The sequence below is a fragment of the Perissodus microlepis genome, chromosome 3 (genome assembly GCF_051167445.1).
Source record: "Perissodus microlepis isolate ML-2025 ecotype Zambia chromosome 3, ASM5116744v1, whole genome shotgun sequence".
Classification (NCBI taxonomy): Eukaryota; Metazoa; Chordata; class Actinopteri; order Cichliformes; family Cichlidae; genus Perissodus; species Perissodus microlepis.
Genome location: NC_140463.1, coordinates 30,992,777 through 31,048,632, shown reverse-complemented (window position 1 = coordinate 31,048,632; position 55,856 = coordinate 30,992,777). Strand labels below are relative to the sequence as shown.

The following is a 55,856-nucleotide window of genomic DNA, read 5'->3' as shown; positions in this document are numbered from 1 at the left end:
GGAGAGATTATATCTCTCGGCTGGCCTGGGAACGCCTTGGTGTTCCCCCGGATAAGCTGGAGGAGGTGGCTGGGGAGAGGGAGGTCTGGGCCTCTTTGCTTAGGCTGCTGCCCCCGCGACCCGGCCTCGGATAAAGCGGATGAAGATGGATGGACTTATACTATTATGTATATTAATATAAAATTTTCCTCAGAGAAAAAACAAACAAAAGTAAAACACAGTGGCTATGAGCACATTAAAACACTGAAGCTTCAAATACGTGTACCTAAATAAATGCAAATATCATATGACAAAAGCTTTAACACAGAATACATACATAGTATGTACACTACATAGATCAAACTGTTCAAAACCTTTCTTTTATCAATCTAACAAGATGTTAATATTAGATTGCAAATATCTATTTATAATATAGCATTTATACAGTTGAAAAGGTTTCCAAAATCCTCTTTTTTGGTTCTCTCATATCCAGTAAAGGTGTGTAGTTTCTATAAATCCATACATCTCACAATCTCACAAGAAATGAAAAGACAGGACTGAAGAAATGGCTAACAGATTGCAAATACACTGCAGACTATCTGCCTTGAAAACTAAAACATAACTGCAAAATATTTTCTGTTTCACGGGAAGACTTATAAAAGTATATAATATAAATTATATTATATATTATGACCTGTCCAGGGTGTACCCTGCCTCTCACCCTAAGACAGCTGGAAAGGCTCCAGCGCCCCCTGCGACCCTAAAAAGAATAAACAGAAGCGAATGAATGAATGGATGGATATTATATATTATATATAATATAATTATATTATATAAATTATATATTACATAAAGAAGAAAAAGCTACTTTGTGAAAAGTCGCAAAACTCTACAGAAGAACAAATTATATTTACCTATAAATTAAGTTTAGGCAATAAGCACAGCTGTGGTAACAGCAACTGCAGACAGAAGGTAAATAAGTAAGGCCACCTGACATCACAAACATCATGCGAATTACTGTAAGCCAGTAACAGAATGAAAGAGAAACTCAAGTATCACTGGGCCTGGATAATGACGGTGTTAGAATTTCATTAGTAGTTGCTGTCAAGTGTTAATGTGTGGCTGGCAGTTCGCAGACACCAAGATGGAAACTAAACACTAACAGCTTTTATTGCTGGAGCTTTGGAAAACAAAATACACATTCACAGAGAACTCCGACTAAAGTGAACCCTGTAACTGACTGCACAGGTACACATATAACGAGAGACAATGACACGACAAGGAATACAAGGAAACTGGAGATTTAAATAAACACAAGGTAATTAGAAGATGGAACACAGGAGAGGAAAACAAGGCACAGGTGAACTAATTCAGACTAATGACAGGGGAAGCAAAACTAAACATAATGCATGCAGGACAACAGGCTATCAAAATAAAATGAGAAACACAAACACAGACACAGAGACCAAGATTAAAATACAACTAGACACTGTGACTGGGAAAACAGACAAAAAAGACACAGAAAACAATCAAAACCACTATCAGAAAACTAAAAGACTTCAAACATAAATCATTACAAAACCCTACCAGGGCTGCAGGAGAGCTGCAGTGCAAGCAAAAGTCATAGTGACGTTGAAGTGGCTGAAAGAAAGCATGAGAGCTGCTGCGGAGTGTATGTTCAAAGTAGTGAAAAGAATAAAGATGGTCTTAAATGCCATACTCCATGTTAGATTTTGTGTGTTAGGCCCTTCAATAGCCTCTAGTGCAGGGTGGGGAACTCCAGGCCTCAAGGGCCGGTGTCCTGCAGGTTTTAGAGATGTCCTTCATCTAGGGATGCACCGATACCGATACTGGTATCGGTGCATCCCGATCTGTAAAACAGATCAGCTGCATTGGATGGGTTGGTGTTGTGTGGTGTGGTTTCAGCAGGCATTACACACACGCAGGTAGGAACAGAGGATCACCGGAGATAACGCTTTTAAAAAAATTGTTCTTCTTCCCCAAATATCACAACAACAACATACTCACTAGCGCCCTCTAGCGCTTCTGGTAAATGCATCTACAGAACAAATGCAATAGTATGTGGACACAACACTTGGTTTCAACCCTGAGTAGGAAAGCTGAAGGTAAAACGCTACAGAATAAGGCAGAAAAAGTATCCACTGGAGCCACTGCCCGTACTTTATATACTGTATTTGTTTAATCTTTGATATTTTTTTGGCGTTTCCATTCCCACCGTCACTTCCTTCCTGGTCCGTGGGAGTGGCTGGGGTTTTTCCACTGGTGTCAAGCTGTGTCCGAATTCAGGGGAAGGATGCTTGAAATGCCATATTTGGATGCAATGACATTACAGCGATGGGTCGAAGGCTGTCTGAATTCAAAGAGTACTCAAAATGTGGCGACAAATGCGTCCTACTTTTCCCCAAATTTTAAGGATGGGTCCGATGTATCCTTCGTGTCCTAACATATCCCAGGATTCATTGCGGGAGATTTTTTTCTGATAACGATGGTGGTCAAACCGGGAGAGGAAAACACTTTCAAATGTAAGTATATGAAAATCTGGTTGTACAAAAGTTAAATTGTTATAGCGGTTGTGTTGTTAAGCTATGGGCATCTGCAAAGACATGTTTTTTTGTTGTTGTTTTTTTAAATTTAAATAACCCTAAACTAGCTTGTATGGTGGGTTCCACGGTTTGTCATGTATTGACGCTTACATTTTGTATTGCCACTAATTTTAATTTTTTCAAATTAATCTTTAGGGTGATATGTTGTGGGGAACAAAGACCAAACGGCTTGATTTATTAAAATGAGGAGAAAATAATCACCTCTTCACTGGGGTGAAGAATTGGGCTGCTATGGCGTGGACGTACAAGAATAAATCAATTTACACATCATATTCATATGAGTATGATTTTATTGACCCTCATGCTGTACAGCAGCGGTCCACAACCTTTTTTGCGCCATACACTGGTTTATAATAATGGATTGCATTTATATAGCGCTTTTCGAGACTCAAAGCGCTTTACAATTCCACTATTCATTCACTCTCACATTCACACACCGGTGGAGGCAAGTTACAGTTGTAGCCACAGCTGCCCTGGGGCAGACTGACAGAAGCGAGGCAGCCATATTGCGCCATCGGCCCCTCTGGCCAACATGGGCGATAGGTGAAGTGTCTTGCCAAAGGACACAACGACCGAGACAGACAGAGCAGGGGATCGAACCGGCAACCCAAACCCCTGAACCACAGTCGCCCAGACATGTCAGACACGGACTGGCCTTTAAGGTGTCACGGATAAATACAACCAAATCAAAATGATCCGAAAGACAAAAACTGTGGTATTTTGTAAATATAATAATAAATGTAAATTTACTGTGTAATTGTGTAACTTTATTAGCAGCGTCCTCCTGAAAATGCGGCAACAACATTGAGAGTAACATCCTCCTCTCTGTCCCTTAATGCTCTCTGGTCACTATGGTAACGTGTAAATATTTCTTTCAAAATAAGACACACAGCTACAAGGGAAAGACCCAGGGAAACCGAGTTAACGATAAAAACCCTGAAAACCATAAATTTCACAGCGGAGCCTCAACTCTCGCGGCCCGGAACCAAATGACTCACGGACCGTTGCTGTACAGAACATGTGATGTCCAGATGGTATTCCTCTGGTGTTCTGCTGTGAAAACTTGGATTTAGGGAGTAACATAGTTGCCATGGTTTCCTTTCTTTTCTTATTTGTTGTGTGTGATCAGGACAATTCTGGAGAAGATGGGCCTGCAGGGGAAAGTCACCCCCTTGCAGGCCAGAAGAAATGGGATAACTTAAAAAAATACAAAGTATGCATGTGTGTTATCAAGACAATAATTCTTAAGAACACAAGTTAATAAATGTGCAATTATTAAGAGCTGTTGTGTTGTTTTTATTTGTCTATTGTCATTTTTGATTTCCTCTGCCTTTAGGATTGCAAGTATCCAGGCTCAGGAGAGGGGGTCAGTGGGAAGCCCACTGCTGCTACTTGGCCCTGGTTTGCCCTCATGGATGAGGTGACTGAACAGAGGCCTTCCATTAGGCCTCCTGTCCTAATTTCCTCTCTCCCTGAGGACACTCCAGGGCCAAGCGCAGCTGGTGACCAAAATGACAGCGATGAGGAAAAGAGTGAGCCACCCATAACAGGGAGGAAGAGGAAAAGAGACAGGGATGATAGGCTTCTAGATCTCATCAAAAAGGACATGAGGCAGCAAAGAGAGGCTGAGGAGAGGAGAGCAGGGAGAGGATGGACAGACTGTTTTCACTTCTAGAAAGATTAGTTCCAAAATGAGTTATTAATTAAGAAATGTATTTATTTGAATATATTTGTTACGTTGTTATATGTGTTGCATTAGTGTAAAGGTTTTATGTTATTAATAAATTGATTAAAACAAACAGTAATTGTGACTGAACTCAATTTAATTTACAGGTATTTGTAAAATGTATGAACATAACACTAACTTTGAACAATATTACATGGATATTTATTTGATAGCAATAAAGTAAACTACAAAAACCTTTAAACAAGAATATTTCTAATACACCAACAGTATTTAAAGATGAAAAAACAATATTTTTAGTTGTTCACACAGGATTAACCTGAGTGATCTGTTCCTGGACCGTTTCTTTTACAACTGTAATAGATTACAGGAAATCTCTGGCAGTGTTGCTGAATCTGCCCAAGCAAGATCAGACATGGATGGGGTGCTGCAACTGAGACCTGTGATTTGTCTTTTCTGGTCGGCGAGTGGAGAATCACACAGGGTGGTCTGCAAAGAGAGCTTTAGGGTGCTTCCTCCCACTGTCCACTGCATCGTCCATCCACAGGGTTTGCAGGGCTGGCTCAATCCACAGCTGCCACACCACTAAGATGTTTTCAGAAATATGCAAGCAGGAGATGGTGGATGCTATATTACTACTAGTATAACACTTGTAACTCTGAAGCAGACAACAGTTTGATAAAGTGCTATGTAAAAGAAACCAAAAGATTAGATTCTATAAGTTTCAAGATATTTAGTTTATATATTTTATATAATACAGTAAATGTGTAAGAATGGCCGGTGTTGTGCCAAAAAATGATCGTCTGCCAAAAACTGATTTCCGTTTTTTGCCAAAAACTGATTGCTCGTATTTAAACTGCTATAAATAACTTGTTGGGCTATAATATGTGAAACATATGCCAAATGTATCCCTCGTGAATGATATCAAGTCACCTTAAGCCACAAACAACATTCCTGTAACAAGGTAGAAGCTGCAATCAGTTTTTGGGAGTGACTTTTAAGTATCCTTCATTTATCCAGTTCAAAAAAAATGTTGTTGACATTGAAAATTTATTTTTTACGAGTAATCTGGCCAAGAGGACAGACATAAACATAGTTTAAGTGTACAAAAAGGATCAGATTGGTTATAATGTAGGTACAATAGCACAGAGTTATAAAGACACTTGAAAAACAGGTAATTTTTAAATGATATAACCCCTTTGTAAACCATGTTCACCGAAGTCTATTTACCAACATACATAAAGATATTACACATATTACACACGGAAACATTGGAAATCAGTTTTTGGCAGGTGAACACTTTTTGGCACAACACCGGCAATGATTCAGTTATCCATGTAATTAGCTACGTAATTCCGAAATGCCTGTAGATTAAAGGAAATTATTTTACCTGGATATGATTGTCTCTGATAAGCCAAAGGTACAAAACATGCCGGCGATGACGATAAGGTTTTTCTAGCTCCTCAAGAATTAAAAATGTACAAAAAAACTAGAGCGACATTTCTGGGTCCATTTTAAAGTTTTCCCACTGTGGCGCTAGCGACCGGAAAGACACGGAAGTAAGGGCGGACTTGGACTTGAAGGCTAAAAGGCTGTCCAGAGCCCATTTGTTATGTTGTATACTCATTGTTTGTTCAATAAAGTTTCTATGGAGAAATAAAAGGGAGCTGTCCACAGCCACTCACTTCCTGACTACCTGTCCGTCTAAGGACACTACCTTGTGACGTAGGTAGGTAGTGTCCTTATGAGCATCCTTCCCCTGAATTCGGACACAGCAGCAGTGATGTTCGCTATCCACCCCTTCGGGGGTGGAGTTGCCGGCTTCCCATCTGGGCATCATCTGCAGTCATCAGCAGGAGAGCTTCTTAAAGACCAGCACTGCCTGCTACTCCCCGTACACAAGACAGGAATGAAGCACATGTGAAACAGGTTTTTCTGCTATCTACGGCGGTAACCTGGCTTCACATGTGCTTCATTCCTGTCTTGTGTAGCCTGTGTTTGACTTAAATATCCTTGTCTAGAAACTGCTCATATCCACCGACTGGACTCACCAACGGCCGTGTTTTTCATTTCTCAACGTTGGTCCTTTTATCTCGCCTGCTTGCCTGCCCTCCGGTTTGCCATGACACTTCTGGACACGCCAGTAACCATCTGTCACCTATCGCCATTAAATACCTCTCACTGGACTCTCCCATGGACACTCTCCCCGGAACAGTCTTTTCTAGACCTGCAAGTAAAGAAACACCATCTTTAACATACTTGCCTCAGCCTCCAGTTCCTTATACCCATTCAGTAATGTCCTCTCACTATGTTGCAGAGTCTCCCTGTTCCTTCGTTTCTCTTTATGACTCTCTCCGAGACCCCTCTTCCATTGGCAACCACTTCTCACCCTGATTTCTGCTCTCTGCAACCATACCCAAAGCAAATCACAGTTCTGTCTTTTCCTAGTAATAAAATACAAGTACTTGTAAATAGTTACCCGCCTATTGTGTCTGCATTTGGGTCCAATCCTTAGGTTCATGACAGTAAGGCTCCATTCCAAAATCACTCACCTCTCTAGTCTAGCTTCCCCTGCACCATCTCTAGCCACACTCCCCCTCTGCCCACAGTTTTTGCCACGCTCACCTTCCTGCCAAGTATCCCTCCTTTGTGTCATTGTTAATTCCTGTGTTAAAGCAAATATATCTAGTTGAAAGGTCATTGCTGTCCCCATGGTTGAATCTGGTTTTGGGTCCTCATTCACATAATAGCCTCCGTTCTCCTGACAGGATCGCCTTCTCAATTTGTTGAGATGTTGTTTGCTGTAGCCTTTGTTTTTTTGGTAGATTCTAAAATTTAGTGTGGCAAGCTCAGGCAGAAGAAAGAACCATGAGCCAGCGATCCCAGTTAGCTTCTGCAATTCCTGTGTTTCATAAATGGCTTAGACCCAGGAATCCAGCTTTTTTTTTAGCACTATCACACCCAAACAGGAACAGCAACCAGATGTCACTGTTTGCTATACCAGCTGCAGTTATATTTAGCCCATAGTTACCAACAATGAGTCCTTGCACTAGAGCCCCTCCCATCAGGTCACTACAATATTTTACCTTAATGACTTGTAATCTAAATAATTTGTAAAACTAATCAAGCTTCTTAAATACTCATTTTGTGAAATTATACTTATAATTAGAAAAATTCTAGGGAAATTAACAGTTGAAGTTTCTCAAGAATCACTTTATTTCTATTGCTGCTAGTTTTGCAGGATGATGTCAAAAATGCAATTCAGTTTTATTTATAGTAGCAATTCACAACAACTGTCACCTCAAGGTGCTTTATATTGTAGAGTCAAAGACTCTACAATACTTGAAAGAAAATAGAACTTATGCAATCAGTCAGAAGGAAAGGAAAGTCTCTTAAGTAGTTTGCCTTTTGTCTTGTCTCTCTCTGCTGTCTTCCTTCCCCTTATCCCCAACCAGGCCCAGGGAGAGGCAGCCATCTGCCACATCTGGTTGTGTTCTAGTGTTTTTTGGCTATTGTTCCTGACTTTAGCCATGTCTAACTGAATACATTTCCAGCTTTTTAACTTTATGCCAATTGTGCTGACGGCATCAGATCCAAAGTTCTAAGGATGTTTGACAGCCAGCTATCTGTGATTCTGAGTCATATTAAAAATACCCTGTATGGTTCCTGTACTGAAGAAGTCAACACAGTTAAAGTTTAATAACTATCAACCAGCTGCTCTCACACCACATTGCTTCATCCTGTGAAGTTTGCATATAGCCAAATCTTTGAGTGGGTGATGCAGTCGTCTATCACCTGCAGAGAGCTTACTCCCATCTGGATAGTAACAGCCGTACAGTGAGAATTACCTTATTTGATTCTGCAGGTGCCTTTTATATGATCAGCCACTGCTACTGACAGAGAAGCTACAAGAAGTGTCAGTAAACACATCCGTGATGGATTACTGATTACCTGGCAGCCATGCCTCCATGTGAGACTGGGCAGTGCTCTGTCTGATTTGGTGATGCACAGTAAAGGAGTGCCACAAGGAAATATGCTGTCTCCATTTCTGTTTACAGTGTACATCTCAGATTTTCAGTACAAATCCCGGTCATGCCACCTAGAGAAATAGTGACAGTTGGATGCTGTGGCTGGATGCAGAATTGTGAGCAGCAAAACGATTTCTTTTACTTTGTTTCTTAGGAATTCAAATTACTAAAAAAAAACAACAAAAAAAACAACAACAACAACAAAAGAAAACAGCTAATACAACTCTATTAGCCATACTAACTTGTGATACTACTATCAACATATAGTTGTTGTTCCTCATAAATGAAAGATAAATAATACATCCAAAGATCACTTTTGCAGAAGTTGTAAGAAGAGTCGAATTTTCTGTCATTTATTTCATGTCATCGCAGTTGTATTATTCACATTGTGTTTGTCAGCATTTCCCGCTTGTTTTATTAATGAATAATACATTTTATGTTGTTTTAAGATGTATATGATATTACCCCGCCTATATCAAGAGGTGGCTCTTCCGGTGCACTTCTTGTTAGCCAATAGGCACTGGCTCGCTAGTTTATAGAAAAATCACGTGACTTGAAGTGAAACCTAAGCTGAAATGAAATTGAAAGTTTCACACATTTAGAGTCTATCACTAAGGTTGTTCGTTGTTACCCTACTTTGCAGGTTAGATAGATAAACAGCGAAAGATGAGCTTTCTAAATTCGGCATTTGAAAAAGAGAAATGTTACGATCCTCGGGACTCTACACTTAAACTTGTAGACGGAGAGGATGAATTTGACTGTAAGTAGCTGAAAATGTTGTCTTTCGATCCATTTCAGTGTTATTCTTCTTGTGTGTGTGTGTGTGTGTGTGTGTGTGTGTGATTAAACCTTTTCTTTTTTGTAGTTCTGTGTGAGGGTTTCAAGTCTCCAAGAGCTCGGATGTCCTGCGGTCATGTTGTGACCCCGTCATCTCTCACCAACTGGTGTCTCAGGTTGTTGAAAGAGGTAGGATCATTTGTTAGTATTATTTTGAAAATAATTAGGCCTCCAGTTTAAAAGATGGAGCGTCACATTGACAAAACCCGATCTGCTCTCTTATTGCCAATTTCAACATATATAACTGATATAAAAGTATTATCCCGTTGTAACAGCTGTCCTGCGCGATTTGTAGAACAATATAGTATTTTCTTTCAGATCCTGATCTATCCCCGTGTTAATGAAGTTTATTGCCACGTGCGTGGCGAGTTTTTCTGCATGACGTGAAGCTGCAAGCATTTGTAAAATTAGTATTGCGTCCCGGCGCAAAATTTTTTTTTCGCACCCTTCATCTGTCAGACCCATTGCTGCTGTGACTTGACAAACATTTCAATACTAACCAAAGACGTACTTACAAAAGAAAGCAAGTGATTACAAATCCAGCGTTTCTATCAGCTCCACAAACATCAGCAAACACGCAAACTGTGTGCATTTTGTAAAAATGTCCTGCTGCTGTATTTCACAGAGAGAAATAAAAGAGAGCTGATTTAAATGAAAAAAATAAGAAAGACAGGACAGGAGAGGAAGATAAGAGGTTAGATATAAAAGTAAGGGCTGCTCAGTGGTATTTGATAAATTTAAAGCTTACACGTAAGTCCTTGTGCTGTTAAATCAGATAATGGGCCTGTACACATGATATTGTGGGGTTTTTTTTGTTGTTGTTGTTTTTCTTTCATATTATGCAGTAAATCAAACTGAGGTAGACTGTGTTATTTAAAGGTTGCATGAGAATCATCTGCAGGTTAGCTCAGGATAAACAGGTTAGCTTGCTGTACTGTGATAGATTTACAGTAAAGAACAGTGTGTGACTGGTGCACAGTGGCTGTGGTTTTAATGGTCAGTGTTAGGTTACATCAAGTGTAGCAGAGCTTCATGTGAATTGTAGTTGATGATGCTGAGATTCATTCGTTTTGATGAAATTTCAAAAAAAAAATATTTATTTAATGTTAAAAAACCCACCTGTAATGGGTTTACAGAGGGTTTTATTTATTATTTATTTATTTATTTATTTTAAAAGTTTGTCTGCCTTCAATAGAAACCTTCCCAACTGTTTACATCTAATGGCCTACATGACTAGGCCTATGGAATGCCAGGACTGCCATAATGAATTAATTAAATACACCATTAAATAATTAATTAAATGTGGCAATAATTGAATAAAATTGGAAATAATTAATTAAATAAATATTTACGACACATTTAATTAATTAATTATTGACACATTTAATTAATTATTGACACATTTAATTAATTAATGACAGTTTTAATTAATTATTTAATGATTTATTTATTTAATTCATTATGGCACTTTTGTCCCCTTCATGTCTCAACTTGAAATCATTTTATCTGTCAGCCTCACCCATCAAACTAAGTGGGCGGGGTTAACACTGCCACTGCAGCTTCTCTAGCATTTGATTGGTTGCCGAGCAAAGTAAGTAAAGAAGTCGATCCTAGATAATCGATTGCTTGTGTGGACTTGGGGCAGCCAAGTATCCCAGAATGAATTTCAGATCACAGGCAGCAATGGTGGTGGTGTAAAGTTTTAAAATGCCCCGTTTTTCTGTCACCAACTACACTTTTAATAGTGTTTTAGCCGCAAATGTCGTGGCGTAATCTTCACATGTCTGGTCAGGTTGTCAACATAGAACATGTTTGCAAAAGTGCTCAGATGTTTTCAGAGATGTTACTAGCTCTGCTAACAGTCAGCTGACAGAGTGCACCGAGCTCACAGTCCCAGCGTTCCTGCTGTTAATTCAAGAAACACGGCCACGTTACGTGGTGATAGTCACAGTTTGACTGATATGACACAATGTCGGCGCATTTTTCTGCACAAGATAAGTAAATATAGTTTTTCCCCGAGCGCAGAGCTGCTGGAGCTTGTTTCCCAACAGAGCACTTTATAGTTTTATCAGCGGCTGATGTCCAATCACCGGCACACAGCTTTGAAACCTGAGTTTTAGCTCTCAGTGGTTAAACACTGGACTTAATTCAGTCAGGTTCTGTCTGTCGGGTCACGTTTACTTCGCTGTTTTATTTACAACTGAGCAAATCGGTTTGGCTGAGGTTAAAGTTACGTTTCAGAACTGCTATAGTTTGACTTAAGTTTAATGGTTCACTGGCACATGTGTTAGATTGAACCATTCGCTTTTCTTTATCTGGTGTGTTTTGGATTTAACAGTGAATTTTGAGATTAAACTGACTTTTAAAATGTTTTAAAGAAAGAGAAGAGAAGGCGCATTTCCACCGAGAGGAGCAGAGTTTGCAACAGTGTGTTCATCACGAAGACTGCAACCTGGACAGAAATATTACATCATCTGGTTTTTAATAGTTATTCAACTGTATTCTAAGCACCAGCTGTCTGTTAGAATTTTTAGAGTTTACTTAACTGAAAATAAATGAGGTTAACATATAATTTGTGTATTTCAGTAATAGCCTACTTATTTCAGTGTAGTGGTGAACAGTCACACAGCTCACGTGGGCGTTATATGTGAAACTCCTTAACTATAATTTATCCAAGTTAACTTCAGTTAACCATTCAGACAGTTCTTTTGCAATGAAAAACATAAACACTCATGTCGGCGGTAGGTTTCTGCTGTGCCAGCTGTTTACATTACAGCTGCTTATGCAGTAACCATGGTAACCACGGACTCTGAGCGGCTGGATCGAAGGAGGTCAGACAACAATTTTAAAATTATTTCATGGTGAGACCTGAAGGAGCCAACTGTGTCCTGTTGTATGATCTTAAAACAGGACACAGCCATTATACCTCCTGGCCTCATATCAAATGTGTACGTTGACTTTGTTTGACGTTTGCTTTATATCTAATCTTCCTCTCAAACATTTAAACAGCAGTGAGTCTGCAGCTGAGGGAATACAAACTCAAATTGTTGGAACAGGTTTGCTCGTTTCTTGCGTGTATTCATTTGGTGATTTATTAAATGTATAACTGTTATTCTAATCTGCTGCTAAGTCTCTTACGCTGATGTAAATGCAGAAAACACAGATCACGGACACGAACACCTGTTCAACAAATCACTTTGATTCCACTTTGATCTGTGACAAACTGACGGTTCATCTCTGTTACAGTGTTGCGTTAGACTGCTATATTTTTGTGTTCTTTATGCTGTAGATTTTCACGTCTCTGGAATAGTCGGCAGTAATAATTATGATTTTCTGTAAAATCATATTGATATGACCCGTGAATTATTCGTAGATGACTGTTAGATTAGTTTGATGCTGCCGACATTTTCGGCTGTGAAACTCTGGGTTAACTCAGAGAGCTGAAGATATCGTGGTGCTGACCTCGCTCCGTGGTGTACAGGGCCGTTTATTCTCATGATTAATATTAACAATAAAATATTAGCCCAACATCATGAAGTCTGTATGTGTTTTAGAGTGTCGAACAACCTTTGTATAGTTAAACCTAGCAGTTACTACATGACGGAAACACCAACGTTATTTCTTTTATGCGTTTATACGCAGGTCACGCTGATTATTGAACAAAAACCCAAAGATCAGATGTTAATCGTTATTATTTGCTCTCTCTCCTCCTTAAGCTGTGTACCGGGACCTGCATTTTGTCGCCGGTAATAACCAACACGTGCTCTAATAACAGCTCAATTGCTTGCGAGGCAAGCGGGTCTATCCCACGCTTTGCCGTGAGACTGGGCAGATGTCTCCGAAATCATCGACGCACTTTTGCAAAGAGGCTCTATCTTGACAAACCGACCAGACATCTGAAAATTAAACCACTACATTTTCAGCTAAAAAATAATGGTGACACACAAACAGGGTTTTTCAAGGTTCAGTTCTGTCAGTTTCCACATGCCGGTTGTTTTGTGCTAAAAACAATGACCACCAGGCTAAAGCAATGGTTTTGACTCGATCAGCGTTAACCCCGCCCCCTGAGTTTGATGGGTGAGGTTGACAGATAAAATTATTTCATGGTGAGACCTGAAGGAGTCAACTGTGCCAAAATGAATTAATTAAATACACCATTAAATAATTATTTAAATGTAGCAATAATTGATTAATTAAATGTGTCGTAAACATTTATTTAATTTTTTATTTCCAATTTTAATTAATTATTGCCACATTTAATTAATTACTTAATGGTGTATTTAATTAATTCATTATGGCAGTCCTGGCGTTCCACAGTGGACATCAATTTGAGTTTCATTGCAAATGGTGTGAATACTTATTAAAATTTAATTTAATCCATTTTGGAATAAAGCAGTAACATTGCAAAATGTAGAACGAGTGAATCGCTGTCTAGATGCACTGTAAGACTTTTTAGTGTTTTGTTTCCAAACGGACATTCTAAAAAAAATTTATATATATATTTCATATTTCAATACAGGGTGAAAGCAAATTTGTGTGTGGCCAGCCTAAGTGTGATAAGGAGTGGAGTTATGCAGAGGTTCGTAAAATGGCACTTCTGACCCCTGAGGAAATGGAGCACTTTGAAAAGACCATGGCCTTAAATGCTTCCAAGCATTTCTTTGATTCCAAATTAGTGAGTATTATGCTCTATCAATCATGAAATTTTAGTTGACTAATAATATTAATGCAATTGTTCAGTCTGTTCTTTTATTTTTATTTAATGTCATTTGAATTTTATGGTACCTTTGACCATTTCATTTTTCCGGTATGTGACAAAATGCCCCCTTCAATCTTTTGGGAACACCTTGTTGATTTAGCTTAAAACTAATGGCTATGCATACGGATATAATCCACTGTCTACTATATCACAGTGTCCTGGATGCAACTCATCTGTTGTGAGAAAGGATGTATCCAACCTGAGTGTCTGCTGCAGCTTGTGCACCAGAAAAAAAGGTCGGAACTACGAATTCTGCTGGCAGTGCTTGAGGGAATGGAAGGGTACACGGCCACGGTCAGACCGCTGTGATAATGATGGCTGCAGCAATGAAGCACTAAAAGCCCTGAAAAACTGTGAAGATATCATCTTTGAGTCTGTGACGGATGTCAGTGGTTGTCCCTCCATTCGTGCCTGTCCCACCTGTGGGTCACTGGTGGAGCATAACAGAAAGAGATGTAAAAATGTCATCTGCCCCAGATGTAAGATAGAGTTCTGTTTTGTATGCTTGAATCTCACTACTGAATGTGCAGGAAAAACGCGGCAGTATTATGGAGCATGCTCCAGTGGTGTTGCCCCTAGGCAGACCTACATACCTGTATGGCAGCAGAAATAATGCAAACACAAGGATAAATGTTTAATTTTAAAAAATAAAATCAAAGATAATTTCTTTCCTGTGTTTTATCGGTCTTTTCTTACCTGTTTCTTATTGTAGAGATCTGAAAAAAAATCTTCTTCATATAAAACATGCAATGATTCAGGAAAGTGCTACTATTGAAGGAGTTGCTTGTCAATTAGTGTGAGACATCACCGAGGGCATCAGTAAAAATGAATTTAAGCCGAGTTTGTCTTCAGTGAGTTTATTCCCAGTTTTACACAGCACCTGCTGATAGTTCACTTAACTGAAAATAGTATTTACCTGGAATGGCACAACTTGAGTTGAAATTAAATTTAAAACTTCAACAATTCTGTTTTGCAGTGCTAGTCAGTAAGTGACTGGCTGCTCCCGTATGGGATTAGAACGATGCCACCTTATCCCATAGTCCAGCAAATAATGCGATTCACATTCGTATATATGCAGCTAATCAACGTCGTCGGCAGGCTATGACAGCGTCCTTATGTGCCGACACCATTGACTGTAGAAAACATGGACGACGCGACAGCTCCCCAAAAATGAAGCCAAAACGTCTCTATCGCCCCCTGGTGTCTGGCTGCAGTATAGGTCATAAACCCCGCCTCCTCCATGTTAGCGGATGGGACTGGGGTCAGACTAAAATAAATTAATTCTCCTTAGATAATTTTTTTCCAAAGATTCTTTCTTTTGTTTTCAATAGTTCTCATCACGCTGATTGATGTTCAAGTGGTCTCCTTTCCCATAAGTTTGATTCTAATTCCTACCGCGGTGATGTTAAATTGGGGTGAAACGTCATCATAAGAGCTTTGACTGACAGCTGCAGTCACGGAGAAACTTGCGTATCTCTGTTCGCGAATAGCAGATAGAGCGTAGGCTCTGAGAGGAGGGCCAGCGTTTACGCTACGAAAACACGACCGAGTGTTTTAACCTGACAGCCTGAGGTGTTCTTCAGTAAACTGGACTACCCGACAGAAGGACCCGAGGCCCCGCTACACTTTTTCGGTAAGTTAAACGTGTTTGTAAGCTAATCCGTAACTACTGTCCTTAGCTAGCTCCTGAGACCTAGCTAGCTAAAATGAGCACTCGGCTGTCAGGGTTCGTTTAGCTGTGCAGGTGAATGAATTTACTAAAGAAATCAAGAGAAACGCCCCGGGCTGCTCAGTCACTAATTACTGTTACTGTACTTTTATTACAAGTATTACACTGTAAAAGCAACAGGCTGCACCCTGCTTCAGCTCCTGTGCAGAGCTGAATATTAAATATGTGCAAACAACAGCATGTTTTCAGTCTCTTGCCACATCTGTAAAGACAGTAACAATTTTTTTAAAAGCTTGTACTTCAGTAACTCCTCATTAATCAGGAACTATGGATTAAAGTACTGTAATACTGACAAAAATGTAAGAGAAGAACTTCAGATCCTGAGTGTGTGAGGACAGAAGAATCAGCTTTATTTCAATTTTGAGGGATAAAATTTATATCTGAGTTTGATGGTTCTGGTGTCTTTGTGATTACAGGAGCTGCCCTCAGATTCAGACCTCAGCACCACCCAGTGACAGCAGATAGATCATCCAACATGTTCACGTGTTAACTGCAAAATGAACTGTTGAAAACAGTACAAAGGTTAAAGTACCACACGTGCTGTAGTGAAAGCTGCAGCTGTTTTATTGATAAAGTTAAAGACAAAAAAACAAAAGGATTAATCACTCATGTAACTGTGTCACTATACATCAGCATTAACAGGACCTCAGTTTGGTGTTTCACAAAGCTGCTGATCTCAGACCTGCACAGCTTCCGTTTTAAACACTTGATGTACTCAGCTGCATAAAGAGCATATGAGATTTTCTCTAACACAATTAAATAAAACCTGATGAAGGTCAAAGGTCGTCACTTGTATGTTGAACTACAAACTTGTCATCTGGAATTTTTTCACAGTTTTTTGTTTTACACATAGTGGATTATTTACCATAAAGTGATTCAGAGTTATTCATACCAGAGTAACCAGAGAGGATCACATATTTTTAAATATATAACTTTCTACAGGACTGAATATATTATCTTTATGTAAAAGTCCGGAGCCTCTGGGGAGTATCTGAGTATTTATAACATTACACAAACCAAAGGTCTCATCACAGTGTTCATGAAATGCTGGGTTTATCCATTTCCTGGGGCGGGCCTACAGAGGAGTGCTGAAGATTTCCCTGTGAGGGAGCTGCTGGTGAAGATCATGAGTCCTGCTTGATCAATGCCATGAGCTTCAGTAAAAATGAATTTAAGCCGAGTTTGTCTTCAGTGAGTTTATTCCCAGTTTTACACAGCACCTGCTGATAGTTCACTTAACTGAAAATAGTATTTACCTGGAATGGCACAACTTGAGTTGAAATTAAATTTAAAACTTCAACAATTCTGTTTTGCAGTGCTAGTCAGTAAGTGACTGGCTGCTCCCGTATGGGATTAGAACGATGCCACCTTATCCCATAGTCCAGCAAATAATGCGATTCACATTCGTATATATGCAGCTAATCAACGTCGTCGGCAGGCTATGACAGCGTCCTTATGTGCCGACACCATTGACTGTAGAAAACATGGACGACGCGACAGCTCCCCAAAAATGAAGCCAAAACGTCTCTATCGCCCCCTGGTGTCTGGCTGCAGTATAGGTCATAAACCCCGCCTCCTCCATGTTAGCGGATGGGACTGGGGTCAGACTAAAATAAATTAATTCTCCTTAGATAATTTTTTTCCAAAGATTCTTTCTTTTGTTTTCAATAGTTCTCATCACGCTGATTGATGTTCAAGTGGTCTCCTTTCCCATAAGTTTGATTCTAATTCCTACCGCGGTGATGTTAAATTGGGGTGAAACGTCATCATAAGAGCTTTGACTGACAGCTGCAGTCACGGAGAAACTTGCGTATCTCTGTTCGCGAATAGCAGATAGAGCGTAGGCTCTGAGAGGAGGGCCAGCGTTTACGCTACGAAAACACGACCGAGTGTTTTAACCTGACAGCCTGAGGTGTTCTTCAGTAAACTGGACTACCCGACAGAAGGACCCGAGGCCCCGCTACACTTTTTCGGTAAGTTAAACGTGTTTGTAAGCTAATCCGTAACTACTGTCCTTAGCTAGCTCCTGAGACCTAGCTAGCTAAAATGAGCACTCGGCTGTCAGGGTTCGTTTAGCTGTGCAGGTGAATGAATTTACTAAAGAAATCAAGAGAAACGCCCCGGGCTGCTCAGTCACTAATTACTGTTACTGTACTTTTATTACAAGTATTACACTGTAAAAGCAACAGGCTGCACCCTGCTTCAGCTCCTGTGCAGAGCTGAATATTAAATATGTGCAAACAACAGCATGTTTTCAGTCTCTTGCCACATCTGTAAAGACAGTAACAATTTTTTTAAAAGCTTGTACTTCAGTAACTCCTCATTAATCAGGAACTATGGATTAAAGTACTGTAATACTGACAAAAATGTAAGAGAAGAACTTCAGATCCTGAGTGTGTGAGGACAGAAGAATCAGCTTTATTTCAATTTTGAGGGATAAAATTTATATCTGAGTTTGATGGTTCTGGTGTCTTTGTGATTACAGGAGCTGCCCTCAGATTCAGACCTCAGCACCACCCAGTGACAGCAGATAGATCATCCAACATGTTCACGTGTTAACTGCAAAATGAACTGTTGAAAACAGTACAAAGGTTAAAGTACCACACGTGCTGTAGTGAAAGCTGCAGCTGTTTTATTGATAAAGTTAAAGACAAAAAAACAAAAGGATTAATCACTCATGTAACTGTGTCACTATACATCAGCATTAACAGGACCTCAGTTTGGTGTTTCACAAAGCTGCTGATCTCAGACCTGCACAGCTTCCGTTTTAAACACTTGATGTACTCAGCTGCATAAAGAGCATATGAGATTTTCTCTAACACAATTAAATAAAACCTGATGAAGGTCAAAGGTCGTCACTTGTATGTTGAACTACAAACTTGTCATCTGGAATTTTTTCACAGTTTTTTGTTTTACACATAGTGGATTATTTACCATAAAGTGATTCAGAGTTATTCATACCAGAGTAACCAGAGAGGATCACATATTTTTAAATATATAACTTTCTACAGGACTGAATATATTATCTTTATGTAAAAGTCCGGAGCCTCTGGGGAGTATCTGAGTATTTATAACATTACACAAACCAAAGGTCTCATCACAGTGTTCATGAAATGCTGGGTTTATCCATTTCCTGGGGCGGGCCTACAGAGGAGTGCTGAAGATTTCCCTGTGAGGGAGCTGCTGGTGAAGATCATGAGTCCTGCTTGATCAATGCCATGAGCTTCAGTCTTCGTGGTGTTTCTTAAATGATGCCTCTTTCAGTGGGTCAACAGAACTTCTGGCACAGGACAGCTGTGATGAAAGAAAGGCAAGAAGTTTCTCCAAACCTCTGGACCCAGGAAACCCAGCTTGGTCCTGATGGTCTCCCTCACTAGTTTCTCTCCAGGGTGAATGTAGCTATTGATATAATATGAACTCTATTATTAAATGAAAAGAACAAATTAGACTACACTACTGAAACGTTCTGCTGATGTTTTTAAAGTCTCCATGTTACCAGGCTGTAGAGATTTAAACAGTTTTAGATCCATTACACTCACAGTCTTCTGTTAAAATCTCAAAGGACAGCATTATATTTTTGATATTAACAGTAACTCTGGGCCTCTGTAGAGTGTGCAGCTGATCTCATCGCTGTCTAAAAATGGATAAAAAAAACATAAGTGTTGAAGACTATGTGTAGCATCGCTAACTAGCTAGCAACAAGCCTCCAACATGCTAGCGGCTAATCTAACTAACGAATTAACAACAGAGTGATTTTAGAACTATAAGATGATAAGCTGTGTGTCTTTTTTATAACAGTGACATGGTTGTATTTACCTTAATTAAACGAGTCGTCAGTCGCGGTAAACCAGCAAAAAAACTGGAGCAGCCGGGCTACGTAAAAGTGTAGGGGGGCGTGTTTGTGGTCAAGTCCAGCGGGTGTGTGGGCGGGAGTGTTACACAGTCGCTCCACCTCAAGTCACTACTGCGCAGACTCTGGCTCCAAATTTGCAAGATGGCACCCTCCACAGGCGGGATATTTTGGCTTCATTTTTGCACAATGGTAGGAGGGGGGGTCACGTCGTCCATGTTTTCTACAGTCAATGGCCGACACCGGTGTTTTAGCTAGCAAAGCGGCGTGGCTGATGTAGAGTGAAGCCACGTTAATGACAACGTGTACAACCATTGGAGATGCGAGCAGGACAGACGGAACAATTGACGGAAAAGTGTGGACTTTATACCAGTTTTTAAATTGTGTTGATAGGCTACGTAAAACCAGAGTTATGATAAAAATATATGCAGTGTTTGGTTTTCTTCCTGAATACTATCGTTGTTTATATTTACTGCGGGAAGAAACGTTTTATAAGAAAAAAAGGCTCGAAAGCACTCTCCGCCTGTGAGCAAAAACAAAACCAAAAACACCCCCACCCTTTTCTATTGGTCGAAAAAAGTGCCATGTCGACCAATCAAAAAATGATATGGCAAGTTGTTAAGAAACGGGGGGAAGTTTTAGGAGTGACGGCGGTGTTTTGAGATGTGAGAGATTTGCGGCGTTTAGCGCAAATCTTGTGTAGTTAGTGTGTAGTGTAGTCAGTAGTTTTGTTTTGTGTGTCAGAACAATGAGGCGACTACTGAATGTTACAGGTGTTACAGGAGTGATACATCCTGTTGTCAGGCCTGCAGGTATCAGGCTGTTGTTCTCCTTTATCTCATAGTCACAGAAATTATTTTTGGAGTGGCACAAATAATTTGTGCGGCATCAAATTTGATGTAGAACAGCTGATTGTTCTGTAAATAATTTGAAATGTTTATTTAAGAAAAACGCCTTGGCTGCATTTAAAAAAAAATAGCTGCAAAAAACTTTGTTGTTTGCCAAACTGAGTTACTTTTTTGAAGAAGTAACTATATAATTAATTGCCCAACATTGGTCTTTATTTACTGTACTTTGCAGACAGAGAGTTACAGGACTCTCTCCCAGACCACAGACTCATAATACAAGTCAGAGCTTTATAAAAAAGAAAACGAAAGTTGTGTTTTCAAAATTGCAGTTAAAGTTATTTTTACTTCCAATAGTGTTAACATACTACAAAGGTCAATGACTACATTTTTGTTTTACATTTTCATTATAAATGGGCTAAAGAAGTTAATTAAAAGTAGTCTAACATAAATGTAAATGCTGTAATTTGATTATCTTAATAAACCATGAAACTTGGATGGATTCGATGCTGGCGTGACCACAGTGCACACGTCTGATTTTGCTCACAGTGGTCCAAGGGATCGCTCAGAGAGTTTGTGTGTTCGCTCAGACATGTGGAAAATTAGAGGGAACATTGATAGGGAATATAATGCATTCCTTAATACTATAATATCCCATACATTCAATGCTCACATTATTATCAGCACTTGGAGGGCAGTTGAGATGTGAATCCTCAATTGCTACCGAAGAATTTAGCAAGTAGGAATAGACAATGGGTGAAATTAAGAAATACTAGATAACTAGAAATAGCTCAACTCTCACTGTCTCTGTTGTCACATCTTACTTACCTTGGGTATTCAGCTGTGTGTTAACACAATGCCACAATCTTTGCAGAAGTGGATGTCCCAGCAAATATCCCCAAAGGTCAGGCTGTGCAATGCTCAAGGAGATCACAAAAAACCCAAGAGTAGCATCTCAGATGCTACAGACCTCAGTTAGCATGTTACATGTTAAAGTCCATAATTGTAAAATTAGTAAAAGACTGAACATGGAGGGCTTGTTTGGAAAGGTTGAAAAGAGAAAGCCTCTTCTTTGTAAAAAACAACATGCCAGCACAGTTCAATTCAATTTTCAATTCAGTTTTATTTATAAAGCGCCAAATCACAACAACAGTCTCCTCATGGTACTTTATAAGTACCTTGTACTTTGTAAGGTAGACCCTACAATAATACATACAGAGAAAACCCAACAATCATATGACCCCCTATGAGCAAGCACTTTGGTGCAAGTGGGAAGGAAAAACTCCCTTTTAACAGGAAGAAACCTTCAGCAGAACCAGGCTCAGGGAGGGGCGGGGCCATCTTCTGCGACCAATTGGGCTGAGAGAAGGAAGACAGGATAAAGGACATGCTGTGGAAGGGAGCCAGTGAAGAGACTCTCTATTTACATGAACAAATTGGAGTCTATTGACCCTGTGCACGAGAAAATGCTAACTTCCTGGTTTGAGACCGGATGTGGGGTTGTGCATTTCCGGTAGCTTTACTTTGCGGTCAATCGCTACTGCGAAGATATACTCCAAAATCATGTCGAAAACGGAAAGATCGCATTAAGTTACAAAGAGCAGAAGGTGGGAACACTCACCACTGTTGTGTCATAAAAAAATTCTAATGATCAATTTTGACGTTTAAAGAGTTTAGATCGATCAGTTGTTTACATCACTCAACACAAGCAGAACTGCATGCAGAAGACACATCGTCCACATCCGGAAGCACATCTCTGTATAGTGACTGGTCTTATGATTTAAACAGGCAAATGTTCAGCATTCAAACTACAGGTGAAGAATAGTCAAACTAGATGTTTCCCCCATTATGTTAATATCAGCTAGTCAAGTACACACCTACACAGCATGTTAACAAATCGTGAAAAAAGCCACACAAAAAATGAATGATTGCTGGTAACGGTTTCTATACATTAGTATTTCCGAAGGGTATGTTGTGACTTACCTTAAAAATTACAGTGGTCCCTCGCTAATAACGGGGTTCACCTTTCACCTCGCTGTTTCACAGATTTTTTAGTGCAAGTTTGCATGCTTATTTTTTTTTTACGTCACATTGTGTCCTGCGTCCTGATCGCTGCAGACGATCTCCTCCGTGACGTCTCTCCTGTACAGTACAGAATCGCTGCATCGATCGCTAGCAGTGTGACTCTGAAGTGCAGTACTGTATGTCCACGATGTCCACGAAACGTTTTGCACCGTCAAAAAATAAAATTGGCTACTTGATTTCACCTATCGCTGGTTATTTTTAGAACATAACACCCGCGATAAATGAGGGACAGCTGAGAAATATAACATTTGAATCCATTTTCTCTTTTGCTCTGAGGCGCAGGGAAAAAATATCGACAAGTCGATGAACATCATTTACAGATATATTGGGTAAATGCCCAAGACATCTATAGAAATGTAAATCGCCGCTTGATTCATTCATTTGCTTAACTTGTTTTGGACCGTAAACAAGGCGCGAATAGGACACCAGAAACAAAGCTCCCCACAGGAGTTTCCGCACCGGAAGTAGCATATGCTAACGTACACATAGTCAATTAGACAGATATGACACAAACCACTGCAGTGCAGTACTGGTAATACCTACAGCATGCTCAAATCATTCTAATAGAATATTATGGTCAACAGTATCGAACGCTGCACTAAGGTCTAGCAGGACAAGCACAGAGATGAGTCCACTGTCAGAGGCCATAAGAAGATCATTTGTAACCTTCACTAAAGCTGTTTCTGTGCTGTGATGAGCTCTGAAACCTGACTGAAACTCTTTAAATAAGCCATTCCTCTGCAGATGATCTGTTTGCTGTTTGACAACTACTCTTTCAAGAATTTTTGATATGAAAGGAAGGTTGGAGATTGGCCTATAATTAGCCAAGACAGCTGAGTCAAGAGATGTTTTTTTTTAAAGAATAAATATCAATGGTACTGAATTTGGTACTTATTTTCTTCAATCAGTGATGAATAGTAAGATGCTCTAGCTTTACAGAAGGCTTTTTTTTTTAATAAAGAAGCAAACTATTTTTCAAGGCTAAATGATGATCTCCTAAATTTGTGACATGGCATTTCCTCTCCAGCTCACGAGTCATCTGCTTTAGGCCACATGTTTGAGAATTATAACAGAGAGTCAAGTACTTCTGATTTGAGGCCTTATTTTTCACAGGAGCTACAGTATCCAGAGTCGTACTTAGTAAAGAGGTAAAATTATTAACAAGATAATCGACCCCTGTTGGAGTAGCGTCCAGGTAGCTGCTCTGCTCTATGTTGGTACAGGGCATTGACGATTATAACAACGGGTGGATTATATTCTTAAATTTATACAGCACTTTAAGAAAAACATCTACTGTGATGAAATCTATTCCTTACTGCTCTGTAATCCATTATTGTAAATTTAAATGTTAATGATGATAAGTATGACCACGTTTCAGATCCTGCTCAACTTTAACAACTATTGTCTAATAAGCTGCAAACAAACAATAATCTGCCTGAATTAAAAAACAAACCATGTTTATTTAACAGGTACATTCTGTTTCATTTGATAACTTGCATATTTTAATAAGAAATATTTGCAGATGTTTTAGATCAAAATGTCAAAGTAGCAAAACTCATTAGACAATGTTGTTAACATTCGCTACGGAAAGTAGTGATGGGATTTCCGGCTCTTTAGAGAACCGGCTCTTTCGGCTCCCAACCGGCTCTTCAGGTTGTTTTGTTGCTTTAATTAATTTATTATTAACAACAATATAAAATTATGCACAAAAGGAATTACTAATGTAAAAAAAAAAAAAAAGTGGTTTTATTTATATATGTTTATATATAAATATATGTGGTGGCCCCTAGAGACAAAGCACGTACAAACTCCAAAACACATTTCTTGCATTAACTGAGCTTCCAAAACAGAGCTACCTAGATCACTTAAATTACACAATTGAAAGCATATGTGTATTATTTGTGTATTTATACACAAGCACTCATATATATTCAAATAATGTAAAAAAAATGTTCATTTACCTGTTACTACCACACACCAAATCCGGTCATTGGTGCTTCCTGGCTTGTGTAGCCACTAGGTAACAAAGCTCAACACTGCCCCTGGCATCCTGCAGTACGTCTGTTGTGTTTTGTACGTGCTTTCGGGGTTTGTACGTGCTTTGGACTTTTTAAGTGCTTCAGAGTTTGTACGTGTTTTGGAGTTTGTATGTGCTTTGTCTGTAGGGGCCACCGTAAATATACTTTTATTTATTCACTCCACATAAAATGTAATAAATAAATATAATACAAAAACCAACTATTTACATTTCAACTTTGCAAACCACAACACAATTAAATATAAATATGAAAAAATATGAAAACAAAAAGAAGATGCACATTCTCTGTCACATGGACCTGCATGAATAAACTTTCTGAATCCTTTATCATCTGCAACTGAAAATAGTTGTGGATGATTACTATACCTTTCTAATGTGACGTTGTTGTCCCTGGCTCTCTTTCTATCTCTCTCCCTCCCGCTCTGTTCCTGTGCTACTGCGAGTGTAACTACGGCCCCTCCCCCCTCTTCCCAGCGCAAAGCACAAGACTCGCGTGCAGCGTGAAGCGGAAAAAAAGTGCGAGAGAGAGGGTGAGAGAAAAAAAAAAAAACCACAGCTCCCAATAAGGAGCCGGCTCACGTCGTTCACTTCAAAGAGTCGGCTCTAAGAGCTGTTACTGTCATGGTCGGACGGTCCTTCCCAGGGCGACCTGCCTGTGTGTATATGTGTGTGCTTCTCTCTCTCTCCTCCTCCACCCAGTGGCTGACACACCTGCACCTAATTTGCCACCCAGCTGTCACTGATCATCCTTCGTTGTGGGCTGAGGTATTTAACTGTGTGTCCAGATGGCAGTCGACGCTGGATTGTACTTGAAGCTCGGTAGTAAAGAGTGTTTTGTGACTTGCAGCTTAGCTTTAGCCGGCTAGCTTCCTCACCTGTGGTTTTTGCTCGTTTATAGGAGGAAGAGATACAGAGCTGGAGGTTGGAGAGAAGGAGCCCGTGGATTAAGCTATTGGAGGAGAACACACACTCTGAGAATCACTTTGGAAACTCACCTGCGCACCACTGGGAGTTTGGAGAAGATCACTGTTGGACTTTGCACTTCACTTTATGTTTTGAAACTGTTTTTGGGCACTGTAAATAAACGCACTGTGTACTTTGCATCCTGAGCTCCGCGACTGAGTCCGTACTTTCCCATTACCCGTGACAGTTTCGTTCGCGACTAACACATCACTAACGGAAACGGGCTAAATGAGGGGAGTGATTCACACTTGACTGTACAGAAATCATGTCAGTTACAGTGAACTGAAAGTGAAAATCAAGTATCAGTGGGTGTGGACAATTACTCAACCTTATCTTAGAATGAAACTTATGGTTGATACTTTGAATTCTTTTCAACCTGACTCAAAGGGTGAGAGAAGAGAAACTAAAAGTATTTTTAAAAAACGGTGTCATTGAAGGTGACCGTTTACTGTCAATTCCCTGAGCTTATCTGAACTGAGAGTCAGAATGACAGAAGATGTGATCCCAGAGTTATGTCTCTGGATTCAGTCATAGTGAACTGATAATCTATCCTTTATGTTGGTAAAATGAGTTAGAGCTTTCTTCTTTTGCACAACAGTGTAGTTCAGCAAAACCAAAATCAGTTAAACTGTGAAACTATCTTTCTTGGGATTTGTTTCGGAGTCTTCTTTCCATTATTGCCATTTTGGCATTTGACTGTTTCCTGGTTCAAATTTTTGACTAAGCAGGGAGTAGAGTATGAGATTGAGAGATAAATAGGGTGTAGTGAAGATCTGTTGCTTGTAAGAGATCTGAGCGTTAAAATACAGCTGTCAATTTACTGATCACTGTTCCTATGCTCACTTATGGTCACAAGCTCTGGGTAGTTATGGACAGAATCAGGTTGTGGATAAAAGCATTGATATCCAGCTTGAAGGCTCCAAGAGTGGATAGCTGACTAAAATTTTGAGTTACAGTGTCTTCAACATACAGTAGAAAGTTAAGCTTAACCAGACACCCAATCAATTTAGAAAAACTATCAATTCAATTCAACTCAATTCAATTTTACTTACATGCCGCTAAATCACAATAACAGTTGCCCCAAGGCACTTTATATTGTAAGGTAATGACGCTACGATAATACAACAGACAGCCAGAGATTAATAATAACTAATACTTAAGTGCAGAGTGGTAATATAAACACATAGTGAGTGAAAAAGGTGAATGAAGACACAACTTTCTCAGATTCCTATGATTCAGTGCATCATAGGAATCTCCTAGGAGCCTAAACCTATTGCAGAATAACTAAGGAAGGTTTCAGGGTCACCTGATCCAGCACTATTTTATGTCATTTACATTGACCCTAAGCCAGCAGTTTTAAATTTCCACCAGTGTCACCTGCTCTGGCCCCTGGAAGACAATTCACTATGGTTGCTGGTGTCTCTAGCGTCACGTCTCTAAATACAATTGCCAGTTACCAGAGTTTGTTCCTCAGCTGCCGTGTTAAAATATACTATTCAGTTTTTGTAGCATGCATTCAAAGAAATCACACGGGCAGAGCTTGAAGTGGAGGCATATTCAAGCAGTTTATTGTGATCCAGTGTTTCACAGGTTTCTCATTAGAGTCGTACTATAAAATCAAGCATCTCTAACCTAAATATTTTTTCTCAAAAACTTGTTTTCACTAGTCTTACTAGTTTTTTTTTATGTGTCTTAAATACTCAGAGGGTTACAGGTGAACTTTGCTAGTCCCAACACTGAGACCAACCAGATATTTTATGTCATCAGACAGTAAAACTGAAAACATACTAATATGTATAATTTAAATGTGAAATTATCCTCCTAATACAGATTCATGAAATAAATTTCTGCACTATTGTGAATGAGTTGAATTAGATATCAGTAAACATCAAGAACAATTTTAAAATCTTTTCTGTTTCCTTATAAATAACAAGTTTTTTTATCAACTGATTTAAACTGATGCTCGTTGGGCCCTTGAATAGGAAATAATACATATTACCTTATAAAAATGGAACAAAGTTAACCAAAATGAACAAAGTGAACTTCAATACCAATACCAACGTAAAATACACCAAGAAAGCAATTATAGAAGAAGAATAAAAAAGGAAACATTTTTACAGCATTTGACATGATTTCAACTGATCTCTGATGAATACATTAAAAATCTGAAAATCACATTGAAACTAAATACAAAACAAGATTCTGTAAAATAACATTTTAGGTTAAGTTATAGCATTCAGACTTCACTCTGATTACCCTAACCTTTTCCGCAACAACTAATACCCCATGTAAATCTTATTCCTTTTTTCTGCTTTCTCTTGTTTCCTTTCCTCTTTTTATCAGATACGTCTTGTTTCTCACTCTCATGCTGTATTCCTGTATGAAACTCTTTTGCTACATTTTTCTTGTGACTGTTTTCTATTTTATCACTGTTGCCTTTGTTAAAATTGTGAAAAGTTTGCAGTTCACCTTTATTGGAGTCACATCCTTCATCATTTATTTCCTCTGCTTTTTTTAATGAATTGAATTGATAGTTGACGCATTTTTGAATATTAATTGTCTGATCTTCCTTCTCAGAATCTATACCTCGCATGTCTTCACCAACACTTCTAGGTCTGCTGTGTGACTGAATAACCCCTAGTTTGTGCTGATTTTCCACAGTCTCTCCTTCCACACATTCATGCCTGACTTTTTGTCCCAGATTGTGCTGTTCTTTGCTTTGACTGTCATCAGCTAATAGATAGCTATACTTGTATTTTCCACTCTCATAAAAGTCTCTTTTTGTTTTATCTCTTCTTTGTGCAGCTTCACCATCTGTCTCATGCTGCTTATCATTTTTCTTTTGCTCTTCATCATTCTCTGACATGTTCTGCTTACCTTCATCCACCTTTCCACTGCTTTGAAACATATCAGAGGAGTCTTTCTGCACTACAGACCCGCTTTTCCCATCTCTTGTTTTACTTCTATTAGCTTCATCTGTGCTATTACTGTCTACCATCTCAGCTATCATCATCTGCCTGTCCTTATCTCTTAGTCTGTACTCTCTCATTTCTTCATTTTGTTCCACTGTCAGACTGTGTTGCTTATCCTGGTGATCACTGCCTTTTCTGGGTTTTAAATTTGCATCCTGCTGATGCTCAACATCATTCTTGTGGTCATCAGACTCCTGATTATCAGATTTTCTTTTCTTTGTAATTTGGTCACTGCTTTCATTGTCTGCATGTTCCATGTCTTTGTTTTTCTTGTTTTTTGCCGAGTACTTTTCTTTCTCCTTTTCCTGTTTACTTTCATCTTTATTCTCTACATCATTCATTATCATCTGCTGATCTTTTCCCTGTATGTCCACAAGGTTATGGTCCATGCCTGCTGCCTCACCTTCGTTTCTCCCTGTGGTCTTTACAACCTGTTCTTGTTGCTCACTGGCTGAAGCTCCACCAGTGGGTGCCTCACTGATGTGTTGTGTGTCTGCAGCATGCACTGGAAATGAAATCAAAACAGTCAAAATCATTTCAAACTGCCAGTGTGATACAATCATTCACAGAAACATCAGTAAGTTCATCAGAAATGTTTCCCATCTTACTTTTCTTTCTCCTGTAGAACAGAAGATAAGCACTGCTGGATCTAGTAAGAGCACTGTAAAAGTAAAGTAGGGTCAGTTTAATATTCAGTAAATGTTTGTTTTCGGAAGAAAATTCAGATAAAAGCTTACGTGTTATTTCTGTCCAGCTGGAATGGTCTTTCTGGAAGCTGTTAATATAAAGAATACAAAGGTGATCATCTATAGGCTAAATACTTTTTTCTATTAAGCACAAAACTGCATTAATATGTTTTAAAGTATTCATGTCTTGGGAACAATACCAGTGGAAAAAAAATCAATCAGGCTTACCAATGTGACACAGGTATCATTGAAGTTGTACCATCTGTCATCATCCTGCGATTTGATTGTTACGGTGTAATGTCCGAATCTCAAGTCACCAAAGTGCTCGACAAATGCATAAAGCTCATAGGTCTGGTTCTGATAATGGGTAAAAAAAGGAAGAAATTAGTATCAGGAATTAGAAAATAAAAAGTAATGACAACATAATGAAATATTCAGTATACCTCTGGTATTTGTAGGGTGTCAGGAGCTGTGACTGCTCGTTTTATTTTCACATGTTCTTGGTATTGATGGTCAAACCTAAATCTTTTCAACAGCAGCGTCAAAACTTCTGGATAACGTGTCATTTCCAATTTCTAATTAATGGACATATACCAAAAAGATGTCAAGAATTTTAAGTGCCCCACAATTTAAGATTTAATGTAGTTAAAAAGAGAACGAATCCCTAAAAATAGAAATTTTAATCATAACGACTGCTGTACAGATTTAAGAAGTTAACTATTTTAACATCATCAAATCTACATGCTATTTTGTTTCAACAGTTTTATAATTTACTTAATGTCAAACATAAATATTCATGCTCTTCATTAAGGACCTCCAGATTAAATTAAATATTGTAACATAACCAAATGACCATTAAAACATCCTGTCCTAACTCCACTGTGTAAACTTCAACAACAAGAGAACACCTAGGCCACTGGCATTGTCAAGCAATCCCACCATTGCAATTATAACACCTTTAAACCTGTGGCCTTCAAGTTTATGTGCATAAATCACAAAGGTATTTCTTATTAACTTACTATTTTAGCACCAGCTTTGGCATCGCATATTTCACAGTACAGCTGGTTGTCTCCATCAATACATACTTCTTGGAAAAAGTCTTTAATTTCTTTCTCCTGTGGAAAATAAAGAACACATTCATGTTACTTGAACCAAGTCTCTCCCTTCAACAGTACACACCTGTAGTGAACACAATACATGGGATATTTCTTATATTGCAGCATACTGCAACTCAACATGCAGTATATTTTGTTCTATTTTATCAAAATTGTTTGACGAAATGTTTGTTAATTGAAATGTGCTCTTCATGCTACACATTTAAATCTGTTACACATTTATGTTGCACATCTAATAGAACAGTGGCTGCCTTACCACATTGTATTCATTATTGTCTGACTCCAATGCAAGAGGCAGACTCCAGAATGGATCACTGGTGTTTGTATCTGTCTTACACTCACTGCATGTGTTCTTGTGTGTCAGCTCTCCTTGAAATATCTAAAATTTTCAAAAATAGAGACACTTAACTTCACACACATACAAGCACAAACATATATAAATATATAGCTTCACAGTGTTACCTGTGAAGCCTTACGACTGGTTTCATTTAAAATCTTCTCAAAGTATTCAGCAGCATCACGTTGCTCATACACTGGTGGTGAGGAGAAAAATCAAATATATACTTATTTACTGTTCTACAGTTGGGATTTTAAAACTTAGTTTAATTAATTGTTAATATTGCCTGTAGCAGAAAAGGAGTGCATTAAAATTCTTACACCAGACTATGTTAACACTAATCTGATGTTAAGGTGTTTTGCTCTTAAATTTAAAATTTAAAAGCCATTATTAACACTTGCTAACAGACACTGTACCTTGGATCTTCAGCTTCTTTGTGATCCGAGACGTCGTTGCTGTTTTTTTCTTTAAGGTTTCAAACAGGTGTTTAAGAAGTGGATCAATATATTTAGAGTCTCTATAAAAAATAAACACATTGGTCGTGAATGATACAAAGGTACACATTCAGTTAAATTCAACCAAATAAATTCGCTTCATTAATTTCTGTACCAGACCTTGTCACCGCTTCTTTGAAATCTTTGGTCATGAACAGCACCTGCAGCACACTGTTCAAGTAACACGTTGCTCCTTGATTTACCAATCCATTGGGTTTTTTGGCTGTTGGAAAGAAAATAATAAGTATCACACTAGTTTTATTATTATGGATCAAAGAATAGCTTTCAGATGTAAACTGTGCGTCGTACCATGAGAATTAATGTCAGTCATTGTGATTCCTTCAATGCGCCAAAAATGTTGTTCCACCGCATATAACCTACTTTAAAATGTAAATGATGTTTAGGAACTTTTATAATCTGTTTTTATACAATAAAGGCAAAGCTGAAGAAACAAAACACCTTAAAAACACTTAAAAATACCTTTAGTTTGTAGCCACGCTTGAAGGACGATATCTGTGGCTTGTTCCTCGCTACTCACTTTCTTTTTCGCTGGATGCCACACCTACAACTGCATATGTGGCCACAGGAAATTGTTGCTGTGCACGCATCTAGTTTAATATCAGTTTCACCTTCTCCCCCTTGCCCCTACTATCTACATATTTAACAAAGATTCATGTGCTTACCTCTTTGAACCTGCAACCATTCCATTCTTTTCCTCTTGATATTTCCTGCATATCTTTATTTCTTGAGACTTTATCTTTTATCTTTTATTCACGGTTTGTATGTATGTGCTTATAATTGTTTGTTACGTCGGTTTCTTCCGAAGGTAATTATCTAGCCAAAAGGCTTGTAGATTTTATGTCCAACATAAAGAACATACATCTACTGGAAATCTCTTTGCTCTGTTTTAAACCAATAGTGGCTGAAAACGTGAAGTTTGTTCGGAAACAATAGTAAAGTGTAACTAACTGAGCAATATTTAATGCAGTATAAAATTTTTAACGTTATACTTGGAAATGTTATGCTTTCATAATGCATCCTTTATTTACAAAAAGAGAATATATACTTGGTCCATTTAGGCTTTATTAGAAACCTTATTTCAGTTTACTAATTTACAGAGATAAAAAAAAAAAAAAACAACAAGAGGGAAGCCGATTTTTATTTCTGTGACAATTTATTCTTCAGTTTTCTTTCTTTTTTTTATTCAAGAAATTAACAATGTAATAAAAGTCAGTGATAATCAAAACCTAAGTACTGTGTCAAGTATTGTTATGACATCAATATCATATTTTGAGATCAGGATCACATTTTCAACACAGATCTTTATACAAAATGAGACGATGACTGTGTTCTCCGTCTCCCTCTATCAAGCTGGCAGACCTCCATTAAGCTTCACCACCAGCTGGATAACAGACAAGTGCTGGATTCCATATTTATACAGAAGTTCATTGTCGTCATCTAGCCTATGGTTGGCGAAGATCATCTGCAGATCATCTGTACCCAAGAACGCGTTTAAGAATGAAAAGGAGAAACAAAATATGCATTTTAGAAAATAGATGAACATTAGCCTGAAATAAAAATTACACACGTCAGATAAGTTTTCAGCTCAGTTAAAATGTATATATAGGTTGACCCTGTTGTTGTGTTTGTTATGAAATGTGGAAATGCAGCTAGTCTCGTTGTTTTTCTTTTTCAGTGTTTAGCCTACCTGCGGTCCCGGGAAACCTCTTTACTACTTTATTTTTCAGATCTAGGACGGTCATTTTCTTCATCATCTCTTCGGAGTCGCAGAGGTCAATCACTTTAAGCTCACGATCAATCCCAAACACTTTGACCTGGTATATTTTACCCATGATTTTATGTTTTGTTCTGTTTTTCAGCCAGAGGCAACACTGAGTCTCGTTCAAGTCACTCTCTGAATGAGAGATGAAGCTGTTCTTTCTTGTCTGCTATTGAATCCGACGTCACGGTGGAGGCAGTCGCATCCGCTTTTGTAGAAAGTATTGTGACATCTTGAAAATACTCAATTTTAAAACCTACAGCAGATGTTCGATCATTTCAAAATAATTAACGTCTGAATGTTACTGTTGAATGGCTTGCTTAATTTATTTAACCAAACAGACACATACACCTTAACAGACATGAATACAAAAACAAAACTATTATTTCGCACACCCAGTTTCGATTTCCAAGAAACGATATGAGCAACTTAGATACATGGGGGGTTATCTCTCTTTAAAAGAGATAACATTGGCGTTTCAGTCATGTAGTAACTTTTCACCTTAACTATACAAGACTTGTTAGACACTATGAACTATCTTACAGACCTCTGGATGTTTAAAGACAACTAATAATGGTCACGAAAAATACTAAAGGCACACTGTCAGACTTTTCATCGCCACTTTACGGTAACATACTGGCGTCACTGTTGCCAGCGTCATACTGTGACGCCGTGTTACGGTAGCTTACCGCTCTGCAGGATGATACCGTTTTTTGCTGGTGTGGTATAATACTCTTGGACAAATTATGGTAACGCACCGTAGCCTTTTTTAGGTATCTCACTGGCGACAGTGACGCCAGTGAGATACCGTTATGTCGTTATGTCGTAAATTACGTCAACAAAGTAACATCATACTGTGATTAAGAAATTGGTATACTACCGTTTATTCACGGTATGTCACTGTAAGCCCGCTGCAAGGTAATAAACTGCAATATATTAACCAGTAACTTACCGTTATCACGCATCATCAGTACCAAAATATTCATCTCTGCTATAGGACACCGTGTCCCAACAGGCGGTCATTTACTGTTTAACAGGTCGTAATTGACCGTAATTTCAGTTAACAGTAACATACTGTAAGAGACTGGAGGGTTCCAAAAAAAATGGATGGATAGATAGATAGATAGATAGATAGATAGATAGATAGATAGATAGATAGACACACACACACACACACACACACACACACACACTATGCCGGCTTGTACACATACACGAGAGACACGAGAGTTCTTCTTTACTGATGTTTACTGTGCTTCTCTTAACGTACAGGTACACCGTAGAACTGGTGAATACAAATGTACAAGAAAATTATATTTCAGCATTAAAACATATTACAATATAAAATTCACAAAATATAAACAAACATACCACTTCGGCCTGCAAGTAGACAAACCGGTGTAACTGGAACTTAGGGCTTATTTCTTCTTTCTTAGCTTGACTTTTACACGGCTAGACCGTCACCACGCGCAGCTTCTCTGACCTTACTTCCCAAAACAGGAAGTGACCTCTGCCCTTACCTTATACTTACAAAATTAACTGGTTACTTTCCATGTATCAAATTAACTGTACACCAATCCAGTAGGAAAAAAAGGAAAATGTTAACATGCTCAACACAAAAATAAAACATACAAAATAAAATGCGTTAGTTACATTATCATTACAAGAGCTCCGCCTAGTGGTCAAATAATAACATTTTACCAACTGTTACACTCCCACCATCACACTATCGCAACAGCATGTGTGATCCTAAAGGAATTTGACCCAACAATGAACTTAGCGAAGGTTAACCAATAAACATTATGTTGAGTCTTTACTCTGCTTCAAGTAAAAGTATAGTCTTATGTATGGGTCTCTCTAAAATCGTCTTAGTTGTGTGCTTCCCCTTATTGTCTCTAGTAGAGTCACCGATGAGAAGCTTAACTTTTCTGACTCTGCCGTCAGCTCCTGGAGTGACTTCCACAACTTTAGCGAGTTTCCATTGATTTCTTGGAAGACAGTCTTCTTGTAATAACACAATGTCATTTATTTTTGCATTTCTTCTGTTTTTATTCCATTTGCTTCTCTGTTGCAAGTTTAACAGATATTCCTTTCTCCACCTTGTCCAAAATACATTCGCCAAATATTGTACTCGTTTCCATCTTTTCTGGAGGTAGAGATCTTCTTTAGCGAATTCTCCAGGTGGTGGTGAGATCACTGCCGATTTCATCGTCAAAATATGGTTGGGTGTCAACGGCTCCAGTCCTACAGGGTCGTTGATAGACTCTACAGTTAGTGGTCGACTGTTTACTATTGCCATAGCTTCATACATGAACGTTCTCAATGATGAAGTGTCTAATCTTGAAGCTGACTGGTCAAGAATGGATTTCAGAACATTTCTTATTGTCCGAATCTGCCTCTCCCAGACTCCTCCCATGTGGCTAGAAGCAGGTGGGTTGAAAACGAAAGTTATTCCCAGCTCTTTGACTTTCTCTTGAGTTGCTTGCGTTAGAAGCTCGTTTCTTGCACCGATAAAATTGGTGCCTTGATCACAATGCAGCTGACCTACGTTGCCACGTATTGCTATGAAACAACGGAGTGCATTGAGAAAACAGTCTGCACTGAGATCATCTAGAACTTCTATATGTATAGCTCTCGAGCACATACATGTAAACAAGAGTCCATATCTCTTCAAGTCTTTCCTCCCTTCTTTTACACAGAATGGTCCGAAGCAGTCCATACTGCTGTATGTAAATGGAGGGGTAGCTTCCAGTCTTTCTGGTGGCAGGTCGCCCATCCTTTGTTCTTGATTGCCTTTCCTGTACTTTCTACATTTGACACATTTGTATATAAATGACGATACTTCAGTACTGCAGCCAATTACCCATATGCCATTGGACCGTATCTCATTTACTGTCATCCCTCGGCCTTGATGATGCGTCTTCTCATGAAAATGTTTGATGAGCAGGTGCGACACATGATGTTTCTTTGGCAGAATGGCTGGGTGTTTGATGTTGGGATGGGTTGACGCTTTTTTAAGTCTTTCTCCTACCCTCAAGATATTGTGTTGATCAAGGAATGGACTTAACTGAAGTAGCTTTGAGTGAGATGGTCTGACTTCCTCCTTATCCTTTATGATCTTAATTTCCTTTCCAAATGCTTCTTGTTGAACTGTCCGTATGATGAACTCCTCGGCTTCTTTCCTTTCTTCCAACGTAGTACTTTCATTGGACATTTCCTTTGAGTTCTTTGCATACTTTACACGTCGTCTTAATCTTGCTATTGCTTTCACTACTCTCGTCCAATCTGAGAATTTTTCCAGTCGTTCTAAAATGGATTTCTCTTCTTTTGCCTTAACTGCGAATACTGCTCTGACTTTGAGTTCTGGATCTTCGATACTGATCTCTTTCACTTTAGCATCTTCTTTTGGTATTGACTCTTCTTCAACACCTTTTTCAACAAAGTCCATCTCTAGTACATTAAGTATCTCGGCTGGAGTAAGTATTTCTTTGACTTTGTTTCTGCTTACAAAGTGAACTTCCGTTTTGAGCTTGTGAGCTGGTTCTACAGCTGGCAAGACTTGTCTAACAATAACACGATGGCTTACTCCTATTTCATCTTCACAATCACCTTCAGAGTCACTGTAGCCAATGATGCTCCAGCCAAGCAGAGATTTCTGTGCAAATGGCTGGTCTCGATCACCACTGACCACCGCTAGAGGGAGCAATGCTTGAGGACAGTTATATCCAATCAGTAGTCCAACTTCACAATCAAGCTTGGGAGCCATCTCCTTTGATAAATGTTTCAAATGTGACCAGTTCTCTGCTGTTTTGTTTGTGGGAATATGTGATCTGTTAGCAGGAATGTAGTCTCTGGTATAGGTTGTTGGTAGTTTGATTCTCGTTTCAGAGTAAATGCCTCTTACTTGTAAGTCCTTTAACTTGCTGCTTGAAACAACTTTTGTTTTGGACGTTATGGTGGAAATCTTGAGTTTAACTGGCTCTAACATGGCGTTGAGCGACTGAGCTGTGTCTTTCAAGATGAAAGTGGTGTCACTTTGAGTATCGAGCAAAGCATACACCAACTTTTCATTCTCTGGTTCATCCACAGTGGATACATAAACTGGGATAACTGAGGAAGTACAACCTTTTGACTTTTGTTGCACAACTCTGTTGGATGTAACTTGGTTAGATACTTGCTCTTGTACTTCAGAAACCTCTGTTTCCTGGTTAGCCTTAAATTGTTGTTGGCTATTCTTTCTTTGTTCCTTGTCTCTTTTCTCTCTGTCTTGATGTAGACAAGTTGGGTGAGGCTTTTGGCATTTGTCACACACACTTCTGGAAGTGCAGTTCTTAGAGTTATGACCAGTCTTGAGGCAACCAAAGCACAGTTTTTCAGACTGCACAAACTTTACTCTCTCTTCAACTGACTTGTCCATTATCTTGCGACATTTCTGAAGCGTGTGACCAGGTTTCTTACAAAAGAGACATGTGACATTTGTCCTTTCACTAGAGCTTGTACTAAGTGACTTAGCATTCAGCATGTAGTTTCTTTTGGGCTTGTCTTTGAATGCATGCTTGTCTTGTTCAATTGGCTTTATTGCAGGCAGAGAAGTGATAGGATTACATGCAATTCTTGCTTCTTTATTCAGGAATATGACAAAATGACTAAAATCTGGGAACATTCTGTGTTCATCTTGAAACTCTGTCACCGTTCTGTTCCATCGTGCACTTAGCCAATCAGGCAGCTTTGCAGCTATCCTCTGATTTTCCACGCAGTCATGCAAAACTTGTAAACCTTGAACATAAGGTATGGCTGACTCAACACTGCTTAGAAAATCTGCAAACTCACGTAGATCTTTAGTGTCTTTGTTGTTAATTTTTGGCCATGACTGAATCTTGTCACGATATGATTTGCCTATCACAAAGGGATCTCCAAACCTGTCGTTGAGTATCTCCCAGGCAGCATGATAAGCGGTGTCTGTTCCAACCAGAAAATGTCCTTCAATAGCCTTCTTCGCTGAACCTCCAACATACTTTCTCAGGAAGAATAGCTTTTCTTGAATTGGCAGATTCTTGCGGTCAACTAATGTTTGAAAAGACAACTTCCAGTCATTATACTGCAGCGGATCACCTGTGAAGACTGGAGGCTCTGGGATTGGGATTCTGTTTGCAGTGATAGCTTCAGCGAGCATCCTTACAAGATCAGTGGAGGGCGTTTCATTTGCACTACGAATTGCTGTTTGAGGAACAGAGGCTTGGAGAGGTGCAGTTTGTTGCGGAGCTCTAACTTGAGAGGGGATGAATGGTTTCGAGTTCACATTTGGAAAGCTTGGTTGTGGGAAGGAACTATCTTGTCTTACTTGGGAATGAACAGGAGATTTGTCTTCATCCTCACTGTTCACACTTTCAGCATACACCTTCAGTCTTGCTTGTGCTGCATTACGCTTTTGCAATTCTCTCAAAAGTTCCACTTCCTTTCTCTTTTCATCTAACCTTGTCTTTATTGAGGTGCTCTCAGTTAGAAATTGAGCTATTTTCCTTGCATCCTCAACTTCAAGTTCTCTGATTTCTTCCTCACACTGATGCTGTGTTTTCATTATTTTAATGACTTCTTCTGTAGCTGCTACTTCAGCTGCAGCTTCTTGTCTTTGTTGTAGTGTGACCAGAGATGATTGCTTTGACATCCCAGAGATAGACCTTGACTTATATGTGATCCTTGAAGAAGCGCTGGATGAACTGCTGTCATACACGGACTCTGAATCAGGCCAGGGTATACTATTTGGATCACCATCTTCTTCTAAAAGGCACCGAGCCTTTGCTCTGGCAGTTTCACTGATAGCCATGCACACATCACATCTTCTGCGGATTTCAATATCAGGACTTTGTATTTTTCTGATCTCATCATGAATGTTACAGATGTCAGTCATACTAGTGTCTATAACACTTATAGCTTCAGGTATTAACTCAATGTCTTTACTCTTCACCATTCTTTTAAATAAGTTTATGTGGTATTTCCACTTCTTGTAAACTCGCTCAAAATTGTTTGTCAAGTCATTTAACTTGGCTTCTTGTAAGGATTGTCCCTTTTCAGTAAGAGTGCGTGTGCGCTGGCTTCTGCGTAAGCTTTCTGACTGTGTGCCTTCAGTAAATACTGAGCACTGTGGAGTTTCTTCTCCATTTGTCTGCTCTTTACTTTCATCATTTTGAAAATTATCATCAGCACTTTCTTCTTCAGTGGGCTGTATTGCATCTTCATTTTCATCTGCCATGTTGTCTTAATAGTATTTTCACTTGACTTTAACATTTACTTGATAAATCTTGATTTTAGCTGCTCCTTAATATGAAAGGTCACTTTGAATTTCAAATGGAACTGAGGCTTCATAACAATTTACAAGTGCTTTGTTACTTCCAAGACACGGACCTTTGTGGTTGCTTGATTATCTTTCACTTGTTAGCTTGCTTCTTTACGTATTCAATGCATTTGCTGGAGCATGTGATACTTCTCTTGCTAGTAGCTTCTCTTGCTAGTAGCTTCGGTCCAACCATCTCGTTGCCTTCTCCGGGGCAGTGCAGTGTTCTACTATGCCGGCTTGTACACATACACGAGAGACACGAGAGTTCTTCTTTACTGATGTTTACTGTGCTTCTCTTAACGTACAGGTACACCGTAGAACTGGTGAATACAAATGTACAAGAAAATTATATTTCAGCATTAAAACATATTACAATATAAAATTCACAAAATATAAACAAACATACCACTTCGGCCTGCAAGTAGACAAACCGGTGTAACTGGAACTTAGGGCTTATTTCTTCTTTCTTAGCTTGACTTTTACACGGCTAGACCGTCACCACGCGCAGCTTCTCTGACCTTACTTCCCAAAACAGGAAGTGACCTCTGCCCTTACCTTATACTTACAAAATTAACTGGTTACTTTCCATGTATCAAATTAACTGTACACCAATCCAGTAGGAAAAAAAGGAAAATGTTAACATGCTCAACACAAAAATAAAACATACAAAATAAAATGCGTTAGTTACATTATCATTACAAGAGCTCCGCCTAGTGGTCAAATAATAACATTTTACCAACTGTTACACACACAAAATATAATTCATGTGCTTTACACCATGTGCTGACTTTATTTCAGTTCTGATTTTCCTCTGCAGAAATACACATTTCCAAAATCAAAAACTGAAAAGAACTGAAAACATATTTTCATTGAGGAAGCACTTGTTTTTACTAAACCATGTAATCCATTATTTTCTCAGATGGTTGTACAAACAATAACAATAATATGTCATATCCATATCATGGCAGACAACATATGCTCAAGTGTTGGATTTTCTTAGTTATATTTTGTAGGGTCTTAAACCTACAATATGAAGTGCCTTGGCATTCATTTTGTTGGCACCATACAAATAAACTGAATTGTAATGAATATAATATCAAGCCCCACACGTCTTCCTTTAAATACACTTTGTCCAAAATACTGTCTCACACCACCAAATCAATGCACAAAACAGGGTCCACAACGACATGGATGAGCGTGTGTGGTGTGAAGGAACTTGACTGACCTGCACTGAACCCTGATCTTGCTTTGTGGACTGAGTTCATTGATTTGTAGGGTGAGCCAATACATGTGACAATTAAAGTGTAAGTAGCTGAAATAATTTTTAACAAACGGGTAAAAGAAGGAAAAAAAATCAAAACTGTTGCACTCAAAAAACCTATTGGACAGAGACAGCGTCTTGCAAGATGGCAAGAGAGCTTGTCTTCATTGTTGTTCGTCTTGTGTAAATGTCCAGAAAGCATGGGCCATGGATCATCTGTGGAGACACAGGTAACAACACATTGGTCACTTAAATTATACAAGAAATTCACTAAAAATGGCAAAAACAGTTACCTAATTTGAAGTTCTCCACTCAAATTCAGTAAGTCGCTGGAGGAAAGTTGTGACATGAGGGTTAATCGCTTCACAGTGGTCCCAGTCTTTCTGCTTGTCCCAACCTTGGAGGTACATTTTGTTCCCTCTTCAGGGTTTATCCTTACAAAAAACCTTAAAACATGCCATAAAAAATAGTAACATACAGTAACATTGAGTTGTGATTTGAAATAATGAGTTACTTAGGGATAATTTATTCATTATCTATCACTATTAGCTAACTGTTCAAACATACCTCTGAATTAGTTCCAATGTTGCACACGCTGACTCCTGGTATTCCAGGTTCAATACATAGAATGAACCAAAGAAGACTGACATTGCATCAGCAAAGGTGTTCTCTTTGTCCAGCTCAACAATTACACGCCCCTCTGCACTCACCATCCAGCAGGTGGCGGTCATTGAACTTTGTCGTTAAATGTATAGGGGCAACATGTTGTCATTATGCAACATAAAATAATTTCAATACTTCACTTCTTCACACTGTCTAGATAGTCATAAAGCAAATAGCTACGTACAGTTAATTATTAATGGCCTTATGTACATAAGTCCCTTTTAACATATTATAATTGTACATAATTGGGAATTATTCTGCACATTAAACACACCTAACAAAGAGTCAGCCCAATTAAATTACCGGAGATGAATCAACTGTATGGTTATTTTGGAGTTTATAGTTTGTGCTGCTGTTAAACTTTACAGTATTGACTTCAGTATTTCGGCTGTTGGTGTAGCTAGACTACTACGTTGATCAGTAATATGTAATGTGAAATTTGATATTGTTACTTTGCTGGATTCACTGAGACACATGTCCAACAACCTTGGTTTATAAAGGAAATTACAGAAATCTGAGCTAACAAAACAGAGACTGGATACCTGTGTCCACGAAAAGCTCCTGTGCCAAACAGAAATTGTAATATGGTCTAATCAGCTCTATTTCATGAATGACTTCTTACCAAGCATAATCAGCCTTGGGGTGCTTGGCAGGTTGCTCTCTGCTTCAAGGGACATCCTGGTAGGTGTTTCCTGCCAGAAAGAGGACCAAGACATTTTATGTAACAAAAAAAAAAAACAGGACAGCAAGCAACAGCATTAAACATAGAGCTGTATGAAAGAAGCTTACATCTGCTAAGACAAAGAGGGAGTCTTCATCTTCCTTGTAATACTTCATCATGAGAAGTGTGGCTGCTGTGCCAACCTTGTTGTTGGTCAAAACTCCCTCACTTTCTATCTGCTGGATGAGTGTCCTTATACCAAGGTTCCATTTGAGCTTCTGGCTGGAGAAATAGTTAATAATCCTTCTGCCTTTGGTTATGAGGGCCTGACTTAAGCGCTCACTGATATCGATGCCTGTGAGTTTGTAAAAGTGGTTCAAAAGAACTTTTCGAGTAAACAAGAATGGCCACTGCTCCTGAATTTCAGCTACTGAACGTGAGGGACAACTGTTGATAAGCTGCCGCTGAGAAATATATGTGAGGCACATGAAGTCATCCACATCAGGTCTCTCCACAGCTCCAGGTCCTTCTGAATTAAAAATTGTTAACAGGATGTGTTTCTTTTCCTCTAAAAAGCTGACGTTTCCCCCTAAGGAAGTTCAACTGGCTGCCAATTTATACAACCATAGCTATCAACAAGGCATCTAACTTTTTTAGGTGAGGTTGCATTACTGTTGGGACTGCAGTCTTCTTCATTCCTGGTTCTGTGTTGTATTATCTTGATTAACATGTTCAACTCTAGATTTGATGCTTCTTAGTAGTGAATAATGTCCACAACTCAGTCTTTCTCCCTTTTTGGTAAAATCTGCAAATGTTTGAGGGTATCTGTTTACAATGATCTTAGCAACCTCTTCACAAGATGCACGTTTAGGGTTTCTGCAGTTAACTTGCATGGCCTCCACAACAATTCTAACCGTACTTCTCCTGTCCTCTGGATGACCTCTGTCTCCTCTTGTGATTGCATACGACAGTTGGAGTGGAAATCTTTCCCAAGCTCCAGAGTAATGGTGTCATTCAAATTCTTTGGTCTGCCATCTAAAAAAAAGAGAGAGAGAGATCACTGGAAAAGCAACTTGCAGGGTTCACTAAAAGATGAACCCTGCAATTAGGATTGAGTAATAACAGAAAGGCAGTTTTGGGGACCTTGTCTGAAGATGAAAATCAATCCCAGGACTGCAAAAGAACTACAAACTCAAGGTCTTGCATTGAAAAGTTGAAAAATACATCGTAAAATACAGTATATTTTACAGTTTGTCACAATTTCCACCCTTAGTCCTACCATTACCAACGAAAGGTTAATGGTGTTAGATTCAGTGTCTACTTTTGTTTCGTGCATTGCACAGCTGCAAAGATCCTGAAATTCCTCTATGATGCTCTGTATAGTGCTGGTTGGCAAGAGCATTTTAGCCTGCATTTTTAAATGACACAAAGTCTTCTAATAGATTAACTGTGTCCTGTCCTTGTATTATGGCAAATCCCCCAATTTCTTGTTGCCTTGACTGCTGAACTGTCTACTTATGTTTTTGAGAAATATGGCTGGAAAATGATGTTCGGACACTGAAGTATTTAGAGCAACCTTCAAATGGACATAATACTCCCCCCCCCCCCCAATCTTTGATATGAAATCTGAGAGGGGCACAAAGAGCTGTGAAGTTTTGTGCAGCATACCCACATCCAGGAACTTGACAGCTGAGGTCACCAGTGAACTTATTAAACTCTATTAAACTCCTCCTCAGTGGTCTCCCTTCTTGTTCTGTGATTCCTAGGCATATGTGAATGAAGGCAGAAAATGTTCTGAAAGTGGCAGGACAGTTCTCAGTTCCACAAGAAAGCCTATAGTTAGCTACATGTTTGTGGCTTTTAACATGCAAACTGAGCAATATAAATTTCCGTGCACTGAAGCCACAAAATTTAGAAATACACATAGTTGCAAAAAGTTCAGTGACCAATTACCTTTCCTGAATGACATATGCAATGCAAAAAATAAGAGTATTGTCAATAGGGACCAATTCCCAGTTTTTACATGATCAAAATTATTCACAAAAGGCTTCAATAAACAGAAAATGTGTGCCGACAAGAGAACAAAAATGAAAAGATATTTGAGCTCGACGCTTTAATGGGTTTAACATGACTTAGTCAGCACTCCGCACCGTACAGGTAGTACAAGCACACCTGAAAACACTGACCAGCTAACAGCTTTAAGCATTTGAGCGCAACCTTGGTAGTTCACCGATTCACCTGTTGCAAACGTCCAAGTTTTCTATCAAGTCTCATAAATCCATCGGCAACTATTAGTTAACTAGTCTTTTGAGTCTCCACATTCATAGATATTGACATTTTGTCTTAGCATTTGAATGAAAATATCCTGGTAGGGTAGCTTAAAAGTCAAAACAAACAGTAATAAGAACGCTGTGAAGAGAAAAGTTATTAGAAAGGCAAATGAAGTCACACTCAGATATCTAATTTTTACATGCGCATGGGCGGTCAGTCCGATCTGCTCTGCTGTCAAAGTGCGCACAACAGATGTGACAGAAAAACCGCGCAGGGCTCTCAGCGCATTCTTTATTTATACTCCAAGTGAGCTTTAAAGGAAGTAGGAGTGGTATGTTCAGTATACAAAAACGTTTCCATAATAGGAGAAACCTTTAGCTTGTCTGTTGAAATAGGAGATAGCTTGGTATGTATAGAAACTTAAACATTTCCTTAAAAGGAGAGTGAGAGAGGGGGGTGACCGTTAACTCAGGATGTAGTATGTATGTCACCGCATTCCTCTACACATCTGGTTCCAACTCACGAGCTCTCCTATCTTAAATGAAGCTACAACTAAACAATAATCACAAAACTAAAAAATCTCTTATCATTCCCTCCTGTTTGTAGCGATTTTAAGCAAATACATCAATGTGTTTCAGACACAGACCCTACATTGTGAGTGCTTTCGGTCTGGTCGTCATAAAATGTGTATCATTCAAACATAATCATTCATCACATTAGTTTCATACTCATCGTCTTCTCCTTCTTCCTCGTCAGGCGTTGTTCATCCAGGGATGGATGTGGTCCTGTGTCACTTCAGCCAGGTGTGAGTTGTCATATGTCCATGCTCTTCTATGCATGTTGGCTTCTTGATCCTTTAAGTGCATCAGGGTCCATGCTGTAAGCAGCAGGGCCAAGGTGGTAAGCAGAATAATCTTCATGATGACCAGACACACCGATTTACTCTGGTGAGTAGACTACAGGCGAGAAGTAGAAGGCGGGATATACCCAATCAGCCCTCCCTTCACTTGTAGATCACCAAAGAGTCGGGATGGTGGTGTCTTTAGGTTGTGCTGTCACTCACTTCCATTTTTGCAATGGCTCTGGTGGATCCAAGAGGGCCTCTCAGCGTTTTTGCAAGCTGTTGGCGTCGTTAGGAGTACTTGGTATGGACCTTCCCACCGGGATGGGTTCCAATTCTTTCTCTGGAGTACTCGTATAAGGACCCAATCGCCTGGTTTTAATCTGCAAGAGACTTGAGAAGCGTCGCACGGCAGTTCAAAACAATATCCCTATTTTCTACTAGTTTTGCCATTCTTTCTACTAAAGTTGTCTTTCTAACAGATTTATCTATTGGTTCACTTTCATCAATTCATGCATCTTTTCACTGAGGTCTGATTCAAACTATCTTACTTCTAATTCTTTCCAAAAATAATTTCACATGTAACAATTTATATATGTGTGTTTTCTATTTTTGTTTACCTCTTTATTGTAATCTGGTGGACATCTCTAAACACCATCATGAGTTCAGGCTTCAATTTCAACCCAATTATACTCCTCTGGGCTTCACCTTCCCACTGGCCCCTGTACCCTTCTCAAAGTGTCCTTTGTTGTCTTAAATCTCCAGCAAACACAATCTGTTTCTTCTCTGTTTCTTCCTTTTAGATTAAGTCCCAGCCAGGCAAAATATCACATTCAGTGCCTTTAAACAGTCATGTCACACTGTTCTTACCAGCCTGCTGTTAATTCTTCAATTCCACGATATTCTGTTGGTCTTCATCAGGAGATTGACTGTCCTTTGAGCTTCTTTTCAGGATCGGGACAAGTGGGAGGTCAAGCTATAAAATTTTAAGCCAAACTTTGGCTTGTTTTCTCCCAATTATGTTAATCTATGGTTTTGCTGCTATGCTCAAAATTCTAGGTTGAGAAAAGTCCACCTTTATTTATTTGTGACCTATATTGACACACTAAACCATACCATTAATATCATTTTCATTTCTTTTCTTAAAGCCTCCATTTGCTTCATCTGGCTAGAGTCTGTCTCTTCTGTTTTTCTCTCTGGGTGCTCACTCCTTATATGGGCATGCAAAGTTCCTGTCACACACACACTTCCTGTTACTCTCTTTTGTGTTTCTACAGGCTAATCAAACTCATTTTGTATTTACAGTCTACAAACCCTCTGTAATTCTACTAACTTCTAATCTAAAATGTAACGTCATTCACACAATAATTTCATAATCCTCTCACACACACTGCCTTTTAAATAAACTAAACTCTTTGCATTTTTATCTATTTCAGGCATTTTCTGAGTCTCTGTTTTATGGTGCCGTTAGTTCTCTCTACTAACCCTGCACTCCATAGATGATAAGCACAATGATTTCTTATGCTGAATCCTAGTGCTTCAGAGACCTTACTGATCACATCATTGACAAAATGTGTCCCATTGTCTGATCTTATCAGAGAAGGGATACCATATGTTGGAATAAAATGATTACATAAACATTTTGCAATGAAGATTGCCTCTGCTTTCACTGGATATATCTCTGGTCAGTTTGAAAACACATCTATGATCACTAAGGCATATTTTAATCCTTGACATTCATTCAATTCAATAAAATCCATGTGGATGGTGTGGAGAACTGGCCTCTCTTAGGTCTTAAGTTTCCTTGTGAGTTGTGTTTTTGACAGAATAGGCATGTTCTTACAAATTTTTCGCTGAAGTTTCAAAATTTATAGTGTAAAAGTATTATTTATCTATACTATATTTCCCTCCTGTTGACACATGTATTACTTCATGTGTCACTACAGCCGCTGTCCTGTGTAACGACACTGGTAGTATTGGTTTTCCATCACAGACCATTAAGTCATCTTTCAGTTGTGCTCCACATTTCAGCCACTTGTTCTGTTCAGTGATTGTTGCAGCTTTTTGTTCGGTTTTTAGTACATCAAGTGGTATTTGTGTACAATGTTCGGATGTTAGAAGCGTTATCGTTTGTTGTGCAGCCCGCTTTGCTGTTTGATCTGCAAAATTATTTCCTTTTGTGACAATAAAATTGTCTTTTTGATGTGCTGCACATTTACAAAGTGCCAATTGTTTTGGCAAGCTAATCACTTCCAATAAGATTTTTAATAAGCTGCCGTGTTGCACGGGGTTATCCGTAGAGGTGACCATACCTCTGTTATGCCAAATTTTGGCAAAGTGGTGCACTGCTGAAAAAACAAACTGGCTGTCAGTGTACATATTTATATTTTGGCCTACGTGCAATTCATATGCACATATGACTGCATACGTGCAGCCGACTCTTTTACTGCCTCTGCTGCGGCTGCATAGCCTTGCATATGCAGGCAGGCCTGACGCTACAGAGTCTAATTTACACGAGTCTAAATTTCACCAGGAATGTTAACAGGCGTTGTTTTTCTCCAAATGCCTGTGTTATCACAGCTTTCATATAACCTGCTCCTCTATCTACACGTAAGTAGAAAGGCTTATCATAGTCAGGCAGTGCTAAAACTGTATCTGTCTGTAATGCCTATTTTTAAATAACTGAATGCTTCTTCTGTCTTCTCTATAGATGCAACATTACATTTTCACTTAATGCATTTTTAGATAATTTCTAGTTTTTCAAAGAATCCACCCATCTCACCCATCTCACACATTTCAAACTTTGAAGTTAGGGTTTTTATATATATATATTTTAAACTTTGAATTGCTCACAGTTCTAAAACTAGGCATTTGTAAATCATATGCCTAATCACTATGTGTCACTGTGATCCACAAGTATGGTCACAAATTCGCTTCCAAACCAACAAAATAAAATAATCAAACAAAAACAAAAAACATACATTAGTCAGGACACAAAAGAAAAATGCTGCTACTGAAACAGAGCAGAAGTGTGAGGGAAAAACTGAGCTCACAGACAGCTGCGTGTGTTGGCTTTTAATGCAGCTTCTGCTCTTAAAACAAATAAATAAAAATAAAAGAAAATGTGTAACATGCTCATCAACTTAGCGGTGTCCACATATTTAATTCAACTTCTCAATCCTGTAGCTTTAGCTGTTGTCTACAGGGTTTGGCTTATTAGTTGTTATTATAGGTGTGCTCTATATCTCAGTAATATTTTATCCAGGATAAATGACAGATGTTTAAGCAGGTCAAGTGCCTCTATGCACGTAATTAGTTTAGATAGTTTCTTTATTTTCTTCATCTCATGTGTCATTATACTGAGTTTGAGCAAACCTTAAGCTTGATGCAGATTACTTCATAACAATCATCCACCTCACATCATAACTGACTAGGTTGCTTCTCATTATTAATATTATGTCATTATTAATATTATCATCTTTTTCTTTCTATATAATGACAATAGTATATTACAATATTTTATTAGTGTATACCACTATACTACTACTGAGCCAATTTAATAGTTAGGATCATCTTACTCAGCAAACAGATAATTTAGAATTCATCCAATCTGTACAAATTTGCTTTTCTCTAAACAGGTTTGCACCTACTTTTTAGACTGGTCTTCTGTTTGTCTCATCTCAGATCCAACCTTCAGTCACATTCATTCTCTCTGTTGTGTAGCGAACCAAGCAATTTATTATTATATATTTTATATTTTATTTTGTATCCATCAAGGGCTTCGGGTGATCTGCAGTTTCACCCTTTCCCAAGCTGGAGACATTTACCTTTTCACACTTTCCTTGGCTGAACAATGACACAGCCCTAATGTACCTTATGCATCTCTCTATTTTATTTAAAAGGTTTTCGTGTGAATTATTTCCTTTTATTGATTTTATACATTCTGGGCATGATTGTCATGCCAACTATGTTTCATTGTTAATATCAGCTTACAGGTTGTTATCTTTCCTATTATTAGTTTCAATACGGTAAAAATAAGTTCTAATATAATTTTTTCTTTATTTATTTTATTTTTGTACTTCTTATATTTATATCTATTCGGTGGGGTCTGTTTCCAACCTTTTTAAACTACTTTAAACTATTTTGATCCCTAGTTTTCACTTAATAAGGGTTTTGTCAGTCACTGCACTGTAGTGTGACCTGATGCTGATTTTACTATTAAAGTATCTTCTGAGAATTGTACTTCCTGTGGTCTTCTGTTCAAAACGGTTTTACATACTCCTGTATCACATAACATCTGCACTGGTTTGCTATTAACATATACTGTCAGTGTAGGTTTGCCTTTTGCTTCAGACACTAATTGATAGACAGTAAATACTTCTGCGTCACTTTTATCATTTTCATTTGGCTTTTTCTCATTTAGTCATTCATTTGAATATTGCCGTTTGTCTGTTTTATGTCTGCAATCTCTGGCGAAATGCCCTTCCTTGCCACAATTCCAGCACGTATTATCTCTTTCTTCACTTCTTTCGCGTAAGTCTGTCTGTCCTACATATCTCTGGCCCTTTCCTCTAAATCCTCCTCTGTCCCTGTCTGTTACCTCTCCACCTTCTCCACCTTCCCCTGCGGGATGGCCGTATCTGGGGTTTAGTACTGCTATCATGGGAAAAATGCCGGGAGGACCAGGTGGATCAACATCACCTCCCATATCTCCTCCGTAGCGATCTTTTCCTATTTTTTTTTTTTTTTTTTTTTTTGTGGATTTTCACCTAGTGCTATTTTATCTAACATGTTTTGTGCCTCTGCATAAGGACCAGGTTGAGGTCTGAACGGATCACAGGATTGTTTAAGGGGGGTCGCAGCAGCGGAAGTGGGGGCTGGTTTCACAGCAGCAAAAGTGGGGGTCGGCCTCGCAGCAGCGAGTGGAGCATATGGTGGGGGGTCTAATACCTCTGCCTTTTCTTTCTTCTTTTCTTGTTTCTTTTGTTTATTCTCACATCGTCTATCTGCCTCTCTCTTCCATGCTTGGAAATATTCTAATTCTTACGTGCGTTTTCCTTCTTTCTTTATTTTGTCTCTCCTATTTCTTTCAGTAATGCTTCTTTAAGTTGTATTAATGCAGATGGGCTACATTCTCATTTAGTCTTTTTAGAATTTCTCCATCTTTGCACACTAATTTGTCCGGCGCCTGGACACTTTTTTCCTAACCACTGTTCGTCAACAGTAAACTTAGTGGGCTGATTACCCATTAAAACAGAACTGCAGAGCCTTCTCTGGTATTAGACTTAAAGAGTGGTTACTGACTACGCCCTTCTACTCCACTCTAATTAGTGGAGCGGTGTCAGTTTTGTGAGGCGGAACTCAACCGTTCTCTTTTGTCACCAGTACTTCAGCTACTGACAGGAAATAAAATGACAATAACAATGAGAGTGATTCAGCAGCGTATTTGTGCTGTTTAAATCAATTCACTCTCAACACACAGAAAACACAAACATTTAAACAGACATTTCACACAATCGCGCAGACCTTTTCGGAAGGCCAGTCCTAAAGCTTTTATTTTGAAAATCCTTTCGGCGGATCAGTCCAACGCTTTTATTTTGAAAATCCGTTCGGTGGATTACCCCAACGCGTTTATTTTGAAAATCCGTTCGGTGGATCACCCCAGCGCTTTTACAAATCCGTTCGGTGGATTAGACTAATTACACCCTTTCGGCGGGTGAGACCAAAGTTCGTTTTACGCGAGTGTAAATGAGTGACTTCCTTTACCTTCCCAAGATTCTCTGGCTATGTTGAAAGTCAGCCACTGGATCCCAGCGTCGTGGACCACTTGATAAAACACTGGCCAGGAATCGAATTTTAGCGTCCCTGGACTTTTTCACTCCTACCTAGAGGACAGATTTCAGTGCAGCTTTCCACGACGGCAGGACACATCGGCCGATGCTTCCTATCCGGCTCGGAGGACCAAGAAAATGTGAAGAGAAAAGTTATTAGAAAGGCAAATGAAGTCACACTCAGATATCTAATTTTTACATGCGCATGGGCGGTCAGTCCGATCTGCTCTGCTGTCAAAGTGCGCACAACAGATGTGACAGAAAAACCGCGCAGGGCTCTCAGCGCATTCTTTATTTATACTCCAAGTGAGCTTTAAAGGAAGTAGGAGTGGTATGTTCAGTATACAAAAACGTTTCCATAATAGGAGAAACCTTTAGCTTGTCTGTTGAAATAGGAGATAGCTTGGTATGTATAGAAACTTAAACATTTCCTTAAAAGGAGAGTGAGAGAGGGGGGTGACCGTTAACTCAGGATGTAGTATGTATGTCACCGCATTCCTCTACACATCTGGTTCCAACTCACGAGCTCTCCTATCTTAAATGAAGCTACAACTAAACAATAATCACAAAACTAAAAAATCTCTTATCAAACGCATTTCGGACTTCTCTCGAATAAGTGAAAAAAACACTTACCTTCAGACTGATTAGGTGGTGTCAATGCAACTTTAATGTGTTCCATGTCAGTCCGTTTTAGGGAAAAAGTGTTAAGTGGTTTCATTTAATTTTGAAATACTCAGTCAGAGTTATCACGAATAGCATATGATCTTCAGATATAATCCAATCAACCTTGCATTTAATCCGATTGAACATCCAGTTACCTCTGACTACTTCTAAGTTGCACATGTTAACGGTCTCATCATCACTCTGTGCTGCAGCGAACTGGATCTGTGGCACAGAATAGTTGATGGTCATGTTGTTCTCCTGCTTTGCAGCTTTGTTTGAGTCTGAATTGCGGCTTAAACGTGCAAAACTAAGAGAAGCAGATCAATATTTTCTTCTTGTTGTTATTTAATGGTGGTTGGCAACCAGCGAAAGGAGCATTAACCACCTGGAGCAATATTTTCTATCCCCATTGTTGTTTTGAAAGTGAATACCCGACTTGTGCGTCATACGTCACGTTGTACGTCAGGTGAACGTGTGGCGTCGGCTATCGCGCCTGTCGCATTACAAAGCTTTAAAAACGTAACAATCGCTTTAAAAACACAACCCAACGCGCTAAACTGTGATAATGTGTTACATTATCACGTATATCAGGACATCTCTTCTGAACCAAGACGAAGTGGTGCTACAAAGGAATTATTTCTTTAGGAGAGTGCATTTAATAGCAGTCTGGCCTGCCACAAAATGCACCGCTAAAAATACAGTTTCTGCTTGTCCCAGAATTTATTAATTTTGAGAGTGAAGTTGTAGGACTGATGCTGGTTAGTGGTGTAGGTTTCATGGATGTGACACCTTAACTTGTGTAAAATGACGACCAGAGCATATGATTAGGTTAGTTCACTGTAGTTAGGCAGAGGTGTCTTAAATAGTACCACCTTATACAAAACAAATGAAGGTCCAGTATAAGAAAGAATAAGAAGAGAAAAAAAGGAACACCCTGCTAAATGAAGTCATTTTTAAACATTACTCTAAATGTAGCCATTAGTTTTTGTTGCTGGCCATACAAAAAATAAGTATACTTCAATTATATTTCCCAAGTATACCTTACCTAGTACGTATACTAATAATGCTTCTTGTGACTATATTGGCCCCCGTTTTAGTACATAACAGTATTCTTGAAATTAACTTTTAGATGTACTTTTTGTTCACCATAAATGTACTAGCATAATGCCATAATATCTACAAGAGTATAATTAAAATATACTCAACTAACCTTACACGTATACTATTAATTTACTTTTTAGTTTATGTTTGACTTTCTTCTGATTGAAAAACAGTAATTAAAATGCAATTGAAACGTATTTTTCACATGTAAGGAATCTCTTCATTCCCCAGATATCAGATAACAGTTCTAACTATCAGAAGGCTTCATTTGTAGAGAACTGCACCCATAGTTCAAGTACCAGAATTATATTGTGAACAGGTGAGAAAATGTTTTGAGAGTTGAGGTTTATTAACTATTGACCCTTTTCACTCACGGTTTGAACAATTTCATTTTTTAAATTAATGATTTACCCCACTTACTCTGTTCAAAAGGTAAAAGACATTACACAAGAATCTTTGACAGATTCTTGTTTTAAAACATCAATCATTTGTTTCATATTTGTTTTAATTTCACAGTTAAAGCACTGCAATGCATGCTGGGTATTTCTTTTTACTTCTTAGTAAACCTCAGGTATGCTTCAAATAACTTACATACTACATAGTATACTACAAGCACTACTATACTACAAGTATAGACTAAATGTACTTATACTTTTCTGTATACTTCTAACTGTACTTAAAGTATGGTTAAATGTAATTTGGTCTAAAAAAGGAAGAAAATACATACAAAGTAAACTAAAGGTATACTTGCTTGTTTTCTAGTTTTTAAAGTATACTTATACTTAAATATTCTTTTTGGTAAGAGTGAGACTGGTTGTTTGATACAAAGTGGGCTGTAATAATGTTTCACATTGTTTGAACTGTCAGTGGGAATGAAAAAAGGGAAAGGAAAAAAAACCTACTATGTCATCAAAATTGTTAAGAAATATATCGCTTGTATTTAATAAATGTATTTTTCTAGCTTTTCATTGTTCTGCCATAAAGTATATGTTAAAAAACCCTCCTCCACTCGTCCTCTCCTTGCTGTGGCAATTGAGAGCGTATTCAGAGTTTAACACAACTGCAAGCAAGTTGATGAACTTTGGACTGAATTAGACTAATGCTGGCTAGGTGCGTTCATAGAACCAGTAAGTAACATTGGGAGCATATTCTTTGCTTCTGTTGCAGTTAATTTACCCATGTAGACACCTTGTTACTACTGCCAGTGTGGGAGTTGCTATGCTGTAAAAGTAAAGTAGGTAGTAGCCTGACTGCACAGGCTATATTTCTATTTCTAAGTTGATTTCTGTCATTGTGGAGAGCTAATGTTCACAATGGTGTTATCCGTTGGTCCTTCAAGCTGGATTCTGATCCCTGTAATAAATGATGTCAAGCATGTAAGAACAGCGTGCCAGGAGACAACCTGCTCTCCCTGCCCATCTTCAAGAATATGACCCAAGTGACTATCTTCCTAAGAGATGATCATCGCTTCCCAGATCAGCTCACACTTCCCCTCCACATCTGACATATGAGGAAGAGATTTTTAGTACAACACGGTATGTAAGTATGATTCATAAAGAATAATCAACAAAAGTTGTTGTAATGGGGTTAAACTTTTATTTTCAAATACAAAAAAGTATATAAGCCAAGATACTGGACACTGTTCTGCTGAACAAGCAAATTCCCACCATTGTAGCTGTGTTATTTAATTATATTTTACAAATGTTCAATTTCAAATTGTATATGTGTTAGACAATTTAAACTTTTAAAAACCTTACAATGAAACAAAGTCTCTGAGGCTTTGAATATTCTGAAAACTTAATTTAGGCTTCCCATAACTTTGTTTTGCAAATTATGTTACTGATATAATCAATATAGAATGTTGATATATATATATATATATATATATATATAATGCTGATAGAGATATAATATAATAGTTTTATAAAATTCTGACTAAATAAACCCAGGTGGCTTCAAACATTTAAAGAGATAGTATGATGTTATTTGTCAGTCATGAAACTCATTTACAGAAACACATCAAATGTTTTGATCCTGCTCACCTTTAACTGACATCCAGCTCTGTGCTGACTCTCTTCCTGAGTACTGACACTTGTAGAAACCTTCATCAGACTTTGACACTGCAGAGATCTTCAGCTCCCCTCGGGGATCATTTTGAATAAGTTTGTCATTGTGATAGAAAAACACATTGGAAAGTGTTTTGGAAAGACTCAGCAGTCCATCTGCATCTTAAGGATAAAGGACACTCTTTCGAGGATGCCAATGTTCACATTTTGGACAGAGAGGACAGATGGTTTGAAAGAGGAGTGAAAGAAGCCATCTATGTCCACTGTGAGCGACCATCTTTGAACAGAGGCGGGGGTTTACGACACCAACTCTCTGCCATCTATAATCCAGTTTTGAGATCCCTTCCCAGACGCCTTAACGCCCACTCACATCCTGGGCCATCTGACCTCAGGAATTCGCATGATAAGGTGGGGCCAGGTTTCACAATGAACACACCCGAAACTCTGGCTGATTGGGACCCACACCCAGTTTCACACCTTGGCGCAGGCGATTAGAGGATCATCAGGGGGTCCTTTTGTCCCTCTGTGGGGGGATACTCCCACTAGGTTTATATCTGGGACTCTCCACCATTTGACCTTAGAACTGAAGAAGCTTCTCGGATGAGAGGTGAAACGTCTTCAAGTAACTTAAAGAAGTCCAGACGCTTTTCTTTGCAAGCTCCTTTGACTACGATGACCTGGATGACTGAGAACCTTCACAGACACATTGGAAAGTATTTTCTGTGTTCTCGAACTGCAGCTCAGACTAACAGAAGCTCCCTCAGTCACAGGATGAACAGGACTCACCAGGATAGGACCATTACCATCATCTGTGAAACAATCACACACAATTGTTTCAGTCACATCAGCTGGTGCACACTTTTAGAAAAAACTGACATGTAAGCTTCAGGAAGATTTTCACAGAAGCGACTCTGTGAAACAGATGATCGACTTGAATCCAGGTAAGAAAGAAATGCATGTAGTAAATGAAGTTGAACGGCTGATGGTCGGATTTTATAAGATCAGAATGTGATCTAACAGAGACTCACTTAGTAACTGATCTAAGGGTTGTGAATAGAATAAAATAAAAATAATCACATTTAAAAACTTAAACACCAAGAAGGCCTGTGGGCCTGATGCTGTTTCAGCTTTTCTCTTTAAACATTTGCTGATGAGCTGACTCCAGCTTGGAGTCCTGTTGATATCAGCTTCATCCTCACTATATAGAAAAAGGCTGCAATCAGCAAAATAATGATCACAGACCTGCAGCAGTAACATCAGTAGTAATGAAATCCTTTGAATGCATTATGGTTGAGCACTTGTGAAGTGAAGTACAATTTGAATATAATGTTGGGAGAAGCACTGATGATGGCTTGATTA

General features: G+C 38.7%; 2 protein-coding genes, 2 long non-coding RNA genes and 1 pseudogene across 5 annotated transcripts; 2 read left to right on the top strand and 3 right to left on the bottom strand.

Moving 5' to 3' along the window:
* Window positions 1–8,893: 8,893 nt before the first annotated feature.
* LOC146391172 (uncharacterized) lies at window positions 8,894–16,752 on the top strand. The gene is made up of 4 exons (XM_084924019.1): window positions 8,894–9,075; window positions 9,181–9,281; window positions 13,672–13,827; window positions 14,066–16,752. The coding sequence occupies exons 1-4, from the start codon at window positions 8,982–8,984 to the stop codon at window positions 14,522–14,524; spliced, it is 810 nt and encodes a 269-aa protein (XP_084780145.1). The 5' UTR covers window positions 8,894–8,981; the 3' UTR covers window positions 14,525–16,752.
* A 7,268-nt stretch (window positions 16,753–24,020) lies between these two features.
* LOC146391171 (uncharacterized) lies at window positions 24,021–25,567 on the top strand. Its single transcript, XR_014799893.1, has 2 exons — window positions 24,021–25,277; window positions 25,357–25,567. It is a non-coding gene; the product is annotated as an uncharacterized LOC146391171 (long non-coding RNA).
* A 1,213-nt stretch (window positions 25,568–26,780) lies between these two features.
* On the bottom strand, window positions 26,781–31,577 carry LOC146391170 (uncharacterized). The gene is made up of 12 exons (XM_084924015.1): window positions 31,506–31,577; window positions 31,335–31,405; window positions 31,146–31,248; window positions 30,948–31,048; window positions 30,657–30,727; window positions 30,451–30,573; window positions 30,099–30,194; window positions 29,523–29,654; window positions 29,308–29,436; window positions 29,131–29,168; window positions 29,002–29,054; window positions 26,781–28,898 (listed from the first exon to the last, which is right to left on the bottom strand). Exons 2-12 carry the CDS (start codon window positions 31,354–31,356, stop codon window positions 27,679–27,681), a joined length of 2,088 nt encoding a protein of 695 aa, XP_084780141.1. The 5' UTR covers window positions 31,357–31,405; window positions 31,506–31,577; the 3' UTR covers window positions 26,781–27,678.
* A 121-nt stretch (window positions 31,578–31,698) lies between these two features.
* On the bottom strand, window positions 31,699–34,525 carry LOC146391169 (uncharacterized). The gene is made up of 2 exons (XR_014799891.1): window positions 32,734–34,525; window positions 31,699–32,519 (listed from the first exon to the last, which is right to left on the bottom strand). It is a non-coding gene; the product is annotated as an uncharacterized LOC146391169 (long non-coding RNA).
* Window positions 34,526–38,762: 4,237 nt separating this feature from the next.
* LOC146391168 (uncharacterized) lies at window positions 38,763–42,734 on the bottom strand (annotated as a pseudogene). The gene is made up of 2 exons (XR_014799583.1): window positions 41,853–42,734; window positions 38,763–41,755 (listed from the first exon to the last, which is right to left on the bottom strand). The product of XR_014799583.1 is annotated as an uncharacterized LOC146391168 (transcript).
* Window positions 42,735–55,856: the final 13,122 nt, after the last annotated feature.

Excerpts from the sequence above, each read along its gene's own strand:
- LOC146391172 (XM_084924019.1), top strand. The coding sequence starts at position 8,982 with ATGAGCTTTCTAAATTCGGCATTTGAAAAAGAGAAATGTTACGATCCT. Across the intron at positions 9,076-9,180 it reads CGGAGAGGATGAATTTGACT|TTCTGTGTGAGGGTTTCAAG; the intron begins GTAAGTAGCTGA and ends TCTTTTTTGTAG. Across the intron at positions 9,282-13,671 it reads GTCTCAGGTTGTTGAAAGAG|GGTGAAAGCAAATTTGTGTG; the intron begins GTAGGATCATTT and ends ATTTCAATACAG.
- LOC146391170 (XM_084924015.1), bottom strand. The coding sequence starts at position 31,356 with ATGACTGACATTAATTCTCATG. Across the intron at positions 30,574-30,656 it reads CCAGTCGTAAGGCTTCACAG|ATATTTCAAGGAGAGCTGAC; the intron begins GTAACACTGTGA and ends TGAAAATTTTAG. Across the intron at positions 28,899-29,001 it reads GTTCTACAGGAGAAAGAAAA|TGCATGCTGCAGACACACAA; the intron begins GTAAGATGGGAA and ends TTTCATTTCCAG.